At 46.6% G+C, this 64,829-nt stretch overlaps 1 protein-coding gene across 2 annotated transcripts; it reads left to right on the top strand.

The window, feature by feature from the left end:
* The first annotated feature begins 5,692 nt into the window (after window positions 1-5,692).
* On the top strand, window positions 5,693-31,027 carry VSIG4 (V-set and immunoglobulin domain containing 4). Of its 2 annotated transcripts, none has more exons than XM_053274051.1 (8): window positions 5,693-5,807; window positions 17,670-18,029; window positions 18,654-18,929; window positions 22,661-22,711; window positions 26,529-26,576; window positions 27,843-27,956; window positions 29,065-29,086; window positions 29,381-31,027. In XM_053274051.1, the coding sequence occupies exons 1-8, from the start codon at window positions 5,750-5,752 to the stop codon at window positions 29,607-29,609; spliced, it is 1,158 nt and encodes a 385-aa protein (XP_053130026.1). In that variant the 5' UTR covers window positions 5,693-5,749; the 3' UTR covers window positions 29,610-31,027. The 2 variants fall into 2 exon arrangements, with proteins under 2 accessions (XP_053130026.1, XP_053130025.1); XM_053274050.1 differs by having other exon boundaries at window positions 18,654-18,938.
* Window positions 31,028-64,829: the final 33,802 nt, after the last annotated feature.

The raw sequence follows: 64,829 nt of genomic DNA, 5'->3' as shown, positions 1-64,829 counted from the left end.
TGGGGCAGCTAACAAAGTTTATTATTGTTATTATAGTTTGTTAAATTTTGAATTGTTTTAATGTGTTAATTATGTTTTAATGTGTGGTGTCTTATTGTGAGCTGCCCAGAGACGTGAGTTTTGGCTGGTATATAAACAATCAAACCAACAACCAATGCTCATGGCCCAAGTCACCAAGTCTTGGCTGCAAGTCATGCTTTGGCCTAACAGAAGCTGTTCCGGAGGCTCAGAGAGCACACCATGCCGTCTCTCACACGGCAGACAGCATGTCTGGGTGATCGTCCTGTAGAATTGACCTATACTGACCTACATACGCTCCTTTTTCTCCCTGTGTCCACCCAACAGCTGACATCCAAGAACTAACACGTTAGCATTTTACACCTGAGCAAATAAACTTCAGCCAAGCTTTTTAGCTGTTTGGTGGTTTTAATGGGTATTTTAATTTGATTTTTGAATGTTTTAATTGTTGAAATGTCTTGGTCTTATTACTGTAAACTGCCTAGAGACTTTGGTAGTATATAAATATATAAATTTGGAAGAATATAAATATGTTAAATAAATAAAAATAAATACTGGGAATTGTCTGGTTGAGTACAGGAGGTGAGCATTTAAACTGCATCAGTTTGGAGGGAGTGTGGAGTTGCTTTTTAAAGTGCTTCAGTTCTTGTTTTTCTATTTCACTTTTAGATTCAACTTTTCCCTTGAGCTGAGGATTTTGTCAGTGAGGATTTTTCACTGACATAGGAAGCTGCCTTATGTGGAGTCAGACCCTTGGCCCATCTAGCTCCGTATGTCTACTCTGAATCTGGCAGCGGCTCTCCAAGGTTGCAGGCAGGAATCTCTCTCCCAGCCCTGCCTGGAGATGCTGCCAGGGAGGGAACCTGGGACCTTCTGCATGCCAAACAGATGCTCTTCCAAGCAGATGCTTTTCCATTTCTCTTGCTTAGCAAAGGGGACAGTCCATGCGTGATGGGTCATTTTCACCTGAGTAACAGCAGCCCCATGCATACACACTTCTTTATTTCATTTCTGTTCTTTCATTGACAAAGCACCAGAACAAGTTATTAGTCATAAATCTCACCACATGAAGAGATTGAGTTTTTCATTTGCACATTCATTTTCATTTGAGTATGAGAACTAAAGATCTATATAAACAAAATCTTCTATACAGAGGTCTGATACAAAAGGATCTCCTCAAAAAAGAAGAAAAAGTCTACTTTAAAAAGGCTTGCTTCAAAACTATAGCTTGCAATCATTGACGGCTTGCTTATCTCAGTAGAAGCCAGAGCTGGATATCTAATACTAATAAACTGGGCAAGAATCAACGTATTGCCCTCTGGTCTCATGTTCCTATGCCTCCTTCCCTGTTGTTATTGGACACTGCTCGAGCCGGTGGGAGAACTGTGTCAGGAAACTCTGTACCCATGGCCTTTCACCGGAAGCAAACCTCTCTGTGGGTTTGGTCAGGGCCAAAAAACTTGTCAAATGAAGGATCTGGGATACTGAGTTACAGAAAGACCTGTGGAGGACATCTAGGTCATGCCACCTGCTCAGTGGTGGGATGAGAACTCACTCAGCAGATTATAATCTATTCCTCCTTACTTGCTCTAAACATAGATGGGCCTTCTCAAGGGCCCGTATGCATGTCCTCCCTTCGGAACTTTTGGCTGGTAGATATAGTAGAATTCCAGTTGAGCAGAGATATTGCCCCAGTAACTCTGATGAGATTGAGTCAGTTGCACATGTACTCCTGCCGTGTGTCTTTTATACAGATCTTAGGCGAAGGTTAATTGTCCCTCTTTTACATAATCTGCTGGGTTGATCGGACGAATTCTACATCAAATATTTGCTAATAGATGCGGATTCATCTATTGCACACACAGTTGCAAAATTCTGTTGTTCTGCAATATGGGTTTGTCACACTCTTTTTGCTAATGGTTTGATCCATTGTACAGTTATGTTATTAATAGGGCTGTGTTTACAATTTTATCTTGTTTTAGATGTTGTGTTATTGGTCAAAGACCATAATAAAGACTGACTGACTGACTGACATAGGAGGCTTGCTTACAAATATAGACATGAGACAAAATAGATCTTCTTTGAGAGTAAATAATCCAGGCTTGAAACCCCCTCCCCCTTCTTGAACTGGAGAAATATTTGAAAGAATATATTTTGGCCCCAAAGGCCAAAGGCTCTAGCTTACATACAAGAGACAATCCTTTAGCTCTTCCTGGCATCTTAAAAATCATACTTATACAGAAAAAGTAGACTGCAAGCCTGTCATCTTACAACAGGTGATTAGTTCCGTCCGTTCCTGGCATCTTAGAAATCCTTTTCTCCGCCAGCCCTGGGCTGGCTGTTGGACCACCCTGTCAGCTCTTGAATCCAGTCAGTCTCTTTGTGTGTGCTCTGGAGCTCTTCACCTAAATGAGTGGCTTCACTCCACCTGCCCCTCCCATTTCCAAAACAACCCACTCTTGTTATTAGTCCTTGAATTGTTCCTGTCTAGTGCCTCCAGGTTTATCTGTGTTGGCTCTTTCCTTTCTTCTCATTAAGGTCAGACTGCTGTCTTATCAATAGCATGCAGGGCCTTGATGCAGAGACAGAAAAATGGCTTAACAATCCGTTCACAACTTTCACCCATCTTCTACTTCTTCTCATAGTCACACTTCAGCCCAATAAATGCCAATATTTCATGAATGTGTTGACGGTCCTTGGCACATCTATGCATCAGTGGTTACCTACAGCACTGTTATAGAGTTATTTATGTATGTTTGGATATGAAAATGAAAGTGGCGAACCTTTTATTTAGTTTCTGAGAAAGGCAAGTATGTTTTTCCATCAAGTAGGAAGTTCTTAGCTACCTCAGAAGGGGATTCTCTGGGAAGATCTAATTTGAGGATGAAGAAGGCTGCAGCTGGAGAACCAGAGGAAAAGGCACCTGGGCATGTCTGGCTTTGCAGTAAGTGTGCCCTTTGGTCTTCTTGCAGGTGTGAGTATCTCATCTGGCCTATCGGAAACTCTCCTCAGTCTGTAAAACACAATCAGAACCACCTGTTGCTAGAGTAGACTTTTCTTTCTGCAGCAGTACAGCAGCGATTCAGAATTTGGTACAAAAGTCCAAAAGGAAACCACCGGGCCTCAGACTAGATGACCTGTAACTCTAAGGTGACACTTCAGCAGAACCCATTTCCACTGCCTGCTTGCTGACCTTGAGATGGGCTAGTAACTTTTCCAGGCATACTCACAAGGCTTTAGAATCTGGATGACAGAATCCAAGAGGATGGGTTTGTCAACAGCTGCTAACCATGATGGCTGAATGGGTCCTCCATGTTTGCTGGAAATATGGCACTGAAGATCAGTTGCTGGGGGTGGCGAGGAACTCTAGCCTTCCAATCCTGCTGGTGGACTTCTCCAAAGATCTAGCTGGCCACTGTGGGGAGCAGGATACCAGACTAGATGGGCCTTTGCTTTTGTCAGATCCAGTGACTCTTTATGCTCTTGATCTGTGCTCTTATTGTGAACGGTGAAAAACACCTGCAAACTTGCCAAGAAGCTTCATTTGGTTGAAAGCCCGAAGCTGGAACAGAGGTCGCTGAATGTGCTGAGCTATAAATGCTACTGGAAAGCTTTCCTGGGAATATGGAAAGAAGAAGAAGCTGGAGCTCAGTGAGGATAGATAGAGCATCTGCTTGGCATGTAGAAGTCCCAGCTTGATTCCCTGGCAGCGTCGGGTCTTGTGGTAGCAAGCATGACTTGTCTCCTTAGCTAAGCAGGGTCTGCCCTGGTTGCATATGAATGGGAGACTAGAAGTGTGAGCACTGCAAGATCTTCCCCTTAGTAGGGGATGGAGCCACTCTGGGAAGAGCAGAAGGTGCCAAGTTCCCTCCCTGGCAGCATCTCCAAGATAGGGCTGAGGGAGACTCCTGCCTGCAACCTTGGAGAAGCCGCTGCCAGTCTGGGTAGACAATATAACTGAGCTAGATAGACCAATGGTCTGACTCGGTATATGGCCGCTTCCTATGTTCCTGTCCCCACCAGGTTGGGCAAGACAAAGAGGCTGTTCACATGAGCAGCCCTGCTGAGCCTTGGGCAGCCCTACCTGGTTAGGGCTGCTTGTGTGATGTGCCGGAATTGGGGCCAATCCTGGCACTGCCTCCCCAGGTAGCCTGAGGTTTTTTTACTCAGGTCCAGGGTCATGAGTCTGCTCAGACTGCAGAGCTGGGTGCCTGGGGAAATCTGTCCCTGCACTGCGCTCCTCACGTGGTTCATTAAGGACTCTCTGGAGGCCGGGCTTCATTTTTCCGGTCTCTGGAGATCCTCGCTGTTCATGTGGGTGCACGAGCTACGTGTCGCACAGCACATCTGGGGGGAAGGTGGGTTCGATCCTGCCTCCCTCACCGCCCTTCCCGGCAACAGAAATGGTTGTGTGAATGACCTCAAAGACTCCTGCCTGAAACCTTGGAGAGCTGCTGTCAGTATAGAGAAAACTGAGTTGGGCGCTTTCCAGAGTCCAAACTAGACCCTGCAACGGGGTCACGACGCATCTCTGAAGTGTGCTTCCACGCTTCCTGTGTCGTGACACCGCAGTCCCGACGAAAGCGCCAGCTGCTTCCCGTTCTTATGTCGGATGCCTTGTTCCAGTTTAATCGCTGCGACTTAGTGCTACGATGTCGTTTATCCGGCATTAAAAAGGTGTTGTTTTGGGGGGTTGTTCATTTTCGCGAGACTGCTCCCCCTTCAGGTTTCACGTTGTGAAAGTGATTTGCCTCAGCGGAGCATTTTGCTGCTTTTGAGCAGCTAGTCTGAAAAGCGAAGCGCCCTGGATGGACCAGTGGGCTGACTTGGTATAAGGCAGCTTCCTCTGTTCCTGTCTCAGCCGGCTCTCGTGAAACAGCACAGTGTGCAGTGCTGCTCAGTTAGTGCCAGGCTGGGCTGAGCTCAGCCAAGAGGAAGCTGGGGCCCTAGAATCGCCCAGCAGCAAATTAGCCCTTCTCTCTCTGAGCATTGGTTGAGCACCACTTGAGATGGCAAGAACCTTACACTGCACTTAAACTTAAGCCGTCACAAGCAGTCAAGTTACATGGAACTCTTCATCAGCTAGAACAAATACACAGAGCACTGAACAGCCGAATAGGCTCTTCTGCCCATGCTCCGTTTTGTAGTGCCCTTGGGGTTCATTTTGTCCGAAAAGGGGTCCTGTGTAACACAGACACAGACAGACAGACACACACACAGATACACACTTACAGCATCATTAAACTACCAGCAGATGCAATAAAATAGATCCTCTCTAGAATTCTGTGCTTCAGTTCCTTTGGGAAATGGCATAAACTCAGCACCCAGTGCTTGAATCCATCACAAATCCATGAATCAAATTCCCAGCACATTTCAGGTGCCCTGTAACTCAATTGTAGCAACTAGGAAACAAGTATTGTGAGAATCTTTTGCTAAAAGCCTTGCCTCAAGAAATAGGTGCATTTTCCTGCTCCAAGAGAGTGGCAAGAAGAAGGCTTTATTATCTGACCACTCACTCCAAGAGCCTCCTTGCTGCCTCCAACTCCAATAGTGTGTGTGTGTGTGTGTGTGTGTGAGAGAGAGAGAGAGAGAGAGAGGAAGCAGCACTAGCCTAAGATCCAAGATAATACAGTGAGTGAAGAAAAGGAAGTTGGGCTTACTTTACTTCTGGTCTTGGAAGAGGAGAGAAGCATCACACTAGCAAAAGCAAGAAAGTGAAATTCTGTGAAGAATGGAAAAGTTATTTTGGCCATGGCTGATGCTGCTTGTGGCTACTGTCCCTGGGAAAGGTGAGTGCCTGCCTCCCCTTGCCAATTTGGTATTAAAATAATATATGACAGTTACTTAATTCAAGAAAGATGAAAAACTGTATCTACAGGACTTTGACTGCAATCCTATGCACACTAACTTGGGAGAAAGTTCCACTGAACTTTCTGAACTGAATCTGAATGGAGATTTACTTCTGAGTAAGCTTGTATAGGCTCAAGCTACACTTTTTTCAGATGTTGTAAATGTAATCATTAGGGCTGCAATATCTGATCAATTTATTAGGTGATGTGCTTAAAAATCTTAGGTGCTCCTGGTTAATCAGACAGCAAATATCTCTCTCTCTCATGTGCGTGCACACACACACACACACACACCACACACACACTTTCAATACAATACAATACAATACAATACAATACAATACAATACTTATATACCGCTTTTCAATCAAAGTTCCCAAAGTGGTTTACATACAGAAATTAATTAATTAATTAAATACCTCCCTGTCCCCAGAGGGCTCACGATCTATAGTTTTTAGAAATACTTAGAAATAAAAGTATTTCTAAAAACTATAGATGGTGAACACTTAAAAGGTACAAACCCCTGTCTTATCACATAGGAATCGAAATTATATTTGCCCCAACAGTGCATCTTCTAAGAACAAAGAACAAATGATTCTTGATTCCATTTCATTATTTTACTTACATACAATTGTATACTAAAACTCAAATGACTTATTGACCAACATCTCTATAATAAGGTGATGTTCCTAGTAATAATCAAAATGCTGATTTTTAAAAAAAACTTTGGAGGAGTGTGATGGAAAAACAAACAAACCTCAGCATGGCATTTTAAGAATGTTTAACATGACTGGATGTAACTTCTGAAGAGTGGATCCAGCTCCAGCCATGCACGAAGGAGCTGCTAATATTTTAAATTAAATAAATTTTAATACGTGATACATTACAAGAATGTGGCTGGGGATGCGCTTTGGAATGCACACGCAAAGCAGTTCTTCACAGGCAGGCTGCTTCTCCCCTTAGATGCTCCTGGCAATCTGATGGATGCCTGCAGTTTTCTGTCTAGCAAGCGGCCATATGCATGAGACAGCTGATGTACACAAAATTGCTTCTTGGCTGGGTGGGTTAGGGCAGAGGTTAGTTTGAAAGGCAAAACAGGAGGACACATTTTTGTCTTTGTGGGGGCTGCAAAACTGGTTGTGCTAGTCTTATTGATTCCTTGATATCAGAAAGGGTCTTGTCTTGTGGGACAAGCATGAATTGTCCCCTTTGCTAAGGAGAGTCTGCCTTGGCTTGCACATGGATGAGAGACTACATATATTCCCCTTAGGGGACGGGGCCATAGTAGCTCAGTGGTCGAACGTCTGCTTTGCATGCAGAAGGCCCCAGGTTCACTCCCTGGCAGCATCTCCAGGAGGCTTGACACACAGGGCTTCTGGCCCGAATCTCCTTCAGAAGAGAGTGTGTGCGTTCACACACCAGCCAAACTTAGCCTGAAGTCCCTTCAAGCTCCACACTCCACACACAAATTGGGTTTTGTGATGTGAATTCGAGCCTATCTCAAAGTATGTCCGGGTTTAAAAAATGCTGGTTTTAAGCTACTTTTTCTGAAAACGCCAGAGCAAATGGGAGAGGCACTGACGTAGAATCATTGGCATGATAAGAAGGACATTCTGTTTACAAATGCAGATCTTCTCTGCAGGGAGCTCTCCCCCCTGCCTCCATTGGCTGGCAGGAAAACACTGACACCTGCCATGTGGACTTGTTTCAAAAGAAAACTGAAAGCAGAGGGGAGGGGCTGTTTCCCTCAATGCCGCGAGTGTACTTCGAAGTGGCTTCACACAACTTTTACCCCGAAGCCTGAATCCAAGTGTGAATAACTCCCAGGGCACTTTCCAGACTAGCTGCTCAACAGCAGCAAAATACCTCCGTTCAGGCAAGCCACATTCTAAATGTAAACAGCAGGGGAGCAGTCTTGCGGAAACTAACAATCTGAAAAAACCAGCAACTTTTTTACGCCTAATATATGATGTCCTAGCTCTATATCGCAGCGATTAAATTAAAAGCAAGGCATTGCCAATGTGAACAACACCCTGCTGTCCGCGTAGGGATTGCGGTGTCACAATGCAGGAAGCATGGAAGCACACTTCCAAGATCTGACATGACCCCATTGCAGGGTCTAATCTGGAAAGCGCACAGGTAGGGCTGGGAAAGACTCCTGCCTGGAGTCATGGAGATCTGCTGGCTGTCAGCGTAGAAAGTTAGACAGACCAAGGGGCTAACATGGTATAAACACCAATGAACTGATGTATAAGGAGCTGAAACCTAGACCTGGAATCATGCACAACAGATCCAGTGGCCGACAATACAACATGGCACATAGAAAGTGAACTATAATATGAAGACTATAATTCCAATCACTAAATCATTTGCAAATAATAATCATAAAGAGTTAAATATGAGACCAAAAAGCACATCCCACTCTATACTAGTCAAAGTGACAATATAAAACATGAAATACAATAAGCGTAGCACTCAGCATAATAACATTCATAACAAACTACACAATGCAGTTCATGACACATTCATTAATACATAACACACAACAGAAACACTAGTGTATACAAATACAGTGAATATTTATATACCACTTTTCAACAAAAGTTCCCAAAGTGGTTTACATAGATTTAATAAATAAATAAATAAAATAAAATAAAATAAAATGGCTCCCTGTCCCCAAAGGGCTCACAATCTAAAAAGAAACATAAGCTAAACCCCAGCAACAGCCACTGGAGAGATGCTATGCTGGGGGTGGGGAGAAGAGGGCCAGTTCCTTTCCCCTGCTAAATATATGGGAATTGCTACTTCAAAAAGGTGCCTCTTTGCTCAGTTAGTGGGGGACATGCAGTGTATAACTGCATTGGAGCTTTGATCATGTTTCCAGTTATGCCAAATATTAATCCAATAATAATTCTCATAGAGAACAAGATTATCTCCAATACATTCAAAAGAGGTGAAGCAGACTCATACAGAGATGCAACACAACAGGTATCTTTTTGAATGCCATTATGGCTGGGGATGGCGCGTGGGGTGTTGTGTAGTCCTGAGATTCATTACCCAGGACTCTGCCTAAAATTAATCTCCAGCTTTGCTACAGTGAGGGAAATAAGTATTTGATCCCCTGCTGATTTTGTCCGTTTGCCCTCTGACACAGAAATGACCAGGCTATAATTGGAATGGTAGGTTTATTGTAGCTGTGAGAGACAGAATAACAACAAACAAACCCTCAAAAGCCCAGTGCCCAAAAGTCAGCGATGGATTTGCATTGTAGTGAGGGAAATAAGTATTCTATCCCTTCACAAAAGATGTCTTAGTACTTGGTGGCAAAACCCTTGTTGGCAATCACAGAGGTCAGACGTTTCTTGTAGTTGGCCACCAGGTTTGCACACAACCCAGGAGGCATGTTGTCCCACTCCTCTTTGCAGATCCTCTCCAAGTCAGAAAGGTTTCGAGGCTGATGTTTGGCAACCCGAACCTTCAGCTCCCTCCACAGATTTTCTATGGGATTAAGGTCTGGAGACTGGCTGGGCCACTCCAGGACCTTCATGTGCTTCTTCTTGAGCCACTCCTTTGTTGCCTTGGCTGTGTGTTTTGGGTCATTGTCATGCTGGAATACCCATCCACGACCCATTCTCAATGCCCTGGCTGAGAGAAGGAGGTGCTCACCCAAGATCTGACGGTACATGGTCCTGTCCATCATCCCTTCGATGCGGTGAAGGTGTCCTGTCCCCTTAGCAGAAAAACACCCTCAAAGCATAATGTGTCCACTTCCATGTTTGACGGTGGGGATGGCCTGTACATGTGCTGCCTTGAGCAGGGGGACCTTGCGGGCACTGCAAGATTTCAGTCCTTCACGGCGTAGTGCGTTACCAATTGTTTTCTTGGTGACTATGGTTCCAGCTGCCCTGAGATCATTGACAAGTTCCCCCCGTGTAGTTCTGGGCTGCTTTGTCACCGTTCTCATGATCATTGCAACTCCACGAGGTGAGATCTTGCATGGAGCCCCAGACCGAGGGAGATTGACAGTTATTTTGTGTTTCTTCCATTTGTGAGTTATCGTGCCAACTGTAGTCACCTTCTCACCAAGCTGCTTGGCGATAGTCTTGTAGCCCAGTACAGCCTTGTGCAGGTCTACAACCTTGTCCCTGACATCCTTCGACAGCTTTTTGGTCTTGGGCAAGGTGGTGAGTTTGGAAGCTGAGTGATTGCTTGCTTCTATGGACAGGCGTCTTTTATACAGGTACTGTAACAAGCTGGGATTAGGAGCACTCCCTTACAGAGGGTGTTCCTCATCTCAGCTCGTTACCTGCATATAGTGAAAAGACACCTGGGAGCCTGAAATCTTGCTGGTTGATAGGGGATCGAATACTTATTTCCCTCACTACAATGCAAATCCATCGCTGACTTTTGGGCACTGGGCTTTTGAGGGTTTGTTTGTTGTTATTCTGTCTCTCACAGCTACAATAAACCTACCATTCCAATTATAGCCTGGTCATTTCTGTGTCAAGGGCAAACAGACAAAATCAGCAGGGGATCAAATACTCATTTCCCTCACTGTATCTCTTAACTTTCTATTTCTATATCTATCTAAAACAAGGGAAGTCCTTTGTTGTTTCTTTGTCTCTGTAACCCCTGGTGACACTTGAAATCCCTTTTGCATGTAGCAGAGTCTAATCTAAATCCTGTAACTTCTTAGGAACATTGGAAGCTGCCATATACTGAGTCAGAGCATTGGTTTATCTAGCTCAGTACTGTCTACACAGACTGGCAGCGGCTTCTCCAAGGTTGCAGGCAGGAATCTCTCTCAGCCCTATCTTGGAGATGCTGCCAGGGAGGGGACTTGAAACCTAGCTGCTCTTCCCAGAGTGGCTCCATCCCCTAGGTGAATATCTTGCAGTGCTCATGCTTCTAGTCTCCCATTCTTATGCAACCAGGGCAGACCCTGCTTAGCTAAGGGGTCAAGTCATGCTTGCTACCACAAGACCAGCTCTCCTCTCCTGAAGTTCTTCTTCTGAACTCCATTTTAAGACTGCAGCAAACTGCAGATGTTGAGGTTTTTCCACTGTGCTCAGCCTTTTCTCTTTCCTGCCACTTTTTCTAAATTGTTCTCCTAAAATCCATCCTGTTGAAGAGTTCTGGCATACTTGAAAGGTTGCTCAAAACTTTGTGACCTGTTAGTTGATCTTTTAATACAGTTATGAACCTATTTGGGCTTTTGGACACCTTCTGCATCTGCAGTTTGTTCATATCTGTGTCTACTTGGAAGAAGCCCTGTTGAGTTCAAGTGGGGCTTACTCCCAAGTAAGCATTCATAAGACTATAGCCCAAATGAGAGAGTCTTTAAAAAAGCAATGAGCCATTGATCAGATGCGAGTGGGTCGTGGGTGGGTGGACTCTCAGTTCTATCTCAGTCCCTTAATCTCTGTTTTATCTGAGAGGGGAGCAGATAACTTGCAAAGTGAGGGTTGTCTTTTCTAGAACATTGCAGCAACTGTGTTTGTGACAATTCATGCATTTACTATGATATATCATTTTAAAAAGGTAAAATGTGATAACTGGATATGCAGGGAAGGAAGAAGATAGATACACAGAAAGAGGAGACAAGTTGATAGTGCTACTCTTATTGGGTTAAGGCAGAGGTTCTCAAATGGGTCCCCCAATATTGTTGGACTACCACTCCCATCTTCCCTGCCGCTATGGCAGGGGATGATGGGAGTGGTAATCCAACAGTTTGAGAATCTCTGAGTTAAGGGGGGAGCTGCCAATATCCTGAAGAGACTGTGACAAATTTGGCAAAGAAAACAAGAAGCCTGTCAAGTTCCCCCTTCTCTCCCCACTGGGGTGTCGCAATGGATGTGATTGATGTGTTGACATCAATGCTGCTTGCGTTGGTGTGAACACACAACGCAACAGTGTCTCATCATCTCACATTCCCATCAATATGCACTTAGGGGAAGAGAAGGGGAATTTTGACCTGGACATCCTGGCTGCTGCTCTTGTCTTAATCACCACTTTTGTTCCCTAAATCTGGTGGTGATTAAACTGAACAAAATAAACAGCAATGCAGGAAAAACCTAAAGGCTGTGCAGAATGTTGTTGTTGTTATGCTATTTATTTATTTATCATTTTTATTTATTAACATATTTTTATACCTCCCAAAACTTACGTCTCTGGGTGGTTTACAACAAAATAAAAACAGAAAGTAATACATTAGTTAAAACAAAAAGGAAAAGTTTAAAACATTACAACAATTTAAAATTTCTAAAAGAATATTTTAAAACAGCATTAAAGCCATTAAAACAATATTAATTAATTTATACACAGTCAACCAGATGTTATTGACTGGATTTGGTACTTTAATTATCGGGCCCTTTCCAAGGGTCTAGGATAACTAAATTAAAAATTAAAGATAGCATCATAGTATTCGTGCTGTCCTGAGTAGTGTGGCCTTCTGTAGCTGATGTGCTGTAATTTTATCGATGCCTGAGGGGTTGAGATGGTGTTCAAGTTCTTTTGGTACTGCACCAAGGGCACCAACAACTATTGGTACCATTAATGTTTTCTTTTTCCAGAGCTGCTCAATTTCAATCTGAAGGCCCTTGTATTTAGTTATTTTCTCCAATTGTTTTTTGCCGACTCGTCTATCCCCTGGGATTGCAATATCAGTTATCAGAACCCAATTCTTCTCGATGACTGACAGATCCAGCGTATTGTGCGCTAAATACCTATCAGTTTGTATTCTAAAATCTCAAAGGATTTTTGCCTCCTCGTTTTTCTGTGACCTTCTCAATTGGATGATTCCACCAATTCTTGCTTGCTGGCAATTTGTCATTCTTGCAAAAGTTCCAGTGGATCATATTTTTATTATTTTTATTTTTATTATTTTCTTTTCCTCTCTGGACTAAGAGTGTGTATCCAATCCAATCCAATCTTTATTACGGTCATAGACCAGAGTACAAAAACACAAAAAAGAACAGACACAGAAAAACAGAAAACATAAGAACAAATATATCAAGATCAAACATTTAAAAACCTGAACGGATTTTTCAAATTATATAACAGTACCTGGCCACTCTATTAATAACATTCTCATCAGGATTGGCTAATAAAAACTTCAGATAAAAATCATTGGGATGCCCTATAAAATCAGTCAGCAAAGGGGAAATTAATCCTAAATGGGCATCCCTATAAAAATCACAATATAAAATAGAATGCACACTGGTCTCCACTTGACTTGTGGACATCGGCGGGCAGGAAAAGGTGTGCCTTTAAATCTACCCTCTAAAACAGTGGAGGGGAGGACATCCAAATGCGCTAAGGTCAAAGCGCATCTAAATTTGGGAACAATAACAAGACACAGATAACTTGCGGGGTTAGAGCTAATTGTTTGCTCACCCAAATGGACATTCTTGGGCAAAAGCAACTTCCTCCTGAAGATCTAGAACTATAATACGTTACTTGATTTCCTTCCTGGCCCGGTCACAATCCATTTTAAGGATTTCTTCTGTAGAGAACCCATAATGTGCTAGTTTGCCCCTGATCTGGGTGGACCACCTGAACCTGAACGAATCAGTTTTGATAAGAGAGGCCAGGCCCACACAAGAGACCACAAATTTTAACCCAAATAGGATGATGGTTCTCCAGCAGGGGTGTATCTAGGGTAGGGCAGGCAGGGCACATGCCCCAGGTGCCACTTGAAGGGGGGCGCCATTTTTGAAAAAAAAAAAAAATTAAAAAACGGCCACCAAAAACAAAATGGCCACCATGCATGCTCAAATGGCCTCTGTGAGGCCCTAGGCCATGCCAGGACTCACAGAAACCATTTGAGCATGTGTGGTGGCCATCTTGTTTTCAGCGGCCATTTTTTTAAAAAGTTATTTTTAAAAATGGCCACTGTACATGCTCAAATGGTCCCTGTGAGGCCCTAGAGGCCAGTGGGGGGAGGAGAAACCTTTGCAGACCCCCTCACGGCCCTTAGGAAGCCCCCCAAAGGGGCTACAGGTTAAAAAAAATTAAAAATTAAAAATATAATATAAGTCACTGTACACATATTCAGATTGGTACTATGTACAGAGAATCAGGGCTTGTGAATACTGAGCTGAAGCTTATGAGCTAGAATTGTATTCATTTGCTCTTATTTTGCTTCTTGTGATAAATGAGTTAAATGTGATGTCTTAATAATATGGCTATTAATGGTGAGTTCGTCTTTGAATCAGTATGAAATCCTTAGTATTAAGCCCCACTGGGAGTTTCATGCTCTCTTTCTCTCATTTTAACTGTCTTTCTGAAAGATTAGACTATACTCCAAGCAGTGACACAGTTTACTCTGCATATCCTTTATTTATTTTCAGAGTATCTGGGAAAAGTCAAATTCTCCCTTGATTTTTAAAACTTATGTAATAGTGATGTTACAATGCATAGTAGAGAATTAGACAGGCACTTCTGTTTAGTTTTCCAAGTGCACCTCCACATAGTATGTGGATATTTCATGAGCCCCAGCATACTGAAATTTGTAGTTTTCCAGCATTTTTTGGTCTGGCTACATCCACTGCTAAATAGTTTTTGAAAGATTAAAAGATTAACGAGCTTGACTTGTATTTTTCAGCTGATATTATGGTAAAGTTATCTGAAAGATGGGTGTCAGATGCTTGAACAGGGGGCGCCATTTCAGTGCTTCCCCTTGGCGCAATTTCCCCTAGAGACGCCTCTGTTTTCCAGTAACAGGTTACCATTCCAATCCAGCCCACCTCTCTTCCTAACACAACAGTAGGAACACAGCGGGGGACCGATAATATCGATCTCAGAAATTTAGATTACAAAGCTTCTAAAGACGAGAAATTTCTAGCCGGTCCTAACTGGGCACCATACAACAATTGGGGATAAACTTTGGTGACAAATAATTTAATTGCTGCAGGGATATAAGAAGCTCCCTTTGAGTAATAAAAAGAGATAATAAGATTAGTAGTACGCTGAGCCGTCATCAGAGTGGACTTAAGGTGGGGGCTACGTGAACCTGAAGAGTGAAATACCACTCCTAGATATTTAAGAGTTTACTTGGGCTATCCTATGACCATTAATAGACCAGTTATGCTGTCTGGGCCATTTTGCAAAAGCCATGATTTTGGTTTTTTGATAATTGATCTCAATAGCCTCTTGAGTACAAAATCTAAGAGTGTGTATCTACAACTTAAAGTAACACTTCAGGGCCAGGCTAGATCTGACATGGGGAAGCCATGACTGCACAACTACAGCCCTCCAGTTGTTGGACTACAACTCCCATCATCCCCAGCCACAGTGGCCAATAGGGATGATGGGGGTTGCAGTCCAATATCAGCAGGGAGGACCAAAGTTGTGCACCCTGTTCTGCATGGTCTGTGTGTCATTAGCATTGATGGGCTTTCGTGTGTGTGTGTGTGTGTGTGTGTGTGTGTGTGTGTGTGTGTGTGTAAGCCATCTTGGAACCTTCCTTGGCTCTACCAATCAAAGTCTTCAAGGCAGCCCCTCCCACTAGTCATTAATCATGGTTATCCTCCTCAGTCTTTCTTCAAGTACCACAAGAAATGCATTGAAGGGACCTTTCATTTGACATAAATGATAGTGTACTTTGTAGTGTTACACCCCCCCACCCATTATATATATATGTGTGTGTGTGTGTATGTATGTGTATGTGCAACTTTATTTGCATTGTTTCCCTTTACATCCCCCACCCCAGGTAGGAATCTCTGTTCTTTAGGAGCTGCTTAAACTGTGGAACTAAACTCCGAATCCTGGACAGCCACACAGAGTGCCTTCGAGGTTGTACATGAAAAGCATATGTCCTAGCCGAGCTTCTCACCTCAGATCTAGTTTGTGGGCGCGAGCATTAACTGCCAATGCCTCACTGGCTGAAACGTTTTCAAACAACCAAGAGGTGTTTCCCTGTGACAGCTCAGCCTCCGCTGTGTATGATAAGGGTGTGCATGAATGGTTCGTTGTGAACTGGTTCATCTCAAACTGGGCCTGGTTCAGAGGTCTGATTGCAGACTGAACCGGGGGCGGTGCAGTCAATGACCGAATCGAACCAGGCCCGATTGGGGCAAACCAGTTCGGCATGCACAGAGTCTAGAACCGAGCCACCGCCCAGCCAGAGGCTTGGTAAAGAAGGGAGGAGCAAGCTTGGGGCTGAGCCTGGAGGGTGAGCGGTGGTGCTGGCAGCCATGCTGGTCAGGCAGGGAGCTTATTTCATCGTTCGCCGCCCCCACCAGCCACCCCTTCCATTTGAAAGAGAACACACACACACACACACACACACACACACCACAGTACTTCTAAAGGGAAATCTCTGGAATGCTCTCCCAGTGGCTATTTGCTCCTCGGTCTCCATCACAGCTTTTAGAAAGAGTGTAAAATCTTGGCTTTTTGCCCAGGCTTTTATGTGATTCTCTGCTGCTGCTCTTTGTACTCTGTATTGCTTTTATGCTTTTGTTTTAAAATTTTAATCAATTTGTTTAATATTTTTCACTTAATATTTAATTGTCTTTCTTGCCATCTTGTTTTTAAATTTTACTGTAAACCGCCTTGGGATTGTTTTAATGAAAGGCGGTATATAAATTTAACAATCAATCAATCAATAAAATTATAATTATATTGGCCACCTGAACAGCTGAAACAGTTTGGTCAAACAGAATAGCAATAGCAATAGCAATAGCAATAGCACTTACATTTATATACCGCTCTATAGCCGGAGCTCTCTAAGCGGTTTACAATGATTTTAGCATATTGCCCCCAACATTCTGGGTACTCATTTTGTACCGGCAAGTCAATGGACCGGCAAGTCAGTTTGACCAAACCAGTTCCGAGCAACACAATTTGGTTCTAATTGATTTGAATTCGAGCTGAGCTGCGTTTTTTGGTTCTGTGCACACCCTTCGTGTACAGGGCTGATTCTGACCCAGGTTATGCTGGACCCAGGTACAGCAACACACTTCCTATCCACACCATGCATTTGAGGGCCCTCTTCTCAGCTTCACTTTTCAAATGAGTGCAGGTACAGTCATTTTCATAAATACATGTACAAGTGTGCAGACATCTGTGTACAGCTTAATGATTGAATAAAGCTCATGCCATTGAAATTGGAATGGCATGCAGGAGAGAGAAAGAGAGAGCAGGTTGTGACTAGCATATCCCCAACCCTTTGGGAGTCGAGCTGGCATAGATGTATCATCTCTTTGACATTTGATTAATGCATTTGATTAAGTGGGCTCTGACCCATGGAACTCTATGCCACAGTAAATTTGCTAGTCTTTAAAACAGTTCATGTCCTTCCTTCCTTGCTCCCTGTTGTTCAAATATACTGTATAAACAAACAGCTTCCTTTCAGCGGGGTGGGAGGATGTACCAGATACACCAAGTGTTTGCACGCATTGCACAAGGGGAGATCAGGCTGTGATGTATAGCATGTGGCAGATGCCATCAGGTTGCACAATCATACTTAGTTCATCTCCCCAACATGTCAGAAGGACACTTGGCTGTCTGGGGGAACGTTTGAATGTTTCTCTTCTGGCATGGTGACTTCTTAACAAAACCAGTAGATTGTTTTTGTCCTCTTAGAAAGTTGGAATGTATTTCAACTGAAGTTCAGGAGCCAAACATCTGACATGTTTGGGATCATTTTCCAGAATCAAATAGCATAAGGCAACCTTCATGCAAGAGAACACAGACTCGAGAGCCACTTCCCTGCACGTTGCTGACTTGTCTAGAGATCACCTGCATTCATTCTTAGCATCATCTTCTGCTGACATTTGTGCTGCTTCTCCCCCACAGCTCTGGATCTGAATGGCACACGGGAGATCGGTGGGACCTGGAAAGCTGCAGTTACTTTACCGTGTGCCTACGAACCCTCTCCTGGCTTCAGGGAGGAAAACGTCGTTTGGAAATCCTCCCAGCAAGACCACGGCCCAAGGACCATCTTCCGCCGAGATGGTAGCTCTGGAGACCAGACACTCCTGGTGAGTTTCCAAGGCAGACTCAGCGTCCCGAAGCAACCTCCAGGAGACGTCTCCCTGATCATCAAAGACCTGGAGATGACAGATAGCGGACACTACACCTGTGAAGTCACCTGGCAGTCTGGAGACCAGAGCATGATAACCCAAGAGTGGACTACCACACTTAGGGTCAAGAAAGGTAACCTTAAGAAGGAGTGGCTGGGGTTTTACAGCATCCTGCCATCATAAATACGAAAATAACCACCACCACCACCACCACCACCAGACATGTATTTACTTAGCTTTGCATAATTTCCATCTTGTGTATATATTTATGAGTCACAAACTTTTATAAAGTGTGCACCTCCCAATGTGCCACCCCTGCATAGTCCTGTGGGGGATGAAACATTCTGGCCAGCCCAAATTGCACAGTGGCTATAACATAGGATGTTAATGTGATGAAGGCTGGTGGGGTCATTCTGTCCCCAAATGACTCTGCAGGGCACCAGGTGAGGGGGGGGGGGATATGCACACAAGCCTTCTTTGTCTTGCAATGATGAGGCATCCAGACCAGGTTAAACACATTTTTGCTTTTTCTATTCAGGTTTTCCATTTTGCTTTGAGGGTGAAGGGAAGGGTTCCCAAGCTTTTCTCTGACCACGATGAGGACTAGGAAGTTGCTAATCCCCCTGATACTTGCAACTCCATGATCTCACAACGCCTTCCTTCGTTTCCCCTCCCTTACTTGCTTCATTGCTTGGGTCTTCTTTAGTTACTTGTACTTCACTGCTATGCTTCCTTGGTAAATCGATCTGCTCTCCAGTTCCAGTGACCAAGCCATTCGTCCGACTCAGTAGCGCGGGATCCTTCGTGGTCTCGGGAACACGGCTCACCATGACCTGTGTGGCCAGTGGCTCTCCACGCATCACGTACCGATGGTACAAAGAAATGCCAGGAGGAAACAGACTGCTTGTGGAGGCTGCTATACTTGACCTCGGCGTGGTGGGTCCACGTGATGGTGCAAAATACTACTGTGAGGCAGAAAACCGAATTAGCACACAAGCAAGTAGGAGCGACCCTGTTCTGCTCACGGTGATTGGTGAGGAAAGTAATTATCAGTAGGGCTTGGCATCTATATTAAGAGCTCCAGTATGGGAATTCTTCACATACAAAGCTTTAATGGGTCAACCAAACATTGTCTAGAACCAGACACCATTTGAACCAACCTTCTTGATTCCCCCTTTCATCCTAGGAGTTTATGGATGTGAAGAAGTACCAGTGCATGCATGGGGTACTTATGCCCTGTGGCTTCCTCCTCCTCCACTTTTGTGGCAGTCACAGCTCTGGCAAGCGTCTCGCACGAGTCCACAAAGCTGCCTATCTGGCAGATCCTGCCCATTGGGTGTATGAGATGACTCATTATCTGATCCCTGATCTCTGGAAATGAAGAGAAGTAGAGAGCAGAACGTGGGAGTTTCCTGAGATGGGCAGTCAACAGGGACATTGACAGAGGCGTATCTAGAAAAATAGCGCCTAGGGCAAGCACTGAAATTATGCCCCCTGTCCAAACATCTGACACCCATCTTTCAGATAACTTTACCATAATATCAGCTGAAAAATACAAGTCAAGCTCATTAATCTTTTAATATTTCAAAAACTACTTAGCAGTGGACATAGCCAGACCAAAAAATGCTGGAAAACTACAAATTTCAGTATGTGGGGGCTCATGAAATACCCAAATACTATGTGGAGGTGTACTTGGAAAACTAAACAGAAGTGCCTGTGTAATTCTCTACTATGCATTGTAGCATCACCATTACATAAGTTTTAAAAATCAATGGAGAATTTGACTTTTCCCAGATACTCTGAAAATAATTAAAGGATATGCAGAGTAAACTGTGTCACTGCTTGGAGTATATTCTAGTATTTCAGAAAGACAGTTAAAATGAGAGAAAGAGCGCAAGAAACTCCCAGTGGGCCTTAATACTAAGGATTTCACACTGATTCAAAGACAAACTCACCATTAATAGCCATATTATTAAGACATCACATTTAACTCACTTATCCCAAGAAGCAAAGAAAGAGCAAATGAATACAATCCTAGCTCATAAACTTCAGCTCAGTATTCACAAGCCCTGATTCTCTGTGCATAGTGCCAAACTGAATATGTGTACAGTCACTTATATTTTTTAAAAATATTTTTTTAACCTGTAGCCCCTTCAAGGGGCTTCCTAAAGGCCGTGGGGGGTGGGGTGGGGTCTGCAAAGGTTCCCCCTCCCCGCACTGGCCTCTAGGACCATTTGAGCATGTGTGGTGGCCATTTTAAAAAATAAATTTTGTTTTTTAAAAATGGCCACTGAAAACAAAATGGCTGCCGTGCATGCTCAAATGGCCCACAGATTTTTTAATTTTTTTAAATGGCGCCCCTTCAAGTGGCACCCGGGGCACGTGCCCTGCCTGCCCTACCCTACCTGGGCATTGGTCAGCTGAGTGAAAGGTTGGGTGGGTGCAGATTAGAAACCTATCTGAATCGTGATCAACTCTCACTTCAGGAATGCTCATAAATTGGAGGAACTGCGGTATTTCCAAATCTGAAAATGAAGTGTTCTAGTTGCAGCCCCTCTTAATGGTTTGCATGGGTTCTTGGTTTGTAAGTTATAGACTGTTGCAGAGAAATTACTTATCCTCTGTAAGTAATTGTACAGGAAGCAACTTCAACTGAGAAACAAAAGTTTGATATTTATTACTAACCAAAACATAGGCTAAGAAAACAATAAACAGAGTGACAGTCAGAGAGGGAGAACCTCTCCATTTGAATTCATGGCTGCAGGTGAGGAGCAGACAAACTAACTGCGACTCCACCTGCAAGCCAGTACATTGAGACATTCACATAGAGAAACAGCCCCCATACAAAGAACTGAGACAGTGTCCATGGCAAAAATCCCAACATAGCCTGAAGCATCACAACCACTGCTCGGAAAAATATCCCTGTTGAGGATGCACTGGGTACCAAAAAAGGAAAGGAAAGGAAAGGAAAGGAAAGGTTGTGCCATCAAGTCGGTGCCGACTCCTGGCGACCACAAAGCCATGTGGTTTTATTGGTAGAATACAGGAGTCGTTTACCCACGCAGTATGAGATGAGGCCAGGTGTGGAGGGACCCAAGTGGCGGCCCAGGTGCTGCCTCCGCCGTGGCCCACCAGCTCTGCCCCCACGTCTGACGTTATTTATTATTTATTATTTATTTATGAGATTTTTATTCCACCTTTCCAAAATGGCTCAGGGCAGTTCACAGCATGATAAAAACAATTAAAACAAATTAACAATTAAAATCAAACTATTAAAACACAATAAAACCAATAAAATACCCCAAAGCCCTGAAAATCAGGGCAACAATTTAAAATAATTGTAAACAGTTAATCATTTAAAACCCTGGAAGGCCAGGCCAAATAGGTAGGTTTTGTCTCCTGAAGGACAGCAATGATCTCAAATTACAAATTTCTGCCGGGAGTGCATTCTATAGCCCAGGAGCAGCTACAGAGAAGGCCCGCCTCTGGGTTGCCACCAGACGAACCGGTGACAACTGGAGTTAGACCTCCTCAGATGATCTTAACATGCAGTGGGGATCATGTAAGAGAAGGCGCTCTCTTAGATAACTCGGACCTAAGCCATTCAGGGCTTCAAAGGTAATAACCAGCACTTTGTATTTTGCCTGGAAACATATCAGCACCCAATGTAGCTGTTTCAAAACAGGCATAATATGGTCTCTCCGGGTTGCCCCAGAGACCAATCTGGCTGCTGCATTCTGAACTAACTGAAGTTTCCAGACTACATACAAAGGCAGCCCCATGTAGAGCGCATTGCAGTAGTCGAGCCGGGAGGTTACCAGCTGATGCACCACTGTTTTGAGGTCATCCTCTTCAAGAAATGGGCGCAGCTGTTGAATCGGCCAAAGCTGATAGAAAGCACTCCTGGCCATGGCCTCCACCTGAGAGACCAGGGTGAGGCCTGGGTCCAGGAATACTCCCAAGCTGTGCAGCTGCTCCTTTTAGGGGAGTGTAACCCCATCCATCACAGGGAGATCTAACTCATCCCTCAGATTCTGAGCCCCTACAATGAGCACCTCCATCTTGCTTGGATTCAGCTTCAATTTGTTCTCCCTCATCCAGCCCATTTAGAGAATGAGTGCCATTTCCTGAAGATGAAAAGGAGAAGTAGATTTGGGTGTCATCAGCATACTGATAACACCCAGCCCCAAATCTCCTGATGACCTCACCCAGCGGTTTCATGTAGATATTAAAAAGCATTGGTGACAGAATGGAGCCCTGGGGGACTCCATATAGCAGGTCCCATTTTGAGGAGCAACTGTCACCAAGCTCCACCATCTGGAATCTACCCGAGAGATACCCATTAGACGCAGGGGAGTGGTTTTGCTCCCAAATGGGGCCACCCAATGGTGGCTTTTCCCTTGGATGATGCCTTTCAGCACCTTCCTATATCGCTGCAGCCTGATATAGGAGTTTCCCATATTCTGGGAAACACACCAGTGGGGATTTGAACCAACAGCCTCCTGCTCTCTAGACAGGTTGCTTCTCCGTTGTGAAACACTGGGTGTATTCACATCCTTCAGCAGTTGTCCTATCAGCAACACACACTCTTTTCCTTCATTGTATATGATGTCTTTTTTGTGTCCTCAAAAGGTGTGTGTATCATGGGCGGGGTGGGGGGAATGCCAGTGTTTCCTAGGAGGAGATTCCCAAACAGGCCACCAAGGTTTCTCTTAGTCTTGATGGAGGCCGTGGCAAACTGATGCTTGGTACTTTTTCTTGCAGATCATCCAGTAACTACTCAGGGGCCGGAGATCAAGTGGGACACCACAAAGAGTGAGTCATCTGCTAAGTGCTGGATGGGGCGGTAATCTTTTGGGGGGAGGCAGGAGTTCTCAGTCAGAGCTACCAGGCAGCGCCCGTCCGTCCAGTGTAGACAAGCAAAGCCCTGTTGAAGCTTTTAAGGGCTGCTGGTGCCTTTAATAAAATTAAACGGAAGTAATTAATCAATGTAAAGTTTCCTCATTGCATTTCCTGCCCATTTTATTGTTTGCTGCTGAATGCAGAAGGAGGATCCATGACATTGCCTATGAAATGGCCTCTCTGCATTCCTGCAGGGAGGGCTTCATTGACTGTTTTCATTGTTTTCCTTTTAATTACTTATAGTCAAGTGATGCTATTTTGCTATACATAAGCAAAAGGAGAACAAAAAAAAAATACTGCTCTATGAAAAAGGAGAATTAAAAATACTGCAAGGAAACCAGTGACTCAATTCTTCCCTCACTGGAGCAGAAATGCACAATTCAGCACGAATCCCTGCCAACTGGGCTCAGCAGGGAGCAATAAAACAGGCAGGACTTGCACACAGGACCCTTTTCAATTAACACTGAAAATGCCCTTTGCTGAACAGGACTTACTTGTGAGTAAGCATGACAGAAGGATCTTGGCCATGGGGAAGCACATCCTTGGATGATGTTGTAGCCCCTACATTATATGTTCCTGGTTAAATTATCTACTTTCTCCCAAAGGTTTCTTTTCCATTCATTTTTTTTCCACGTTAAAGCAGGAATGACCCTGATTTTGATCACAGCAGCAGTCCTGGGAGAGATGGGGGAGTGTTCTCCTTATCCAATTTGAGATGCACCCACCGTAATGGTTAGTGTGTTGAACTAGGACCAGGGAGACTTGAGTTCAAATCTCCATTTGGCCATGAAACTCATTGGATGGCTCTGGGCCAATCACTTATCTCTCAGCCTACCCTACCTCACAGGGTTGTTGTGGGGAGAAACATAACCATGCAGACTACTCTGGGCTCCTTGGAGGAAGAGCAGGATATAAATACTATAATGGTTCTCCCCACACCATTTCCCAAAACTGGTGTCCCGCTTCCCACGTTCTTAGACCCACTAGAGGAGAGCTGGTCTTGTGGCAGCAAGCATGACTTGTCCCCTTAGCTAAGCAGGGTCCACCCTGGTTGCATATGAATGGGAGACTTGATGTGTGAGCCCTGTAAGAGATTCCCCTTAGGGGATAATGGGGCCACTCTGGGAAGAGCATCTAGGGTCCAAGTTTCCTCCCTGGCAGCATCTCCAAGATCAGGCTGAGCGAGACTCCTGCCTGCAAGCTTGGAGAAGCCACTGCCAGTCTGTGAAGACAATACTGAGCTAGATGGACCAGTGGTCTGACTCAGTATATGGCCACTTCCTATGTTCCTAAACAAGGTGTCTGCAGAGGCCCTTAAGGACCCTTGTGTGTGCAGGCAAGCTTAGTCACGGGGGAGGTGGTGGCAAGTTGGGAGGCACCAGGGCTTCCTCAGCCTTGCAGGTCCTTCTGCCTGACCTGAGCTGTGACCTGGCTCTAAACCTGAGGCACACCCCAGAGCATGGAGGAGGCTGAATGGGATGCCGTGTGGGCTATCCTGGGATTCAGCTGCTGTCTGTTTGGATGGGGCCAGAGTGGAATGCAGGCAGTGGGGCCAAGGCTGGACTGCTTCCCACTCTGGTCACGTAGTTGGCTAGCCTCTGGCCTACTGATTGCTGGAGCAGGTGGCCAAACTTGGAAGTGACCTCCGTTGCCCTTCTCCTCCCTGTCCTCTGCAATGGTCTTACCCAGCCAGGTCTCTTGGCTTGGCCTGCGAAGGGTCAGGGCTGTGCTCTGTGCTGGGGAAACTGCCGGTGAAGAAGAGTCCTGGAATCTTCACCCAAGAGCCAGATCCCGCCCCCTCCGGCCCCTCCGGAACTCTCTCTAGTTCCCAGGATCCTACCACCTTCTAGCACTACCAGAAAGCAGAACCCAGGATGGGGAGACGCAGCAGGCTTGAGTCTTGGGAGGTCATGTGGCCGCCTGCAAGGGATGCTGCTTGGCTAGTTTTGCATGAGGCCTCCTGCTTCCAAGGGCCAACCTTGGCATCATGGCATGGGCTGGGGACTCTGCCCTGCCCCCCCCCCCCGGCATCACTGGGCTGCAGCTCCCAACATCCCAGGAAGCCACAATGGCTGAAGGACTGGCGGACCCCTAGTGGAACCAGATCCACCTCAGTCAGGCTGGGACTGCTCACGTACAAAGCAGGGTTGCCCGAAGCCCAGGTTTAAGCTCCAAAGAGGCAGATGGGGTGGGAGCGGGGCCCTGGAGCCTCCCTGCCTCTCTCCCACCAGAGGTTTTCCTCCCAGCTGGGCTCACTTCTGGTGCTGGGTCTTGGCTGAGAGCAGAGGTGTGTCAGAGTCCAGATTGCAGGACGTAAGCCATCATCAGTGGGGAGTGTTCAGCAGCACCCCCTTTGATTCCCAAGCCCCTGGGGAGCTTCTCTTCTGACGTGCATTAAATATCGTGGCAGAAACCACTCCAGAAACTAGAGTGTGGGAGAATACAAGTACAGTGTGGGAAACCACCACCACCACCACCACCTCTACCACCACCACCACTACCACCACCCTGGAAGGTGAGCAATAGCTTCAACTTCCCATTGTGTGAGGCAATCAGAGAGAGAGAGAGGAGTGGACCCTGCTGGAAAAGTAGGGGGAAGTTTTTAACCAACACCAGTGTCCTCAGGATGGAATGGGTGGGTTTAGGCTGTCGATCTGCCTGTAATCAGCCCAGCAGCAAGGGAGGAAGGGGGGGGGAGTTTAAATAAACCTTTTAAATGTTTAAAACTGCCGCTGCACAGGAGCACGGCAGTGAGAACTCCCTCGCACCCGCCAGCCCACCTCCCAAATTATGACAGCGGTGGGGCGGGGCAGGCAAGACAGATTTGTGGGCGCACGGCTTGGAGAGAGCAGCAATACCCCTCCTAACCCAAGCCCACCCACCTCCCACATGACTGCAGTCACCCAGTTTCGGGCCTTTCTGCACACATGCAGTTTTAACCATTAAAATCGCCCCCCCAGATGAACAAAATTTGCCACTGGGGTAATTTTGCTGCCATAGGCAGGTTGCCTCTGCTGCCTCTCCTTTAATCCACCAGTGTAGGCACCTATCCTGGACATTCCATAATTGGCTGGATCCAGAAAGTGTAATCGCAGATGAACAAGTGGGATTTAGAACTGGGCAAACTTCTCTAGACCAAGGGCTAGCCTTGAGACACGGAGTGGATAAATATAAAGAAACCAGCCAGGGGCAGGTACTGTGTGCTGCTGTCTTTATTGGTTCAAGGCAGCTTTTGATTATATCTCACAGGATAGATCATGATTTTCTAGTTGCTTCATGAATGAACCCTGAGAGCGCCTCCTCTGTCATTAAACCCGCCGCCTATTGAGCTCATCTGGGGAGGTCCAGTTAGGGTTTCCGCCGGCTCGTTGGTGGCGACTCAGGACTGGGCCTCCTTTGTGGCTGCCCCAAAGCTCTGGAATGTGCTCCCTGTCAAAACAAGACGTTCTTCATCTCTGGCTGCCTTTACAAAACCCCCGAAGAAGCATCTGTTTTCTCACTTAAAGATTACGTTAATTGCTTTTATTATTGCTGCTGTAATCTTTAAACATTGTACACTGCCTAGACTACCTTTGTTCGCAGCTACAGTTTATTGTGGCCGGGGATGATGGGTGTTGTAGTCTAGCAGCTCTTGGAGCACCAGAGGTTGGGAACTCCTGATATCGATATTAGCTGGTTTACAAACATGGATTTCCTTCATTGAACTCAGGATCTTTTGCTTGATTTACAGATCAGGCTGCAACTTCCTCAGTGTCTGGGAATGCTTTGTCCAAGCAAGGTAAGATAGAGCTGTCTGAGAGAACTGGAAGAAAGACCCGAAAGTGACGTTGCCAAGCACAACGCTTCACACTCAGGAGGTCCTTCATGCTCAGATGCCCTCAGCTGAGCTGACTTTGCCTAAGCATAAGCAGTGTGTCTGATAGTTTGCTTTAGTCGCTGCATTTATGTCTAATCCCCCGAGGAGCTCAGGGCAGTGTGTATGGTTTCCTCCCCCCATGGCATCCTCGCAACAGCCTGGTAAGGTAGGTTAGGCTGAGAGAGAATGAGTGGCCCAAGGGAATCCAGTGAGCTTCATGACTGAGTGAGGGTTGGAACTAGGGTTTGCCAGGCTTAGGTCAACACGATGAACTGGGAAACTGCCTTCTACGGAGCCAAACTCTTGGTCCATCTAGCTCAGCATTGCCTACTCTGACTGGCAGCGGCTCTCCAGCCCATCAAACAGAGAAGGGTCTTTCCCAGTCCTCCTTGGAGATGCTGCCAGGGTTGAACCGAGACCTCCCTTGCAAGCAGAAGGTGATGAGCTGGTTTTGGACCAGTTGCTGAGTAGGGTATCGGCTCATGTGCAGAGGGGGAGGCAGGACTCCTTCCAAGATGCAGGGCCCCGCCTGTCATCACTCCTTGCCATCGTGCTGTGAGCTAAAGTGCCTACAACAACCTTGCAAAGGAATATTGCAGGTGACTGAGAGGGAGTAGGGTGCTGAAGGCAGGGACGGATTAAGCTTTTTGCCACCCTTTTACCTTAAACAAAAACGGTTTGCCTTTTTAAAAAAATAAGGTAAAAGAGGGGGACTTTCTCCTCGCCCACTCCACCTTTGCTGCAGCTGCCACTGCCCACAGAGAAGGGTGGCAAAATTTGAGGAGGAGCAAAATCTGCTGCTCCTCCAATTTTGCTGTCGTCGTAGGCAAATGCTTCCTCTGCCTGCCTCTCCGTTAATCCACCATTGGCTGAAGGCTGCTGAGTGAGTTCATGGCAGATCCAACTGGGGAGGTCTAGATTAGTAGCCAGGTTCTTGAATTCAATTTGAATGCTGCCCCCTGCAGCAGCCCTCTGAAGTGAGCTGTAGTTAGGCTACTTGACTGGCCCATGTTACAGACGGGGCACTGAGGCAGAGTCGCCATCTTGGGCTGAGAGGGGATTTGAACCGAGGGACCTTTGAGGACCCACACTGCCAGAGAGACAACCTGGCTCCTTGTTTCCCTAAACATAGGCTAGAAGACGACCTTAACTAACTCAGCTCTGGCTCTCCTCCTCTTCTTCTTCTAGTTTCCCGGAGAGCCGTCCTGCCTCTCTACCTCATCATCCTGATTGCGATCCTCTGTGCTGTTGTGGTCTTTGCTGCTGTTTCTGTCATTGCTTGCAGAAGACGGCCCAAGGACGGTGAGTTGGGTGCTGTGTGGAGGAGAAGGGCTCCCCTGCTGGTGGGTCAGAAGCGAACGGCTCCTGGGAGATGGGGGCAGTGCTCTGTTGCAGTGAGACACAAGACCCTCTTGGGGGCTTCTTCAGGCAGGAACTTTGTGATGGAGCCACAAGTCTGGAGGGAGACTGAGGAACATCTGGACTGCAGACTTTGAATTCAGGTTCTGAAAGTCTGAACGCAAAAGGGGACATTTGGAATCCAATATTAGCTATAAGTGGTTTTGTTTTGGTCCTCTGTGGTTAATGGTAGCTCGGGGGGGGGGCAGTTTAAGGAAGGGAACTGGTGCAGGAACAAAGGGTTAGACCTCCCCAAACATCTGGGCCCTGATCCAGATGGCCATCCCACCAGGGCGCTTTCCAGATTAGCTGCTCAAAAGCGGCTAGATGCCTCGTCCCAGCAAATCATAAAACCTGCAGGGGGAGCAGTCTCATACCAACTAACAATCTGAAAAAACAAGAAGTTTTTCATGCCGGATGTATGACGTCCTAGGTCTATATCGCAGCGATTAAATCTAGAAATGTGAACGGCACCCTGCTGTCCATGTAGGGACTGCGGTGTCACAACACAGGAAGTGTGGAAGCACACTTCCGAGATATGACATGACCCCATTGCAGGGTCTAATCTGGAAAGCGCCCTGCTTTGAGAGAGAAACAGATGTTGGGCGTTCCAAATATGGAGCTGCCCCATTGGCTCCAGTTCTGCTCTAAGACTTTTTATATCAACACACTTAGGAGGGGTGGGATGGGGCTGTAGCCCATGTGGTACAGTCCCTGCTTTCCATGCAGAAGATCTCAGGTTCACCCTCTGGCAGCATCTCCAGGTAGGGCTGGGAGAGACACCTGCCTGCAACCTGGGAGAGCCGCGGCCAGTCTGTGTCGACAAGACTGAGCTAGATGGACCAATGACCCAACTCGGTATATCAGGCAGCTTCCTAGGTTCTTAAATACTGCATCAGCTGTTGCACCAATGCTGAATACAACATGATTTTTAGTGGATGCAGTTTGCTATTTTAAAATGAATTTTCTTATTTGGGGATATTGACCTAAACCCCTGCTGTTTCATTTTCAGGTCGCATCTACCAAGTGACATAGTAAGTGATCCTCTCTGTCTCTGGCCCTGCAGTCATGAAACTGGGATGATGGGAGTTGTAGTCCTGCATACACAAGGTTAAGAACCCTTGATCTAGAGAGAGCCAGAGAAGCAGTGCAAAAAGCTCCAGCCAATCACTGTAAGAGGAAGAAAAAGCCCCGCCTCTGTTACAGCTCTACCGAACGTCCTATCCTGCCTATCGCCTTTGGAGTCAAAGGCGACACGGGCTTTATCAATTTGATTCTATCTACTGTTTTATCCATTTGATTCTAATATTTGCTGCTTTGCGTTTCAGCAATAACAGTTCCAGGCAAGTCAGAAGGGAAGAAGGCAGCTGGCTAGGACCCGTCAGGGCGTGTGAGTTTCCATACGAGGCATCCAGCCCGAGGGTTAATAACAACTACACCACAGAGCCTACGAATGGCAGCATCTATGTGCCAATGGCTGGAAAGGAAATCGAGAATGAATACGAGGCCCTGGTGTGCAAGATGGAGTCGGAATACGAGGTGGCCGATGGCAAGTAGGGAGGGAGCTGCTGGTGCCACCCCAGGAGCCACATGGCTCGTTTCGGAACTTCTGAAGTGACTTTGAAAGTGTATCCCGAGAACTAGCTCGCAGCTCCTCCTTGTGCCTTTCAGGCACTGTGTCACCCTCAAACTCTTGGCTAGAAAATGTGCATTTAGTTTTTTGAAAGTACTCTAATTTATTTGCATTCTGCTTGTCACGGACAGCATGACCCAGGGCTGTGACACTTTGGTGCTGCACAGGTTTCAGCATCTGCGCTCATTCCTGGCTTCCAAGGTCTTATTGCAGGCCTTCCAGGCTACCTTTGCAGGCTTAAGGGCTAGAAACCTGGCTTCCAATTTCAGTTCTGATCTCTGTGCTTATGTGGCACTGGCACAGTTGTAGGCTTCTGTGAGTGGATGCACCAACCAGTCTTTCACAGGACATGGCAAATGGATTGTAAAGAGAAAGGGCAGGCTCTTTTCTGGAGGCTCTTTCCCACAAATTATTATGCAAAGCAAATGAGGGAGAATAAACTGAGACTGAATCTAGATAAGATGGAGGTGCTTATTGTGCGGGGTCAGAACTCCAGAAACTATTTTGATCTCCCTGTTCTAGAAGGAGTCACACTTTCCCCAAAGGAACAGGTTCACAGTCTGGGAGTACTTCTGGATCCACAGTTCCAATCCACACCTCTCCCTGGTATCTCAGGTTGAGGTAGTGGCCAGAGGGTCTTTCTATCAGTTTCGGCTGATACACCAGCTGCGTCCGTTTCTTGAGATGAACAACTGCAAAACAGTGGTACATCTATCTGCTGGTAACCTCTAGGCTGGATTACTGCAATACGCTCTTTGTGGGGCTGCCTTTGTATGTAGTCCAGAAACTCCAGTTGGTACAGAATGTAGCGGCCAGGTTGGTCTCTGGGTCATCTCGGAGAGGCCACATCACTCCTTTGCTGATGGAGCTACACTGGCTGCCAGTAGGTTTCCGGGGAAAATACAAGGTGCTGTTTATAACCTATAAAGCCCCAAACAGCTTGGGCCCTGGGTATTATAAGAGAACATTGTCTTCATCATGAACCCCACTGCCCACTGAGGTTGTCTGGAGAGGTCAGTCTGCAGTTGCCACCAGCTCATCTGCTGGCTACTCAGGGATGGGCCTTCTCCGTTGCTGTCCTGAGGCTTTGGAATGCGCTCCCTACTGAAATAAGAGCTTCCCCATCTCTGGCAATTTTTAAAAAGCATTTGAAAACCCACCTCTTCACCCAAGCTTTGTCGGCTTTTTAAATTTTTAGGTTTTAATTTGTTTTGACTTTTAAATTGTTTAAATTGCTTTTAAGTTCTATGTATGTTTTAACGTGTTGTATGTTATTGTTAACTGCCCAGAGATGGAAGTTTGGGGCGGTGTACAAATGTGATAGATAAACAAATAAATAAAGCTTGACTGAGTATCCTTAAGCAAGGCATCAAGAATTGCCAAAGGATCTTTGCAATACAGATTTGCTAGCTGACCTCAGGCATGTAATTCAGTGTATCTTCAATATTACCCTTCTAACATGGAAGATAATTGGGTTGGTTGGCTACATTCTGTGGGGTCTGTGTTTGTTAAAAGCAAAGTGAGGTTGAAATTTTGTAACACAAATGGGCTAGCCCACCCTAATATTTTAAAAACTTCCACCCAGGGGCATCGTGAGGTTGGCGTGGACCCTGGGACAAAAAATGAAGATGGACCCCTGCCCCCCCCGCCCCCATTCAGAGAGGTGTGAGACAAAGAGCAGAGTGAGCTGCAGGATTCCCTCCCTTGGGCTGCTGTCTGCTGAGTCAGACCATTGGTCCATTTAGCTCAGTATTGTCTGCACAGACTGGCAGCAGCTTCTCCAAGGTTACAGGAAGGAGTCTCTCCCAGCTCTGTCTTGGAGATGCTGCTCGGGAGGGAACTTGGGGAACTTGGCGACTCTTTCGCATTGCCACCCTTTGCCTCTGCTGAGACTGTCTCACGTTCTCAAAGAAAGAACAGGACAAGAGAGGACAGGACAAGCTGATACAATCATAGTACATAGTACGAAGAAAGTGGGAGAGAAGTTTTTCTCCCTCTCACCAGATATAGGCCTGGGAAGTTGCCAGATCCTGAGTCAGGCTCTTGGTCCATTTAGCTCTGCAGGGTTCCAGGCAAGGCTCTTTCTTTTCCAGCCCTACCCAGAACTGCCAGGGGTTTCACCTGGGCATGTGGCTGGGCTTTGTGGGAAACCAGTCGGGATGCTGGGCGGAGCAGACCTTTGAGCTGAGCCCGCTGGGCTTGCCTTGCACTCCGATGAGGAGGCTGCTGAGAAGGTGGCTGGAAGGATCCTCCTGGAGGCAGCTGGCTCCATCCCCCGCGGACAGGCAGGCGGGTTGCCCGCTAGAGAGCCTCTCCCTCCTCCCCGCAAGCCACGAGCCCACCCGCCAGCCGCCCTGCGCCAGGTCCCCGTCTCTACCTGGGGAGACCTTTCCCTGCCAAGGGCAGCACCCTGGGCTGCTGCTGCTGCTGCTGCCGCCCCCAGAGAGAATGGAGCAGTTGGCCCCGCCTACCTGCCTGCCCCATGGAGAGGGTGCCTTGTGCGCTGTAAAACAAAGGGAGCAGCAGCGCAATGAAAGGCAGGTGCGGTGCAGCAGAAAAGGCAACACAAGGAGGAGAGCTGGTCTGGTGGTAGCAAGCAGGACTTGTCCCCTTAGCTAAGCAGGGTCTGCCCTGGCTGCATATGAATGAGAGATGAGAAGTGTGAGCATGCCAGGCCTGGTAACCCCTCTGAAACTCTGCCTGTGCACTTGGTTATTTTTATGGCCAACATGCAGAACTTTTCATTAATCTCTGTTGAATTTTATTTTGTTAATTGCAACCCAGTGTTCCATCTCATTGAAGTCGTCTTGAATTTCATTCCTGTCTTCTGAGGCATTAATTTACCCTTCCATCGGCAGATCTGATACGGATTCCCTCCACCACTTCATCAAAGTCATTGATAACCATGTTGAAGAGTGCTGGTCCCAGACAGAGCCCAGGGGCATCCCACTCAAAACCACCCTCCCATTTGAGGAGGAGCCATTGTGGAGCATGGTTTCCCAACTGTTTGTGAATCCACCTGACAGCATTACTATTTAACCTGCATCTGACTGTCTAGACAACCAAATAGTGGGGAGAATGTTATCAAATACTTGCTTAAATCAAGATAAATTATGTCCACAGCATTCCCCCAATCCACTGCCAGAAGTTATTCCAAATGTGGAAAGGTGGGAAGGCAGGGGGCCCAATCCCACTTTCTTCCTGACTGTGCAGTGGTTCAGATCAGTGTTTCTCAACCACCGGTCCCTGGACCGCTGCCGGTCCCCGAAGGGTTGAGTGCCGGTCCCTGACTGGGAGTCAAACCCCCCCCCCTGAAATCAAGGGGCACACTTCCTCAATTTTGCACATGGCACGGAAGAGGAAGAGTATCACGGAGGCATGGGACCCTTCTTGTGCCTTGCCTCCACGTGCTGCTGAGATCTTCCTATAGCTATCTTATTCCCTATCTTTACAGCTTCAAACTGTATGCGATGCAGGGGCATGGAGGAAAAAGTATGGCAGGGGGCGCCACTTGAAGGGCTGCTGGTTCTTGCATGCTCATTGTTTGCAGCCAAAGGTTGGTTGATTGAAACCCAGCTGCCTGTTGTGGTCGAGGCGCCTTGAGAGGGAACACTGTTTCCCTCTTGCATCAGTGGGGCTTGCTTGTATGTTGTTTTCATTGGCCCCATGTAGCTTTTGAATTTTTCCAATGGCCCAGCATCCCCTCTCCATTGAGTAATCACAAGCACCTCCACTCCAGACATACTGGAGACAAATTTGTTCACCCAGGCTTTTAGATTCAGGGGTTCTCAACCTTGGGTACCCAGACGTTGGTGGACTTCTACTCCCATAATCCCGAGCCATAATGGCCAAATGCCATTGTTGTTGGGGGTTATGGGAGTTTAACTGAGGGACCCAAGGTTAAGAACCCCTAATATTCAATGTTTGCAAAAGATTCCAAATTTAATTATTTTAATGCTTATATTATTTTCATTCTAAACTGCCCAGAGATGCAAGTTTTGGGCAGTATAGAAGTCTGATAGATAGACAGACAGACAGACAGATAGACAGACTTGAAACCCCTTTACTAACTGCTGGTCCGGGAAACTGCGCATGAAGAATGTAGCGGTCCTTGAAACTCTGCACGAAGAATTTAGCGGTCCTTGACTCCAAAAAGTTTGAGAAACACTGGTTCAGATAATACCATCTGAGGGGTGGCTTATCATGTGCAGAGAAGCGAGAGCAGGCACAGACCACTCTCCCAGCATCATCAGGTGGATCTGGAATACCCAAGCCAGCCTCTGATTGTATGACTCAATGTTTGAATATGTGACATGATGGGGCTGGTTCAAGCATTCTGGCCCCACGTGATGATGTGGGGCCAGGGCAGTGTGCTAAGTAGGAGTGGGTAGGTAAAAATGGCCCGCTCTCACCCAGTGTTTCCTCTAACAGGGATTGCCAGATGTTGTTGACTGCAGCTCCCAGAATTCCCAGCTGCAATGGCATTTGCTTGAGGATTACATAGGAAGCTGCCATATACTGAGTCAGACTATTGGTCTGTCTAGCTCAGTATTGTCTCCAAAGACTGGCAGCCAGGAGTCTCTCTCAGCCCTCTCTTGGAGATGTTGCCAGGGAGGGAACTGGGAACCTAGAGTCTCTTCCCAGAGCGGCTCCATCCCCTGAGGGGAGGGAATCTCTTCCAGTGCTCACACTTCTAGTCTCCCATTCATATGCAGCCAGGGCAGACCCTGCTTAGCTAAGTGGTCAAGTCATGCTTACTGCCACCAGGCCAACTCTCCTCTTTATGGGAGTTATAGTCATTCAGCAACATCTGGCAATCCCTGCATCTCACCTCTGAGTGGCCTCTTGAATACTAGCACTTGCTGAACTGGCCCTGAATGTAACATCCCCAGAGTCCAGAGCACTGCTACCTTGAACGCATTCTGCAGCATCTTTAGATGTTCGCAAAGATTTCAGAACATTTCAACTGTTTTACTTCTTTTTAATTGGAAACAGACAACAGACAATGAAGAGAACAGTGCCTCAGGAAGAACATGGTCTGAAAATGATCTTTCTGGTGATTCAGAAAGAAGACCCAGCATGTGATCAATTACTCTCACCTGCCGTCTGAAGTGCTGCTGAGATACAGATCGACCCACTCCATTAGAACAGCAATAGGACAGCACAGTCCTTAAGAACAACACAGCACAAATCTGGGTTTTCTGAGGGCGGGGGGAGGACGGAAGAGATGGGTTGGAAGGATACGCAGAGCTGCATTTAAAAAGGGCAAATCCCCTGGCCCTCAGAGTGCTTTGTCCAGGAACGTCTGGTCAGTGGACACTGGCAAAGCCTTGCCCTAGGAATGTAGATGACCTTCTCAGCCGGCCTCATTCTGGGTCGGCCCCCCATTGGTCCCTCTTGCCAATACCGTCTGCTCTGACTGGCAGCATCTCTCCAAGGTCTCAGGCAGAGACTCGTCTTTCTTTGCAGTGCTATATTTTAAATTGAGGTACCAAGAACCTGGGAGCTTTGTCAGGCAACGCGGGCAGAGGCATCGCTATCATTGAGCAAAAGGGCTCAAAGAACATGCCCCCTCCAGCTCCTGAGGGCCCCCCAGCTCCACCCCTCCCTGTTTTCTTCATGATCTCCCTCACTCTGGGGGGCCGCCAGAGAGAGAGAGAGGTGCCCCCTCTCTCCTAGCTATATGCCCCTGAACGCAGGTGCCCCGCCTGCCACCTCTCCATCTCTGGTGGGTTCCCGTAATTGTGTTTAACCTCGAAAGCAAAATGCCCCCCTCCTTCACTGCCTCTTTCATGTCACCCATGAATTCGTTTGTGCCAACGCATGACCCTGGTCTTCAAAATGCCACAGGACTCCTTCTTGCTTAAGGAAAGGGAAGGAAAGAATCACCAGGTGGACCACATTCTTTCCTGCTGTGGACCAGATGGAGCCATCCTGCCTGAGGGTTTGGCCGGGGAGCCCTCGGGATGACCCAGTTTCTGCAGTGGGGCAGGGGAGGGGCTGGGAGGTGGGGCTGCCAGACCAAGTATAAAAGGTGCATGTTGCTGGCGATTCTCGTGTCTGGCGATGTAAGAGGTCCTGTTTTCTCCGCAGAGGCTCCCCGTCGCTGGGCAAATGCCGCACTGTGTATATTTGACAAACTGACACTCTGCCACACTGAGTGTTGAACTCAGGTTGTCAAATACACGGAGTGCAGCACTGCAGGGTTGTTGTGCAGCACATGGTTGGAGACACCCTTGGCAGAACCAACACCCTAGTTCAGAGAGGAGAGAAAGAGAGAGAGAGAATAATTGAAGCTGGTTTTGATGCAAGTCGGAACGGCCCTGGTCTTTAAGGACAAGCGAATGGAATAAGCCAACCTCAGCTACGCCTTTTGGCCACGAGGCAAACAACTTGCTCTCGGTTCTTCATTCAATGACTCATGGATCACACTGGTGCCCAAGTGAGTTCCTCCTCCTCCTTGCCATCTCATGAAACTTGGAGCTTAGAAAAAAGGCGACTAACCTTTACAGATGAGGCGAGGAAGTGGAGAGAAAGGGCCCTCAGTCCCACTGATGGGCTACTGATCTAGGGCAGGCAAAAGTGAGGGACTTTTGCCCAATGCAGAATGAATTCATCACATCTGCTGCCATGGGAGGGCATGATAGCCCTGAGCGCAGAAGGCTTTAAAAGGGGGTTGCAGTTGCTTCACTGAGTTTGGGAAACGGGGACAGGCCTGGCCACAGCGGTGTAGGGATGCCAAAAGTGGCATGTGCTGCCCCGTTTCCTCCTTTTACACAACGTTTCCAGGAACAGGTGCTCTGTCCTCTGTTGTACCACATCATCACATGGAGAAAAGGTCACAAGCAGAGAGCCCAAATGCACCACAGGGCCACTTGTGCCAATGTAAAGGCGGAAAGGTGAATAAGGCGGCGAGAGCAGAGCAAAATCCGGACATTTCTTGGTGTCTGTAAACACAGTTGGTGCTCTTAAGCACCTTTGTCAAATCTAATGTTCTGAATTCAGAAGTTGAACCTGAATTCATTCTGACGGTTTGCTACATTTGCCCTAATCTTCTATATTAGGACAAAGTTAGAATTGGCAGGTTTCAAGGTTTTCAGTTGATTTTCCTATCATGGCAAGATGTCTCCCCACCTTAATTTTGTGATTTTTTTTAAAAAAAATTAAGTCTTAATTATTTTAAAACTTTATTATTTGTGGAGCTTGATAGCCTTCAGAGTGTTTCTGTCCTTCAGGTGGGAAGTGGTAAATAGCTTTGACCTAATATGCATGTTCACCCTCCTCAAAACAAAGAAAAATGGATCCTTTTGTAGCCAAACAGTTTTATGGCTCTAATATCTAAGCTGTTCCAGTGTCTAATAGGTTTGAGCCATTAAGCAAACAAAGGGAAAGCTATCAATACTGCCAGTTAACCAAGATTCTCTTAAGCTGACATACTGAGAGCTGTAATGAAATCTGGGCATGTCAGTGCTTTTTAAAGTCAAAAACTGCTTGAGCTCTTGTGGGGAGCATTCACGGCTTGGTAGGTTATTCATGAGCAACTTAGTAATAGAATTAAAAATTAGATGAACTGACGGTACCTCTGTATTTGCCCATGGAAGGAACCCCTTCTGCTGAGAAGCCAATTCATAACAGATTCCTGCTCCAACTGGATTTTTCAACTAGGTTTGGGAAAACCCTGAGTAAGGGGAAGGTTGAGTAGGTAGGGCAGAGAAATATGGCCCAGAAGTCTCATATGACAACCGTAGAAGTCACCTGGACAGAGGGCTTTTAAGTACACAAAAGAAGGCCATTACAGTATTACAAAGCCAGGGGCTTATTACTGCTGTGTAAAAGATGGGGGGGGCACATTTAAGTCCTCTCTGTCCCAAGGATTTTAAAAAGAGGGGCTTGCGTGTGTGCTCTCCATTCCCCAAGAGTTTTCTGGGGCAATGCTAGTTTTCCAGGCAGCTTAGATCACACTCTGTAGTCATGTTGGTCCCCCAAAACAAACATAAAGCAAGTAAGAAAATATCTGGATTTGAATATCTGCTTTACAGCCTAGGTGTATAACATACAACTCATCAACCAACCAACCAACCTTTATAACAGCCAGATACCAGCAGAAAAACAACTTCTACATAAAATAATATCAAATAGAAATCAAATAAATAAACAAACCCCATAATATCATAAACCCCGGGATTTAAGCAAAGGTTCCAAGGTTTGCAGCTTTGCAGAAGTAATTGCATCTTACTCCTAAGTAATAGCAAAAGTGGAATAGAAGAAACCTCAAAACTTGTAGCAGTAGTTCTTATAATGTGCTTGAGCATGCAAAAATGCTAATCTCAGTATATTTATCTTCCATTGCATAATGTTAACTACCCATAATTTTAAATGTTAATAATTAGTACCCCAAAGTGAAGCTCACTGGCAGTAGTCTGAAAGAAAGGGGTCTGAATGAAGGGGGGCTGCTAACTTTTGAACCGGCCCCTGCTGCAGCTTGGCCTTTCATCGAAACTCAAGAAGCATGAGCAGCAGAGGCTTTTCAGGATGTGGAGATAAATGTGGACTCCTGCAAACCGAGGCACTGCTTACAGAAGAGTTGCAGGGGGCAGGGGCCAACTGAAAAGTGTGGCGAAAAGCCTCTTGGGCTTTGAGCTGAAGTACCAGAATGCAGCGCAAACGGGGACATTAAAAAAGAAAAAAAGCAGGAGAAAATGAAGGAACATTGAAAAAGTTAGAGAGAACCTGGAAGTAATGATCGGCAAAAATCTAACAGGTGCACTTTCCCCACGATGTAGAAATGCAGGGATGCAAAGACTTCACCTGCTGAATTGCTGTCTTTCAAGGAGCTGTTAATGGCAGAGAAGCCTAATGAGAGAGAAAAAGGCACCAACCCAACTGGCAGAATCCCAAACTACTGAAATGTTAGGAGGTTGATGTGTCCCCAGTTTGGTGTGCGTCCAAATGATCCGTCTGAGGTCAGACAATCAGTGTGAAGGGAGATGGCAGTAGCTGCTTGAGAGAAACACCACTCCTTACACACTGTCTCCGTACACATGTCCCCCTTGTCCGCTGGTGCCTGTTTGCCTCTGCAAAACTAGCCCCCACAGAGTGTGTATCATCTGGACTGGGACCAAGGCAAGGGTCGAATTAAAGCTATCTATCTATCTGTCTGTCTGTCTGTCTATTGGCCTTATTTGACCAGAATTTAAAGCTGATTGGAATAGGGGATTCTGCTCATGGGGTAGTCCTCTCTCTCTCTCTCTCTCTCTCTCTCTCTCTCTCTCTCTCTCTCCACAAAGAGGTGTTTTTGCACCCCAGGAGATGGGATAATCTGGGGAGGGGAGCAAAACCTTCTCCCTCTCCCCCCCAAAGCCCTTCTCAAGAGCTTCTCTCCACACTAACACCTCATGAAGAGAGCAACAAGGATGGACTCTGAGTCCAGGAGAGGAGCCATACTCTACCTGTCCCGATGCCCCTGGATCCGGCAAGCTGGCTCGGAGAGCCTTTTTCACAGCTGGGGGGCCCCATCCATCACTCTGCATAGAAGAAGAGTTCTGGAGCTCCACCCAGGCGGGGGACTTGTTTTGAAGGGGGCCTCTCCTTCTTTCAGGAGGAAGCTGAAAATGGGGAAGATAAGCTGAGGTTAGATAACAGGAAATATCTGGATGCTGGGTGACAACATGTCAGAGTTGAGAAATGCGGCCAGAGAAGCAGCAGTTTTCTGCTCTCAGCTGTGGGGAAAGGGAGGCTCATCTAACAAATGGCCATTTTCAGGGGCAGATTAAGCTTAAATGGCTTTTGCCACCCTTTTACCTTAAACAAAAATGGTTTGCCTTTTTTATATACAAGGTAAGTGGGGGGGTGTTCTCCTCGCCCACTCCACCCTTGCTGCAGCTGCCGCTGCCCACAGAGAGTGGTGGCAAAATTTGAGCAGGGGCAAAATTTGCTGCTCCTCCAGTTTTGCCGCCATAGGCAAATGCCTCCTCTGCCTCTCCGTTAAACCACCACTGGCCGTTTTACTTCTCTGCTGTGCCTTCTCCCTCCTGCAACTCATTCTACAGAAGAGACTAATAATAATAATAATAATAATAATAATAATAATAATAATAATAATAATAATAATAATCACATGTAGCATTCTGTTTTTAAATCTCTATGAGAGGAAAAAGAAAGAGAGGGCAGGAAAGCCCCTGAAATGTGTACTGAGGAGCAACACTAGCAGGCAACCTGAGAGTTGCAAAGGGCACCCCGGGAACTGCGCCACCCTGGCTGACCCCAAGCCTCTCAAGAGTTCAGTGTGGTGTGGAGGTTATGCTGGCCCTCAACCTGGAGATGTACCATGGTGTCCTGAATGGGCTTCTCCTTCTGAGGTCCTTCTCATGGACTGGCCTGGGCTCCACCATCTTGGTTTTCGCTCCATATGGAAGACCAGAGTCTGACCCAGCCAATCCCATTCGCTGTCCCTCATCCTCCAGCAAAAGAATCAAGCGTTCTCTCACTCTCTCAATCCCAGCCCCACTAGAACCATTTCCTCTCCTCCAGGGTTGCTGGATTCCCCCCACCCCACCCCTTCTCAATCTCTGCTTGCAAAAAGGTACAGCCCACCCCCTGCTCATTCCTTTGTGCTCTTGACCAGGGCTGCCTCAACTGCAGAAGCAACAATAAGAGGTCATCACGAAAGCCCTGTTGAATCAGGCCAAGGGCCTGACGCTCTCTCTTGCCACCAGTCTCCAGCAAAGGGTATCTGAACGCCTTTCGGACAGGGAAATGCTACAAAGCCATCAAGCCTGATAGCCACAGGCAGACCTTTCCTCTTAACTAATATGAATACAAAAGGCAGACCTTTCCTCTTCCATCAGTTTGTCTCACCCTACTTTAAAGCCAGCCAAGCTACTGGCCACAGAGATGCTCTTACCCCCGGACCTTGGGGCGCTGGTCCGTGGCCTTCAACATCCAGGGGCACCTCCAAATGTCTGGGGGGCCCTCCTGCCACCACCCTGTGCCAGCCCCACCTCTGCCCCATCATGCCGATCTTTGCATTGTAGCCACCCTGTGTAGCCACAGCTTGATTCCCACTGCACAGGCCCGCTAGAGCGCCTGACAGTTTTCAAGGGCCGCTGGGTCAGATGGACAGGCCCACCAGCCGCTGCCACACCATCATGGGGGGGGGAGCCTGCTCAGCTCACCCCCCACCCCCCGGCTGCACACATGGTGGCTACAAATGGTAAAAACTGGGGGTTCGGCATGGCAGGATGGCAGGCTTTTGGGGAGGCCCTCCAGGACATTTGGAGGGCCCCCCACCCAAAATGCAGGATCCTTCTCTCTCTCTTTCTCTCTCTCTCTCCCTCTCCCTCTCCCCCTCTCTCTCTTTACTTTACAGAATTTAAGGGGGCCCCTCATGGTGGTGGTGGGGGGAGCTCCAAAGCCCTTCAGGTCCAGGTGCCAAAATTACCTAGGTGAGCCACTGACTGGCCATCACCACATGTGGTGGCAGCAAATTCCAAAACTGAGTTCCAGGTAATGGGAAGAAGGACTTCCCCCTGTGTGTTCTCTGGCCCATTTGTTTCACTCGACTATCCCAACTTCTAGTCTGCTGAGAGGGATAGAAAAATTCCCTCTTAGCTTTCTGTCCACTGAAGTAGCATGAATGAGGTTCGTTCTGAGATCTTGTACAGGGTGGTAGTACAACCTTCTTCATTGTAAGGCCCTCGGGCGGTGGGGGGGGGCAGCACCAGTGGTGGCTCCCTGACCGATGGTGTCTTGGGCCTGTGTGGAGCCTTGGCCAGTGCTGAATAATCTTCACAGTCCCCCGGGCACCATGCCGAGGGGACCATGAGCTTTCCCAGAAGGGCAACTTCACTGTGGCAGGCAGTGCCTCAAGCTAAGCCGTTCTGAGCACTGCACCAAAGTGCTACGTGGGGGGGGTGGGGGGCGCATTTAATGCACAGTAACTGCGAATCACCATGAGCAAAGTTGAATCGTGTCATTGGCTGTAAGGGCGGCACCTTCTGTCGCTGTCCTGAGGTCGCTGTGAACGGTTCTCTTGCATGAAACTAAAGCCCATCCCCAGTGGAGCAAAGCTGTGTCCAATGGCCCTTTGGAAGCACTCCGTGCTCTGCCCAGTGACAGGGGTGGGGGTGGGGGCTCCTTTAAGGGAAATGGAACCCTCTTGGGTCCCTCCCTGAGCCATCTTGGAAGGCATGCCCAGAAGGCTGGCCAGTGTTGCCCCATAGAACTCTTCCGAGAGGGCTCCCTCCCTCATAAACGGCCCTCCTCGCCCTGAGAAAAGTGCAAGGATGTCTGGAGGTCAGCATGGTGGGAAAGGGCTCTCACCTTGAAGGGGTGGGGTGGGTTCCCCCCTCCCCATCTGAAAAGCAGTGAAGACCACTGTTGTGGTAGATGCAGGGGTGCCCCGTGCAACTCTTAGCTTCCCTGATGTAGCTGGCGCACACCCCTCCCCCCCTGCAGCTATTCCATTCTCCCTCCTTGGACCCCCAAACTCTTTGCAAGATGAGGACTGATGTTGCCTGTTACAAATGAATCCTGCCCATTGAGCAAGCGTTACCGAAAGGAAAATTCAGTTGTCGTTCATTTCCCCTTTCGTTTCAAGCATATTATAAAAGAGGAATGGAAAAATGCGTGCATATTTAAAAATACAGTGGATGGGAGGAGGTGTTGGAGTTTGTGATTAGTTAGCTAAGCACCAACGAAGCAACCACCCCAGTTACAGAGTGCAGAGTGTAGTTGTTGCAGCCATTTAAGGAACACGCATGGCGATCACTGCAGAGTCTAAACTAAATTGATTTATTGGTGAAGTACATTTGAGATAGGAAAGACCTATCCTATATATCAGCTACATAATAAATGTAGGGTGAGGAGAGCTGGTCTTGTGGGGGCAAGCATGACTTGTCGCCTTAGCTAAGCAGGGTCTACCCTGGTTGCATATGAATAGTGAGCACCATAAGATATTTCCCTCAGGGGATGAAGCCGCTCTGGGAAGAGCATCTACAGGTTCAAAGTTCCCTCCTTGGCGGCATCTCCAAGATAGGGCCGAGAGAGGTTCTTGCCTGCAACCTTGAAGAAGCTGCTGCCAGTCTGTGAAGACAATACTGAGCTAGATAGACCAATGGTCTGACGCAGTATATGGCAGCTTCCTATGTTCCTAATGGGGAGGGGGGAGAGAGAGATGTTTCCATCTTCTCTGTAGGAGGAAAGGAAGAGGACTGACTCACTACAGGAAGGACCTGAGGAGTCAAAGCAGGGGACATAGAGCAGAGGAAAGCAGGGACAGGTAAGGAGACCCTCACTAGCTACCTCTACTCCCCTGGTGGTCATTAGGATAGTTGGTGCAAAAGGTCAATGCACTGGAACTCCATCTCCAACAGGAGGGGAGTATCCACAGAATATATCTCACTTCCAAAAAATGTTTAAGCCCCCTGACAATGCAAGGGGTGCTCTCTGTGTGTGTGTGTGTGTGTGTGTGTGTGTGTGCGCGCGCGCGCGCATGTGCACATGCATGCCACAATTTTTGTGGTCTGGTTTGGTTGGGGTGGTGGTGGTAAGGGCTTCTGCTAGATCCAGTTGTGATTTGACAACAGGGCATGGTTCTCCCCATATAGGAACTGACAGCCCTGAACAAAACCTACATTTTATTCTTAAAATAGAACACAACCCGGACCATTATTTGGTCTGTACTGTTCAAGCTTTCAGAGTTCTGCTATTCATTCATTCATTCATTCAGCAATCATATTTTTATACCACCTGATATTTACATCTCTAACAATGTACCACTGTTTTAAGCTCCAGAAATGGACGTAGCTGATGTATCATCCGAAGCAGATAAAAAGCTCTCCTGCCCACTGCCTCAGCCTGAGAAACCCGGGAGAGCTTTGGGTCCAGGAGCACTCCCAAGCTACGTACCTGATCTTTCAGGGAGAGTGTAACCCCATCCGGAACAGGCAGATCTAAACCATCTCTCAGGGCCCGAACCACCCACCCCAGTCAGTACCGCCCTCTGATTTGGATTCAACTTCAGTTTGTTATCCCTCAGAGGTCTTGGGGTTCTCTCTCTCTCTGGCACCAGACCACTGGCCTCCGGCTTACCAGTCTTTGCTTGCCATTTGACCAAGGTACCCTTAGGCTTGTGCTTTGGACAACCAGGAGGACCAGCTCTCCAAATCCTTTTGGAAATGGGATGCCAGCTTCTCCTGCTGCATTTGAGACAGTTTCAACACTTTGTGGGGCACAACTTCATCTCCACCAGGCAACTTCATCTCTGACTTCATGCTAGTCTTGGCCAAACTACACATTATAATGAAAGTGTCATTAAGACACATGCTTGGCACTGGTAATGCCATCAAAGCATGCCATGAAAGGGATAGATACATGGCATGAGGGGAGGGATTATCCCTTGCCCACTGGGACATTTGCTTGCTGAAAATCACCCTCCAAAGCTGCTGTTTGGCCCCAAAGTTGACAATTTGCAACAGATTTTGCTGTGGTTTGGAAGGGCAGGAAGAAGACTTGAAAAGACATCCCTGTGAGGGGTTGTGAAAGAAGCAGATGCATGCAACACCAGAAGAGTTGGAACATAGTCACCCGTTACTGAAAGTTACTGCTGAGATGGGCATGTGTGTACACCGTTGAATCACATTGATTTTGCTTGCATGCAGAAAGTTCCAAGTTCCCTCCCTGGCAGCATCTCCAAAATAAGGGTGCAAGAGAACTGCCTGCTTGCAGCCTTGGAGAAGCTGCTGCCACAGTCTGTGTAGACAAGACTGAGCTAGATGGAGCAAGGGTCTGACTTGGTATGGGGCACAGTGTTCCCTCTAATAGGGAATCCCAGATGTTGTTGACTACAACTCCCATAATTCCCAGCGAAAGTCCATTGCAGCTGGGGATGCTGGGAGTTGTAGTCAACAACCTCTGGAATTCTCTGTTAGAGGGACTGCTGATAGGGCAGCTTCCAATGTCCCAAATGTCCATGGAATGCATTGAACTTCCAAATGGCCAATGCCCATTCAGAAACTCTATGCATTCCTATGGCCCTTTGGAAGGAACCAGGGCTTTTCAGTGGGCATTCTCTGTCATTCATTTTAGTCCATTCCCTAGGGCACATGCATGCTTGTCTGCAGAAGGCTCCAAGTTCCCTCCCTGGCAGCATCTCCAGTTAGGACTGAGAGAGGCTCCTGCCTGCAACCTTGGAGAGGCCGCTACCAGTCTGTGTAGACAATACTGAGCTAGATGGACCTATGGTTTGACTTGGTAGACAGCAGCTTCCTGTGTTCCTATCCTGAGCAGGACTCTGAATGAGGTGCAGAATACACTAGAGATCCTCTGGGTTCATCGTGTATTGATGTCCAGGCAACATTAAACCAGCAGGTGCTAATGTGAATATGCAGACATCCCCTATGGGTGTAGCACAGCCTCTGGGTTACCCGTGAGAGCAGAGCACCTTTTTCTGCAAGATCCCTTGTGCTGCACAGGTCATCGGGAGAAGCCTGGCTCTGGATGCTTCCAGTTTGTCTGGTGGCAACTTGGAGTTGGGCCATCTCAGTCGCTGCCCCAAGGTTGTGGGATGAGCTCCCATGGGAATAGGAGGGCTGCAATAATCAACCCTGGAGGCTTCCAAGAAGGTCGTAAAAATCCACTTTTAAAGCTTGATGTTTAATAGTGGTTACATGGTTTTAATGAGTTTTATGTTAATAATGTAAATGGCTTTATTTTTGACTGTGAACCACTCGGAGCCATTTTTGGTTGAGTGGCATATAAATGAAGTATATAAATAAATAATAATAATTTCTTCCCATCACCTTCAGACTGTGAATGTCGAAGACTGTGTCTGGTGTTTTTTTTTTAAACAACAACAGGATATTGCTGCTTCTAGAAGATTATGTGGTTGTAATCTTTATTTTAAGATCTGGTTTTTGTTTGGTGTGCGTGTGTGTGTGTTTTAAAGCAACTATGAAGCTTTAGTTGTCTTTCAGATGAGCTGGGGGTGATACCCCCCCCCCCGCAACTAACTGTCATGGTCTTTAGTTAGGTGGAGGTCTGATCTTTGGGTGACCTTTAAAGGACCACATCCCACACTACACACAACATCGCAACTGTGTGATTTCACACACACACACACACACACACACACCACAATGGGATGACTTTACAGAATGGATCCCCAGGACGGAGGTGTTGATCTGCCCTGATCCTATTTGATCAGCATTTGATAGATTTTTAAGCACTTTAGGAACAGACAGTAATGCAAATATATTCAGTGGACTCGTGAAAGAGAAGAGGAAATGGTCTTTTCTTGCCTACATTTGTCCCAGCTTACCCTCTTGCTCAAAATGGCACGGAGAGAGCTGTACTTCTCTGTCCTCTGTGCACGGGTTAGTCCATTTCTCCACAAGTTTTGGAAACACGTTTATATGACATCAACTTTCTTTCTTTGTTTCCTCTTTGCACAAGTTCAGTGAGCTTCTCTGGCTCTTGGTTGCCCGAGGAAGATTTGGTCTCAGACACCCAAACAGGCATTTTAAGACCGTGGAACCCACCCAGGATGTTTAACTCCAAGTGCCCTTCTGTAACAGACCCACTTAAAAAAGCATTTCTTCTTCCCCCGACTCTCTTCCTTTAACTGATGTTACATTACTAAGCCCAGATGTAGTAGCTCCCCTTCTGTTTAATCCCAACAGCTAGAGTGAGCATAGCAGTGAGGAGAGTTAGTCTGAGAGAGGAGAGCTGGTCTTGTGGTCGCAAGCATGCCTTGTCCCCTTAGCTAAGCAGGGTGCACCCTGGTTGCAGATGAATGGGAGACTTGATGTGTGAGCAGCACTGCAAGATATTCCCCTCAGAGGATGGAGCTGCTCCGGGAAAAGCAGAAGGTTCCAAGTTCCCTCCCTGGCAGCATCTCTGCTACTACTTTTATCCCTACTAACTGAGCAAAGAGCAGGTGCGGAGCCTGACGGCCGGTGGTCCATGTGCGGCTGCGAAAGCGGCCCCGCTGACCCTGCCCACTGCGTCTGACATCAGACATGGGGGGGGGCATGTTTGGGCCATGAGGTGCGGCCTCTGATTGGGTGTGGCCCGGGTTCTTTGAACCCGTTGGTCCAATGGTGGCTCTGCCCCTGGCAAAGAGGCACCTTTTAAAAGTGGCGATTCTCTTTATTTAGCAGGGGGAGAACAACTGGCTCTATCCATCCCCAGCACAGCATCCTTCCAGTGGCTGTTGCTGGTGTCTGCCATATATTTCTATTTTAGGTTGTGAGCCCTTTGGGGACAGGGAGCCATTTTTATTTATCTGTTTCTATCTATGTCAACTGCTTTGGAAACCTTTTGTTGAAAAGCAGTATATAAATATTCTTCATATTCTTCGTATTCGTATCTCCAAGACTGGGCTGAGAGACTCTTGCCTGCAACCTTGGAGAAGCCACTGCCAGTCTGTGAAGAAAATACTGAGCTAGATGGACCAAGGGTCTGACTCAGTATATGGCAGCTGCCTATGTTCCTATGTGAGTGTCTTCCAAGGGAGCTCACACCTCAATGGCTCATGTGCCCAGGGCAGTTGGCCTAACCTACCTCACAGGGTTGTTGTGAGAATAAAGTGAGATAAGAGACAGAGACGGGCACAAAGTCAACCAGGGCACTCCAGGGAGAGCAGGATCTGTACTAAGGACTCCTCAGTCAAGTTCAGTCCTCTATCCACACTCTCACAATGATGATCAGTGATACTTTTGTTAACAGAATGTGAAGTGTATTTAGTTAGAAGTCTAAACATTGTTTTAGGCACTTTTCTTTAACATTATCAGGCTTTACCCCACCCTTCCTTCAAGGGGCTCAAGATGGCATGCATGGGTGTGTCTTCTCTTTATTATTTATCATTACAACAACCCTGTGAGGTGGGCTAGGTGGGGAGAGAGTAACCGTCTGAAGGGGACCCTTGCATCTGAGTGGGGATTTGAATTCAGATCTCCCTGGTCTAAGCCCAAGACTCTCAATATGGAAGCACTTTCCTGGCTGGGAAGGGAAGCGTATGGAGAGGGTCTGAGGCTGATACCAGGGGAACTTCCTTCCAGGGAGGCTGGAGGCAGCGATGGGGTCGGCTTATCAGCCCCTGAAGTCTTGCTGCTCCCCTCCCCCGTATCTGTTGCAGGCCAGCCAACTGGGGTGGTGGGTGTTTATTCCTCTTGTTTCTGAGGAGTCTGCAGCAGATCTGCCGCTTATCTGCCACCACTTGCCCTGTCCCAAGCGAGGCGATATTGCATCACAGTTCCCTCGGCTTGCAGAGTCATTGCCAGGGGGGAAGTGACTGACCGCTACGCTTTCGGCTCCCGGTTAGTGGACTGCGTTGCTCAAGAGTGACAGTTAGACTTTTGCATCAGGCTTCATCCGCTGTGGCAATGGCGCGGCTTCCCCAACACCCGGCTTGCAGGAGAAGCAGAGATGGGCTGGGGTGGTGCTGGTGGGAGATGAGGAGGACGATAGAGGGGGGGTGGAAGAGCGGCCATAGCGGCCATAACTGTGCCCAAGGCAGGGTGTGGCGTGCTTTGGCTCCGGAGATCTCACACCGGTTCATTCAAATGCAGATAGATTCACTCCTGGAAGACAGGTCTGGCTACTCCTCCTGCTGCTGGCTGTAGGCCACCTCCACCTTCACAGGCAGGATTGATTAATTAATTGATTAATTAATGAATATACCGCCCTTCCGAAAATGGCTCAGGGCAGTTTACAACAAAATAAAAACAATTAAAATCAATTAACCATTAAAATCCAAACTAAATCAATTAAACAATTAAAATCAATTAAACACTTACAATCATTTAAAACCCACATTAAAATTTAAAACCATAGATTAAGCCTGGGTGCATCAATGTGTCTTCAGTGCCTTTTAAAAAGTTGCCAGAGATGGGGAGGCTCTTATTCCAGCAGCGAGCGCATTCCAAAGCCCAGGAACACCAACGGAGAAGGCCTGTATCTGAGCAGCCACCAAAAGGATGCCTTTGAATGCCAGCAGTTGCAAGAGAGCCACAGCAAAGGAGAGGGCATGCCCTCCGCTCTTGCCTGTGGGCTTCCTAGGGGCATCTGGTGGGTCACGGTGTGAAACAGGATGCTGGACTAGATGGGCCTTCTTCGGCCTGGCCATCCAGCAGGGCTGTTCTTATGTTTTTGTGTTCTTTTCTTATGTTCTAATGCTCACCATTCCACTTGGCCAGAGCGGTGGGTACTCATGTCCACATGAGCATGGCGAAGAGTTGTGTAGGCCAAGTTGGACAAAAGGCAGATTGAGATCTACTGGAATATCAAGGGCTAACTTGTTTAGCAATCTATATTTAACAACAGCAACAAGAGAAAGGCTTCCCTGCCCCACATTAGACGACGAGAGTCTAGTAATGTTGATGGATATATCTACGTCATCCCAGTGTTTGAGCCACGGGATGCAAAAGGCAATGGGTTCCATGATGCTGAACCACCATTTTGTACCTGACTTTGGTTTGGTGGGCCCTAGTAAAACAGCGAAGGAGATTCTACAATCTGAATTTAGTCTCTCCACCTGTGACACTGGCTACGTGAACTGAAATGAATAGTCACAAAGGACTGTCTGCTCCCATATGAACCTCCGTATCTACTGAGCTGTTTCTGAAGGGTCCTCCTTTGCGTGCTGTCACTGGTTGTGAATTATTGTGGGTGGTGATATGCTTCACTCTGGCCTACTTCACACAATTGTTTGAATCTAGCTTTAATGTTGGTCACTGCCATTAGTGTGATTGTTTTAATCCACAGCTAGGCAGGAATCTCAGATTCGTCTTAAGCCATAAACCACCTTGGCATTGGTCCATACATTCACACGACATAAGAACAGCCCTGTTGAACCAGGCCCAAGGCCTGTCTTGTCCAGCATCCTGTTTCCCACAGTGGCCCACCAGATGCCTCTGAGAAGCCCACAGGCAAGAGAGGAGGACATGCCCTCTCTCCTGCTGTTACTCCCCTGCAACTGGTGCTCAGAGGCATCTTGCTTCTGAGGCTGGAGGTGGCCTATAGCCCTCTGACTAGTAGCCATTGACAGACCTGTCCTCCATGAATTTGTCCAAGCCCCTTTTAAAGCCATCCAAGCTAGTGAACATCGCCACATTGCATGGCAAGGAATTCCATAGATTAATTATGCACCGTGTGGAAAATGTTCTTCCTCCTGTCGGTCCTAAATTTCCCAGCCTTGAGTTTCATGGGAGGACCCATGGCTCTAGTGTTGTGTGAGAGGGAGAAAAATGTCTCTCTGCTTGCTCTCTCTACTCCATGAGTGATTTTATGCATCTCGATCCTGTCTCCCCGCAGTCGCCTCTTTTCCAAACTAAAAAGCTCCAGATGCTGTATCCTTGCCTCATAAGGAAGGTGCTCCAGGCCCCTGATCATCTTGGATCTTTGGGTTGCCCTGGTTACCTCTCCCCCTAAGCATTTGGTCTGTTTTTATATGGTTTTATATGACTTTTTAATATGTGTTGTTAGCCACCTTAGAGACCTTTAATGAAAGACAGGTGCAGCATGAACAAAGGAAAAAAAGAAGACGGGGCTGGATAGGTACTGAAATGACTGGACTCCTTTTCTTGGGAAAACTATTTCGTAAAGATTCTGTCCATGCAATAATTTAGAAATAGAGACTGTGGAGCATGAACTTTTGGTCTGTGGGTTTTATGCTGATTTAAGACAAAATCTTACCTGCCCATTATCACAACCTGGTTGTTCAATCCTAGTATATGCGGAATTCCTCTTATTGGATTCCAGGTCGGAGGTAACCCTTGCTCTAGCTAAATTTTTAGCAGCTGTGATTAAACGTCGGAGGAACTTAATAGCTTAAAGGGTTGTTTTGTGGATATTTAATGGTACATCAAATTGTTTATTGTCTTTTGACTGTAATAAACTGACTGACGGACTGTGAAAATCATCAATTGTCTTCTAATTTCCTGACTTGGTATATGTTGCGAAAGGCTTTGTAAGACATTCTTTTTTGTTATAAATGAAATTGCATCAGTTTGAAACAAGGATTACAAAAGAAAAGAAAAGAAAAAAGCAAGAAGAATTGCAATGTAAAAGCTTTTCTATGTCCTTATTTTCCTGGCTCCGCTCCTAGACTGTAAGAGCAGTCACACACAAAAATGTCGCAGGGGAAACGCAGCCTATGAAAACACCAGGGGGTGCTACAGCTAACAGAAACAGGAGAGAGGGAGAAATTGACTGGACACATCCTCTCTCCCCCTCCCTCCCTCCCTCCCTCGCTCTTGCTCTCAGGGTGGATATACAGTCACACATGCAGGCAGGGCACTTCCCCCTCATTCGCAGTGAAGGCCCAGCCCAGCAAGCCTGACATCAGCATGCAGCACCTCTAGACAGATGCTGGCACCCCCAAATCCTAGTGGGGTCCTCCTGCACTAACCCCCTTTTAAAACGGCTTTCTTTCCTGGGTTTTCTCTCCGTGCTGGGTGCTTTCTAGATCACACGCTGCAACAGTGTCACGACGTGTCCGTTCAGTGGGCTTCCGAACTGCCTGTGTTTCGACATCACAGCCCCCGCACTGTCAGCAAGGGGCCGTTCACATTCCCGATGCCTTCTTTCATATTTTATCCTTGCCTTTTCTTCCTCCAATGTTGCATGTGCATCACAGGTAAATAGCGGTATGTAATAGTGTGGCAGGAGGGCTGCACAAGCCATTTATGTTTTCAAAACGATGCTGCCAAGCTGAAGTCTTTTACTGCTGAACAGCCCTGTCATCTGGAAAGTGCCCTGGGTGGGCTAGAGCTCCCCTTCTGATCCCCCCCAATGCCTCCTCTGATGTAGTTTTGCTCCGGAGTGACGCTGTGTTGGAGGGAATGGTGGGGGATTCAAACTGGCATCTTCTCAGCCGCCCCAACCCTTCTGAGGAGTGCTGCTGATGACATTGCTGATGGCTCTGTCTGGCAGGACCACCACAAAGCCCTAAAGCACTGAGAAGATCACCTACATTGCAGACACCACCATTTAAATGCCCACAGAATGCCCTCAACATAGGAGCACTCCAGAGCAGTGCTATCCCTCCCTCCCTCCCTCTCTTTCTTATATTTGTATATCACCCCAAACGCATGTCTTTGGGTGGTTTACAACATACATAGCATGATGACAATAAATATGTATAAACCACTTTTCAATCAAAGTTCCCAAAGCAGTTTACATAGATATAAATAAATAAAATGGCTCCCTGCCCCCAGAGGACTCACAATCTAAAGAAGCAACATAAGATAGATACCAGCAACAGCCACTGGAGGGATGCTGTGCTGGGGATGAATAGGGTCAGTCGCTCTCCCCCTGCTAAATAAAGAGAACCTCCACTTTGGAAAGGTGCCTCTAGTCTTTGCTCAGTAAGCAGACAAATTAAAAGAGAAATCAAAACAGTAACACAGTTTGAAACCTCATTTCTAGTTTAAAAAGCTTGGGTGAATAAATGTGTCTTGAGTGTCTTTCTGAACACCGTCAGAGATGGAAACGCTCTGGTTTTGTCAGGAAGCACACTCCAAAGCCTCGGGGCAGCAACAGAGAAGGCCTATCCCCGAGCAGCCGCCAGAAGAGTCGGTGGCAACTGCAGATGGATCTCTCTAGGTGACTTCAATGGGTGGCGGGGCTCATAGCAAGGAAGTCATTAGCCTTAAATAAATACGAACACACATATTAAATAAACACTAGTTTAACCCGCACAGATCATCTGCACACTAGTACTTGATTGCTCCCCTCACCCCCCCGCCACAGACCCCCTCACCTCAGAGTTCTCCCGGCCCTCACCTGAGCTGTGCTCCACCTCCTCCTCCTCCATCACCCCATTGTTCCATCCCCCTCACCTCTCTTGGTCGTGGCTCAGGTGTTGCCGGCTCCGAATGGCCAAGCCGCCCTCACCTGAGCCCCATTCCTGCTCCTCCCCACAGGAGGAACAGCAGCAGTGGATCGGGCCCTTCGCCAATGGCCTCTGTAGCTCCGAGAAGTGGCTACGGTCGACCAGGACCTTTCTCGCTGCCGCTGCCATGGCCACTCATTGCCCTCAGGCTGCTGACCACTCGCTCTTCCCCTCTGTCTTTCTTCCCCGCCCTTCTTTTCTTTTTCTCTCTCTCTTCCTTCCTGAGTTAACAGATCTTGTCCATCTTGTCTTCTCACCTAATTCACACAACGGCAACCTCCTTCTCCTGAAGGGGCTCTTTCCTCCGTCACAACCCCTCTCTTCGCAGACCGCTGCCCACTATCCTTTATATGGATATGGATAAGGATATAGATTTATTCTTCTCTCCTCTACAATCTACAAGAATATAGATATATTATTCTCCCCGATACAATATATATATTCTTCTTTCCTCTACAATCAAGCTTATCTTCCAACCAGTAACAGTTGCATTCCAACTGACCTTAACAATCACGGGCTCCTCCTATCTGCATATGGAATCCCCACTGCCCAATCACCACGGTGCTCCTGCTCTGTTACCTCCGATTGGTAAAGTACTGTGTGGGCGGGGCTTGCCATGCATTGTTTGCCACGGACCACCTAAGCCTTATATATACATAGAGAGAGAGAGCAAGATCAGGGCACGGGGGTGGGGTGGGGTGGCGGTGACCTTGAGCCCACCAGAGCTGCTGCCGCCACCGCCACTGCTGTGGCCCACTAGCTGTGACAGATGTCAGAGAGGGGCCTTCAGTTATATGACTCGTGGCCCCTCATATCTGCAGCCAGCCCTGCTGAACAGGCTACACAGACCTTCTCAGGCTGACTTCTTGCGTGGAGTTGGTTGCCACCTGTCCTCCCACCAGCTGCTGCCCTCCGTGCATTTCTGTCCCCTGAGGAGAGGGGTGGGGTGGGGAGCTCTGCTGCTTTCCTGCTCCTTCGCCATAATCGGCAGCACTAGTTGAGCAGCCTGGGAACATTCCTTGCAAGGGCACAGTTCCCAGGACAAACCGTGGCTGGTCTGAAAATAAAATTGAAGGGCTTCTTAGCTTTATTTTAAAGAGTGCTCTGAAAGAAATGCCACACATTTAGTTCTGCCTTTGCTCACAGAAGCAAAAAGCAGGACTCTGAGAAACCCCACCCCATCCTCCCACCCCACCCCGCCAAAGGTTTTTCAGTGAGTTTGTCCACACTGAAGGAAATGCAGTTAAGAGTGAGGGGAAAGCTGGCATTATTTGTGGCATCATTTGCAGATAGTTTCCTGTTTCCTGTTCCTGACGGCATGGTCCACCCAATAAGATGGGTGCTTTCTCCACCCCCAATCCACCATTCACGACAACTGGTATTTCTTTCTTACCATATTTTGTACTGCTTTCCCAAAAGCAGTGAACAATCAACCCAAGTTGTAAAATAAAATCCCACTTAAACATTCTGGTATTTGGGTCATAATATTCTAAATTCTGCAGCCTCTAGCAGCAAGATCCCAGGTTGCCATGCTTCCTCTGGAGTGTTTTGGACTGCAGACTGGGAGGGGATATAAAATGCTAACTAACTGCCCCAAGGAAGGGAAAACTTGAGGAAGAATCTGAGATCATGAGTAAAATACGAGTCACAGTGGAAGCAGCAATGTGGCAGAATAGGGGTGAGCTGTGGTTTGCATGCATGAGTCGTTGCCCGTGGAATGTAGGATGAATGGAAACCCGTCGCCTGCAATGCCCAGAGAGTTCTCCATACAGCAGGCTTTACCTCTAGTTTTTGGTGAGGCTTTACTGCAAACTCAAAGTTATTTCCAAAACCTGATGCAAAAAGTGGATTTTTTTTTACCCCAGATATAAACCAGGGCTACATTCTAATGTGCAGTGAAAAACCCAAATCATGTGTGAAGTGCTCCACAATAGCTCACAAAGACTTCGGGGTAAATCTGCCCAATATATGAACACACACCCTCCATTCCCAAGAAGCAAACTGATTGATTGATAGAGTGATGAAGTGCAGTCAAGTTGGTGTCGACTCTTAGTGACCACATAGATAGATTCTCTCCAGGATGATCTGTCTTCAACTTGGTCTTTAAGGTCTCTCAGTGGTGCTTTCATTGCTGTTGTGATTGAGTCCATCCACCTTGCTACTGGTCATCTTCTCCTTCTCTTTTCTTCAACTTTTCCCAGCATGATAGACTTCTCAAGGGAGCTGAATCTTCGCAGAATGTGTCTGAAGTATGATAGTTTGAGCCTGGTCATTTGTGCCTTGAATGAAAATTCTGGATTGATTTGTTCTATGATCCATTGGTTTGTTTTCCTGGCTGTCCAGGGTATCCTCAAAAGTCTTCTCCAGCAATCAGTGCTGAGTCAATGCCTTTGACTCAATTCTCCACCGTCAATGCTTTTTCTATCTTGCTTCTTCAAAGTCCAGCTTTTGCATCCATAGAGTGTCATGGGGAAAACCATGGTCCAAATGATTCTAATCTTTGTAGGTGTAGACACGTCACGGCATCTCAATATCCTTTCCAAGGCCTTCATTGCAACCCTACCAAGTGCTAGTCTGTGGCATATTTCTTGACTGCTGGATCCTTTACTGTTGATGGTCAGTCCTAAAAGGCAGAAACTATCCACCACTTCAATGTTTTCATTATCAATTCTGAGGCTGGTTGCTGGACCTGTTGTCATACGTTTAGTCTTCTTTACATTTAATTGTAGTCCCATTTTTCACTGTGCCCCTTGACTTGACTTGACTTGAAGCGAACTAAAGAGCTTTAAAAGCCCTGTGTGAAAAACTTCCAGGCCTCACTCTAGATTTTTTTTTTTTTTAGAGGCAAGGACTGAGCTGGCCAGAGAGGATTTGCCAGTCAGAGGGAAGAAGTCTTTGAAGGATCCCACGCAGGACCAGGAAGGTCTTTTTCACCAGATAAATGAAAGTGACCAGGGGCATCATTAGGGGATAGGCCCACAATGAATGGATCAGAGACCTGAATCTTGCCAGCCCACTCCCTCCACCATGACCTCTTTCAGAATGGAAGTGCAGCAGTAGAGCTGCCATGCCCCTCAGAATTTTGGGTTTCACCCAGATTTTAAGCATCTCACCCAGATTGCTTAGCCCACCAGGACTCACCTGGATTTCAGCTTTAATTTTTTTTTAAAGCTAAGCGCTAGCCCTTGTAGAAGCGGAGTTATGGAGCAAAACATGCAGTCACTATTCCACGCAAAAATTATTTTCAAGCCAATGTACATAATATGCAAATTAGGCACCCAGATTCAGAAAACCCTACAGCAGAAGCGCCTGCATAGAGCAGGGGAGGAGAGAGCTCCCGGCCTCACCTGGCCCTCTGCAGCTGCTTCCACATTCACAGGGTGCTTTCCAGATTAGCCCTTACCACAGTGTCACCACGGATCTGCAAAGTGTGCTTCTGTATTGCCTGTGTATCGATATTGCAGTCCCTGCGCTGTCAGCAAGGTCACATTTCCAGTGCCTTCTTTCGGGTTTTATTGCTCCGTTACACTCCTACCACGTTTTCTTTGTTTTTTAAGCTGTATTTTTCCCTTCTAGGGAGTTTCGGGCAAACTAGAAAAGAGTGCTCCCCCTGCTGGTGGATTTGCACAACACCCTTTAATTACGTAGTCAATTTGATCCCACCAAGCCGAAGCATTTCGGTGGATGTCGCCTGTAATCTGGAAAGCGTCCAGGTGCTGCAAGAATATTTGAGACTGTAGAAAACATATATAATTATTCATTATTCATAACTAAACATACATAATTATTCTTGGGGGATATGATTGAGCTTAATTATCAGAAATGGGGGCTGCGAACTCAGGGCCCAGATCTCTTAAGTCGACAGAAGTTTGGCTCCAAAAGGATCTGTCCAAACCGGGGGAGTGGGCGACAAAATGGCAAACGCGGTTCAGTGCTGGCAAGTGTAAAGTGATTCACACTGGGACAAAGAACCCCAACTTCAAGTATATGCTGATGGGATCTGAGCTGTCGGTGATGGACCAGGAAAGGGATCTTGGGGTTGTGGTTGACAGCTTGTTGAAAGTGTCGTCTCAATGTGCGGCAGCTGTGAAAAAGGCAAATTCCATGCTAGGGATCATTAGGAAGGGGATTGAAAATAAAACGGCTAACTTTATAATGCCCTTATACAAAACTATGGTGCGGTCACACTTTGAGTACTGTGTACAGTTCTGGTCACCACATCTTAAAAAGGACGTTGTTAAACTGGAAAAGGTGCAGAAGTGGGCAACTGAGATGATCAGGGGCCTAGAGCACCTTTCTTATGAGGCAAGACTACAACACCTGGGGCTTTTTAGTTTAGAAAAAAGACGACTGCAGGGAGACATGATAGAGGTCTATAAAATCATGCATGGTGTGGAGAAAGTGGATAGAGAGAAATTCTTCTTTCTCTCCCATAACACTAGAACCAGGGGTCATCCCATGAAATTGATTGCCAGGAAGATTAGGACCAACAAACGGAGGTACTTCTCCACACAACACATAATCAACTTGTGGAATTCTTTGCCACAAGATGTGGTGACAGCCAACAACCTGGATGGCTTTCAGAGGGGTCTGGATAACTTCATGGAGGAGAGGACTATCAATGGCTACTAGTCGGAGGGCTATTGGCCACCTCCAGCCTCAGAGGCAGGGTGACTCTAAGTACCAGGAGAGAGGGCATGCCCTCAACTCCTGCCTGTAGCGGCATCTGGTGGGCCACTGTGTGAAACAGGATGCTGGATTAGATGGGCTTTCTTGTTCCTGAACCAGCAGGGCTGTTCTGATGTTCTTAAGGCAATCCTTTGGGGCTTCAGTGATGAGGACAATAATATTTTGACAGGCAGCAGGAGGGAGGAAGAGGCCTGCCCTGGGCCACATTAAATGGTTAAACTGCAAAAAAGAAGGCTACTTAGAGCTCAAATATATCTAAGAACAGCCAAAGATAGAAAGTGTTCCTGTGGAATGTGTTTGCTTGCATGGGAGGAGACAAGATATAAATATGTATATAAATAAACATAGCCTGAAACAGCCTCAAAATGCAGCCTCAGCCAGTGATGGGGAGAGAGACATCACTTCCTTCCAGGGTTTCCCAATGTTCTTTCCTTGGGCCAGAAAAGAGAACCATGACTGAGCCTGAGAGGTATGGATTCAGCCATGAAGTGGTCCTAACAAAAGACAGATTTGGTGTTGTTCAGGGTAGTTTCACAATCTAAATTCTATGCTCTCAATTTGTGGTCTTGGCCAACTTATTGACTGCAACCGCAGTGATTTATCAAAGGGGTGATTTTCTTTAGGAGCTAGGATGTCTGCTAGCTCCCCAGTTCCTAAAGAAAACCACCCCTTTGATCTATTTATTTGTTTGTTTGTTTATTTATTTAATTAACATATTTGTTTACTGACCAAAACACACGTTTTTGGGTGGTTTACAACAAAACAATAAAAATAACAACAACAACAAAAGGTCAACACATTACAATTTAAAATTTAAAAGGTTAAAACTATTAAAAATCAAACAATTAAAACAGTATCTAATTAAAAGCCTGGGGGAACAAATGTGTCTTGACCGCCTTTTTAAAAGCTGTAAGAGATGGGGAGGCTCTTATTTCAGCAGGAAGCGTGTTCCAAAGCCTCAGGGCAGCAACGGGGAAGGCCCATCCCTGAGTAGCCAACAGATGAGCCAGTGACAACTGCATATGAACCTCTCCAGATGATCTCAATGGGCAGTGGGGTTCATAGAGAAGAAGACATGTTCACCAAACACGTGGGCATGAGACTAATGGGGTCAACAGGTGTTTAGGGCTATATAGGTTATAACCAAGACCTTATAGTTTGCCCAGAAACTTATAGGCAACCAGTGTAGATCTTTTAAGAAAGGAGTGATATGGACTCTCCGAGATGACCCAGAGACCAACCTGGCTGCCGCATTCTGGACTAACTGCAGTTTCCAGACTATGTACAAAGGCAGCCACACACAGAGCGCATTGCAGTAGTCAAGTCTGGAGGTGACCAGCAGATGTACTACTGTTCTGAGGTCATTTATCTCAAGAAATGGGCGCAGCTGACGTTCAGCCGAAGGTGATAAAAGGCTCTTCAGGCCACTGCCTCAACCTGGGACACCAGGGAGAGTTTTGTGTCCAGAAGCACCCCCAGACTGTGTACATGTTCCTTCTGTGGAAGTGTGACCCCACCCAGAACTAGCAGATCAAAATCATCTCCTGAGTTCTGACTCCGAACAATAAGTACCTCTGTCTTATCTGGATTCAGTCTCAACTTGTCATCTCTGATCCAGCCCATCACTGCCTCCAGGCAGGCATTTAGGGAGGTTACCCCTTCTCCTGATGATGATGACACGGACAACAAGATTTGGGTGTCATCAGCATTTTGATAACACCCTGCACCAAATCTCCTGATGCTCCCTACCAGCGGTTTCATGTAGATATTAAACAACATCAGAGACAATACAGAGCCCATCAGGCTGACCAAAGCAGTCTCCCCCACCCATAGCCCACCCCAAAGTTAGTCTGAAATGGGTCTAGATAATCAAGTTTCATCCAAGACTGTCTGGAGCTGGGAGGCCACCACCCTCTCAATTACCTTGCCCAGCCACGGAAGGTTGGAGACAGGCCTATACATGCTTAACTCTGAGGGATCCAAAGCAGGCTTCTTCAAAAGAGGTCTAATAATTGCCTCCTTAAGACAAGGAGGCATCGTGCCCTCCCTCAGAGAAGCATTTATGATCTCTACTAGGCCTTCAACAACAATTTCCCTGCCAGATAGTATAAGCCATGTTGTCGGGCAAGGGTCAAAAGAACAGGTGGTAGGCTGCACCGCTCCAAGCAGCTTGTCCACTTTCTCACAAGTCACAAACTGGAACTGATCCAGCCTGACCACATAAGAGGAGTCCCAATTTCTTTGGGATTTTCTTGGTAGTTGCCACCCACTGAGCACTACCACTCAACCGACTCTAGTAGCTCCTGGCCCTTTAATGTGCCCCCGAATTGACTGAGTTCAAATCAAATCCGAATTGACTTGAATCGACTCTGGGGTGATTCAATGAGGTCAGATTTGAGCTTGAATTGAATCTAGCAGATTCCATTTGAGCTCAAACAGAATCTTAAAAATTGATGCATGCACATCTCTCCTCATACATACTTGTTCCCCCAGTACATAGGGTGGAGGGGAACAGCTGAGGAATATAGGGAGTTGGGGGGCGAGTAAGAAACCCGGGTGAGAAAGCCCACCGGTTGCAGCTTTCTCCACAGATCTTGCTTTTCTTTTTTAGGCAGGAAGGGTTTTAGCAATGCCTGACTTGCAGATCCACCCACTATTGTTGGCACCACCCACTTTAGTTCTGCCACCCTGTCCCAGGAGTCACCAGCCTCCACTGGCATGGAGGACAGGCTTATCAAGCTAAATGGCACTTCCAGTTTCTGAGGCACGTCTCTCTCTGAAGACCAGTTGCTGGCTATTGCCTTCAGTGCCCTACTTCTGGACCTCCTGGAGATATCTGCCTGGCCACAGCTGGGGATAAGTTACTGGACCAGTTATAACTTTGGGCTAGATAAAACTTTGGAACCTGACTGACTTGGGCCTTAAGTTCTTCTTCAGAGGCCCTCCCAAAATGAAGTGAAGCGGGTGGATACTAGGGGGAGGGCCTTTTCGGTGGTAGCACCCTGTTTATGGAACAGCCTCCTCCTCTTAAGGCTTGCCTAACATCATCACTTTGTTCTTTTAGATGCCAGGTAAAGATCCTTCTGTTCATTTGGGCTTTTAAAAACTGATTTTTACAAAGGTTTTACAAATGTTTTGTATTGCATTTCCTATTTCCTTTTGTGATTCGTTTTGTGTTGCTTGTTTTAATTAGATGTGTTTTACTGCTGTGTTTTTGTGAGCCAGCCAGAGAACAACCTGTTATGGGGTGGCTAACAAATAAAATCTGTATCATCATCATCATCATCATCATCATCATCATCATCAGAGCAGAACTCTACTCGCCTTAATGAATTCCATTTCCTCATTAACAATGTCATGGAAAATGACCTGGGGTGTATGTTAGTCTCATAGAAATACCAAAATGTGTAGCTCTGGTTTCTTCTAATACAGTCTGAGACCTACATGAGGTTTGGGAAAGCCTGGAAGCAGACAGCACCATGGGTGATATCCAGCCTCCCATTTCTCCAAAGCTGGATGGTGCCCCAGGAACCCTTGTTAGATAACTCACAAATGGAACTGACGTCCCGCTGACGTGAGCTCACGGGGCATTGCCTGACCTAGCCATTCTGCAGTGACCTGTTTTGTCCCTCATGCTGCCGCCACAGAGACCTGAGGCTTGAGCGAGGCAGATATGAAGCCATCTGTGCATAACCTGCTGAGAGCATCTCAGCTGCCTTTAGGTTCCATCCGTGGCAACATTGTGGGCTTTTCTTTTTTCTCTGGGTGTTTTCCAGACTACAAGATTTGCAACAGTTAAAGAGTTGCAAAGTGCAACAGCATTAGGCAGCAGTTTGAAACCTCGAGCACAGTGGCTTTGATGCAGTTTTCTATGCAATGTGACAGGGTTTTGGCTGTGTATTGCCCACCACTGCAGCGGATTTTCCAGGCAGGAGGTGTCCATATTCCACCTGGATCACATTCACTGCCCCTTCCTCCTCCTCCATTTCCAGCCAATAGGGTGGTGGAGGGGGTGGGGAACTTCTGTCACGAGGAACAGATTTCTCAGTGCTTTTGTGCAAAGGTGCAACCATTTTCTCCTTTCCGCAAGGAGAAGCACCAAACACGTGGGGCGTGAGGCTAATGGGATCAAAAGCCAAGGACGAAAGCAGAAATGATATGGAGCGGAAATGCATTTTATATATATATATATATATATATATATATATATATATATACACACACACACATACACACACACACACACACACACACACACACACACACACCAGCTTTACATATCAAATTCCAGAGACAAATGTGACCAAAACCTAGGGCCAAGTCAGAAATGAAAAACCGAGAGGCGACAATATATTGAGAAAAATATATTGTGTGGCTTTACATATCAAGAGAATCTCAATCTGCCAAATGAGCCAGCAAATCCACAGCATGAATGTGTCCCCCCCAAAAAAAGTCTTAATGAAAAACATGAGAGATCGAATCCAAAAGCCGAAAGCAGATGAGAAACAAATTGCACCCTTGCACCACTGAGGGTTCCACCCTCGCACAAGAACTCAAGAAAAAAAACACACCACCAATTTTACATGAGCATGTATTGGCACCAGTGGCCAGCCAGTGTCCAACAGGTTCAGGGATTCAGAGGCAATAAGCTCACACCAGTGTAAAAGCCAAAAGAAGTTTTATTAGATAGAGCTAAATAAAACCTAAAGAGGATTACAGAACAAAAGATATACCATACGTCCCTCTGACTTGTCAGGAACCCCGGATTTTATTTGTTTGTTTGTTTGTTTATTAAACTTCTATACTGCCCAAACGTTTGTCTCTGGGCGGTTAACATAAAACAATTAAAACACATATAAAAGTTAAAACAATGCAACAATTTAAAAACAGCCATAACATTAAATACAGACACTTTTAAAAAGCTGGGAAAGCTTGGTTGAAAAGTTGGGTTTTCAGGTGTTTTTTAAAAATTGCCAGAGATGGGGAGGATCGTATCTCAGCAGGGAGCGCACGCCACAATCTCGGGGCAGCGACTGAGAAGGCCCGTCTCTGTGTAGCCACCAAATGAGTTGGTGGTAGCTGGAGATGGACCTCCTTTGATGACCTCAATGAGCAGTTGACAAAGGATGACAAAGGATGAACCCTGATGTCGGCTGTCTGTTTAGCATCTTCCCAGGATTCTGCTCTATGCTGAGGTTCAAATTACTGGGGGTTCTGCTGCCTTTCTTATACTGTCACAAAACCCATAAGCACCACCTGGAAATGGGCTGCTGGTACACCTTATCAGTAGCCTGTGTAAGACCCAAACACTTGACCAATGGCCAAGGACATTCTCGTCCTTGGCTGCACATCTTCCCATCCTCCCTATCTCAGGTGGGTGATGAGAGATTACGATTTTAAGTAAACCTTATCTCTGCCTTGCTATACTAATTGGAACAAAGATATAACATTCAAAATATGAGTACAGGGATGCCGGTGGTTACACGGTCTTCAGTGAAAAACAGGATTTCAACGTTACAAAAGTTTAAACTGAAACTCTTTAGAGGCATGAGTATAAGAAATCTATAAAATCCTACATGTGCAAAAGGAAAAAGGGGACCACACCACTAAACCTCTTCACCCTATCTCCTGCAGTGCCACTACAGAGCAGCAACATTATTTCAAGAATGGGTGGAAAGGAACTGTATAGATCGGCAAATCTGAGTGAACTGTCCAGACCACACCACACTGCAATGCATCAAACATGGGGCAAGCCTCCGCACGACAGGAAAACACAGCACTTTCCTGCAACCGTTTTACAACGTTATATGGCCAAAACGCATCAATAAAACCCGAATCAAGGCATCAGAAAAACGGAGGGCACCCTGATGACAGCGCAGAGACCGTGAAGTCACAACATGAGAAAAGTGGAGGGGCGCTTAACGGTCACGTCGTGAAGCTGTTGCAGCATGTAATCTGGAAAATGCTCTGGAGAAAGATCGTGGACTGAGTTGCTCCAGCAAACACTTTTGGCATAGCTTCATATATTTGGGGCTTTTTTTTTAAACCAACCCCCGGCAGAATATAGCAGATGTTCTAATGATTTCATAATTGCCTTGATGGTTTTCCCACTGCTTCCTGCTTGACCTGAATACTAAAGAAAACCTGTCGGGAAGATTCATCATCCTGGTTCTCTCTCTTTTATCCATGCTTTTTTAAACCTCAACTCTTGAGCAGATCCTGGGGTCTAACAAGATTACTCACAGCATGACTCTCACAGGAACTTACTTACTATTCAACAGGGGAGAAGTGAAGTCCATTTAAAAACACTGCTTCATAGGCAGCTGCAAGCCAGGCTGTCTCACCAGCTGATTTCTGGCAATCAGCGCTTCAGGTCAGCAGCGAAAATAAAAACCATTTTCCACTTGTGTGACCTGAATGATCTTACATGCACAGAGGAGGAGGATGATAAAAGAAGAACCCCTTCATGTTTTGGTGGCTGATGTCAGCTCATTGGTACAGGAATGATATCACTCCTTTGTAGAACCATCGGGGAACAGTGACCATAGTGTGATCCAATTCAGCTGATATGCGAGTGGAGAATTATCAAGGAAGTCCAACACAGATGCGTTGGGCTTCAGAAGAGGAGACTGCTCAAAAGTGAGGGGGCTGGTAAAAAGGAAGTTGGAAGGGAAAGTCAGGAGGGTCAAATCACTCCAGAAAGCATGGAACCTATTTAAAACCACAGTACTAGAAGCTCAGTTGGAATGTATACCAAGGAGGAGGAAAGGTACCACCAAGTTCAGAGTCAGGGGAGCTATAAAAGCTTTTTCAGCTTTTTAAATTTTTAGGTTTTCATCTGCTTTGACTTTTTAATTGTTTTTTGGGTTTTATGTATGTTTTATGTTATTGTTAATTGCCCAGGGACGAAAGTTTGGGGTGGTGTAAAAATTCGATAAACAAAATAAATAAAAGGGAAGACTTCCTTCAGAAAATGGAGGTCCTGCACAAATGGAGAGAATAGGAAGGAACATAAACTCAGGCAAAAGAAATGCAAGGAGACAATAAGGGATGCAAAGAGAGAGTTTGAGGAGCTGATTGCTAGAAGAGTCAAAGAGAATAACAAAAACTTCTTTAATTATATCAGCAGCAGAAAATCTGCCAGGGCAGCGGTTGGACCCTTAGATGATGAGGGCGTGAAAGGGATTCTTAAGGAGGATAAGAGATTGCAGAGAAGCTGAATTTATTTATTTATTTATTTATTTATTTATTTATTTATTTATTTATTTATTATCAAATTTGTACACCGCCCCAAAACTTCATCTCTGGGCCATTAACAATAGCATAAAACAAGTTAAAAACATATACAAAAACTAAAAACAATTTAACAATTTAAAAATAAACCAGAAATTAAAACCTAAAAATGTAGGAAGCTGAGAAAGCTTGGGCAAAAAGATGGGTTTTCAAGTGTTTTTTGAAAATTGCCAGAGATGGGGAGGATCTTATCTCAGCAGGGAGCGCATTCCACAATCTCGGGGTGAGTTCTTTGCATCTGTCCTCACAGTAGAAGATACTGACCATA

The sequence above is a fragment of the Hemicordylus capensis genome, chromosome 11, assembly GCF_027244095.1.
Source record: "Hemicordylus capensis ecotype Gifberg chromosome 11, rHemCap1.1.pri, whole genome shotgun sequence".
Lineage (NCBI taxonomy): Eukaryota > Metazoa > Chordata > Lepidosauria > Squamata > Cordylidae > Hemicordylus > Hemicordylus capensis.
The sequence above is the reverse complement of the archived record's forward strand: the minus strand, read 5'-3'. Positions and strand labels throughout refer to the sequence as shown.

Excerpts from the sequence above, each read along its gene's own strand:
- VSIG4 (XM_053274050.1), top strand. The coding sequence starts at position 5,750 with ATGGAAAAGTTATTTTGGCCATGGCTGATGCTGCTTGTGGCTACTGTC. Across the intron at positions 26,577-27,842 it reads GAATGCTTTGTCCAAGCAAG|TTTCCCGGAGAGCCGTCCTG; the intron begins GTAAGATAGAGC and ends TTCTTCTTCTAG. Across the intron at positions 29,087-29,380 it reads CGCATCTACCAAGTGACATA|CAATAACAGTTCCAGGCAAG; the intron begins GTAAGTGATCCT and ends TTTGCGTTTCAG.